The sequence below is a fragment of the Peromyscus maniculatus genome, chromosome 4 (assembly GCF_049852395.1).
Source record: "Peromyscus maniculatus bairdii isolate BWxNUB_F1_BW_parent chromosome 4, HU_Pman_BW_mat_3.1, whole genome shotgun sequence".
NCBI classification, from domain to species: Eukaryota; Metazoa; Chordata; class Mammalia; order Rodentia; family Cricetidae; genus Peromyscus; species Peromyscus maniculatus.
Window position 1 is genome coordinate 88,942,701 of NC_134855.1, and position 69,969 is coordinate 89,012,669.

The window sequence follows — 69,969 nt, forward strand, 5'->3', positions numbered from 1 at the left end:
TTTCTTTTGTTTCTTCTGTGTTGGCATGTTCAGGTCTTACTGATGTAGATTATGATGGAGCCATGGTGAGTTTTTTGTTGTTCACTGTATTTTTGCATTACTGTCTACCCTTCTCTTTCTCCACTTGGTGGAAGTGATGTCTGTGTCTGAGGGAGGCTCTCTCGGTCTGATCGATACTCTTGGTTCAGTGGGAGACATAAGAACAGACAATGAGGAAATCTAGAGAATCCTCAGGTCATACTTCAAAAACCTGTACTCCACAAAATTGGAAAATCTGAAAGAAATGGATGATTTTCTGGATAGGTACCACATACCAAAGTTAAATCAAGACCAGATAAACTGCTTAAACAGACCGATAACCCCCAAGGAAATAGAAACAGACCTTAAAAGTCTCCCAACCAAAAAATGCCCAGGACCAGATAGTTTCAGCACAAAATTCTACCAGACTTTCAAAGAAAAGCTAATACTAATACTCTTCAAATTGTTCCACATAATAGAAACAGAAGAAACATTACCAAATTCCTTTTATGAGGCTACAATCACCCTAATACACAAACCACACAAAGATAGAACAAAGAAAGAGAATTACAGACCAATCTCCCTCATGAACATTGACACAAAAATACTCAATAAAATGCTGGCCAATTGAATCCAGGAACACATAAAAAAAATTATCCACCATGACCAAATAGGCTTCATCCCAGGGATGCAAGGATGGTTCAACATATGAAAATCAGTCAATGAAATACACCATATAAACAAACTGAAAGAAAAAAAAAACACATGGTCATTTCACTGGATGCTGAAAAAGCCTTTGACAAATTCCAACCCCTTCATGATAAAGGTTCTAGAGAGATCAGAAATACAGGGAACATACCTAAACATAATAAAGGCAATTTAAAGCAAACCAACAGTCAACATCAAGTTAAATGGAGAGAAACTCAAAGCAATTCCACTAAAATCAGGAACAAGACAAGGTTTTCCACTCTCCCCATACTTATTCAACATAGTACTAGAAGTTCTAGCTAGAGCAATAAGACAACAAAAGGAGATCAAAGGGATACAAATTGGAAAGGAAGAAGTCAAACTCACTATTTGCAGACGTATGATAGTATACATTAGTGACACCAAAAATTTACCAGGGAACTCCTACAGCTGATAAACTTCAGTCAAGTAGCAGAATACAAGATTAACTAAAAAAAATCAGTAGCCCTCCTATATACAAATGATAAATGGGCTGAGAAAGAAATCAGAGAAACATCAACCTTTATCATAGCCACAAATAATATAAAATACCTTGGGGTAACCATAACTAAGCAAGTGGAAGACCTGTATGATAAAAACTTTGTCTCTGAAGAAAGAAATTGAAGAAGATATCAGAAAATGGAAAGATCTCCCATGCTCATGGATAGGTAGAATTAACATAGTAAACATGGCAATCTTACCAAAAGCAATCTACAGATTCAATGCAATCCCCATCAAAATCCCAACACAATTCTTCACAGACCTGGAAAGAACAATACTTAACTTTATATGGAAAAAACAAAAAACCTAGGATAGCTAAAAGAATCCTGTATAATAAAACAACCTCTGGAGGCATCATGATCCCTGACCTCAAACTCTACTATAGAGCTATAGTAATAAAAACAGCTTGGTACTGGCATAAAATCCGACATGTGGACCAATGGAATTGAAGACCCTGACATTAATCCACACACCTATGAACATACGATTTTCAACAAAGAAGCCAAAACTGTATAATGGAAAAAAGAAAGCATCTTCAACAAATGGTGCTGGCATAACTGGATGTCAACATGCAGAAGATTGCAAATAGATCCATAACTATCGCCATGCACAAAACTCAAGTCCAAGTGGATCAAAGACCTCAACATAAGTCCATTTACACTGAACTTGATAGAAGAGAAAGTAGGAAGTAGTCTTGAATGCATTGGCACAGAACACTTCCTAAATACAACACCAGTAGCACAGACACTGAGAGCAACAATTAATAAATGGGACCTCCTGAAACTGAGAAGCTTTTGTAGAGCAAAGGACATGGTCAATAAGACAAAACAGCAGTCTACAGAATGGGAAAAGATCTTCACCAACCCCACATCTGACAGAGGGCTGATTTCTAAAATATATAAAGAACTCAAAAAGCTAGACTTCAAAATATTGAACAATCCAATTATAAATGGGCTATAGAGCTTAACAGAGAATTCTCAGCAGAAGCTCAAATGGCTGAAAGACATTTAAAGAATTGCTCAACATCCCTAGTCATCAGGGAAATGCAAACCAAAACAACTCTGAAATACCATCTCATACCTGTCAGAATGGCTAAGATCAAAAACACTGAAGACAGCTTTTCTTGGAGAGGATGTGGAACAAGGGGAACACTCCTCTACTGTTGGTGGAAATGCAAAGTTGTACAGCCACTCTGAAAATCAGTATGGCAGTTTCTCAGAAATTTGGGAATAAGTCTTCCTCAAGACCCAGCTATACCACTCTTGAGCATATACCCAAGGAATCCTCAATTTTATCACAAGGACACATGCTCAACTATGTTTATATTAGCACTATTTATAATAGCAAGATCCTGGAAACAACCTAGATGCCCCTCAACTGAAAAATGGATAAAGAAAATGTGGCAATATACACAATGGAATATTACTCAGTAGAAAAAGCAATATCATGAATTTTGCAGTCAAATGGATGGAACTAGAAAATATCATCTTGAGTGAGGTAACCCAGACTCAGAAGGACAAACATAGTATGTACTCACTCATAAGTGGATACCAGATGTGAGGGAAGGGATGGCCAGACTGCAACCCACAACTCCAGAGGCGCTAGCTAACAGGGAAAGACCCTAGGAGGGACACATAGATGACCCAGTGAAGGAGAAGTGGATGAGATCTACATGAGTGGCCTGGGTGTGTGGGGAGGGTGGCAGAGGGCAAGGAGTGGGGAATGAGAACATAGGGAAATGGAAGGGTTGAGCTGGAATGGGGACAGAGTGGGAGGGCAGGGAGGGAGATACCATAATAGATGAGGACATCATGGGAAAAGGAAGAGGCAGGGTGCCAGGGAGGCTCTCAGGAACCCATAAGGATGACACCACCTTGGACTGTTGGTAGTGGTCCAGAGGGTGCCTGGACTGGTCTACTCTGGACCTGTTTAACAAATACCCTAACTATCATCATAGAGCCTTTGTCCAGTGACAGATGGAGGCAGATGCAGAGATCCATGGCCAGGCACCAGGCTGAGCTCTGGGAATCCAATTGAGAGAGACAGTGATTCTGCAGGCAAGGAATGTCGAGATCATGAAAGGAAGACATGCAAAGATTACTGGCCTCACTATTGGAGGTCCATGAACTGTAGAGTAGTGGCTGTGAAGCCCCCATGGGACTGGACTAGGCCCTCTGGATATGGAAGACAGTTGTTTGGCTGGAACTGTTTGGGGAACACCAAGGCAGGGGGATCGGGATCCATCCCTAGTGCATGGGCAGGCTTTTGCGAATCTGGGAATTTGGGAATTTGGCAGCCTTGGTACAATGGGAAGGGGCCTGGACCTCCCTAGACTCAATGCGCCGGGCTCTGCTGACTCCCCATGGGAGACTTTGATTTGAAGGATATGGGGTTGTGGGGTTGGGAGGGAGGGCTGGGAGATGGGAGGAGGTAGGAGGTGGAATCTGTGGGTGATACGTAGAGTGAGTAGAAAATTTCTTAAGAAAAATGAAAAAAAAAGAAAACGAATCTTTATTAATGAAATTTACTCATTTATTTTACATACTGACTCAGTTTTCCCTCCCTCTTCTTATTTCACCCTCTCTCCACCCCTCCTCTCTCCCCCAGAACCCACTGCTTCTCTGTTTCTGTTAATAAAGGGGCAGGCCTCCTAAGGGTTTCAACCAAGCATGACATATCAAGTAAAAGGCATCAAGTTAAGGTTTTGAAAGGATACGATCATTCTAATGAAAATAATAACAGAAAATAAACATAAATCAGTGTTGAACTTGCTGTCTGAGGGACAGAAAATAGTCTCTAAGCAGGAGAGAAAATCATGGTCTTGTGGAGGCATTAAGATTGCTGAATATATTCATGGGGAATAAAAAGCATTAGTTCAAATGAAACCCTCTAAACCATTTGTACCATTACAGAAAATGTATTGTACATTCTGATGTGCTAGCTTTGAAATACACTTACAGAACAATGTTTGTAAAATATTAATTTTGCGATACCCATGCAAGCTACTGTCATATCTCTCTTCCTTCTATTTTAGTAATGTTTAAGTATTTTTAATCCAGTGATGTGAGAAGTTAGATAAATCACATGTGGAAAATAATGTAAAACATAATTTTAGTAATGGGACATGACTATAAAAAGAAAATATGTACTGAACACTCAAATATTTCAGGAACCTTTGCATGTGATTATGAGCTGCCATTCACAAATGATTTTACCTTTGCTCTAAAATTTCATTGCTTTTATATACAATGTTCATCATCAAAAACTTTTATAAAACAAACAAATAATTAAATGTGGTATTTTAGAAGTTAACAAGTGCTTCTATATTCTGTATTCATATTAACTTCATCAACTCCCTGGATGATCATGAACTATGTCTCCAAGCCACAGACTAATGTGCAACAATGATGGGCTACTGTTTGCACCAATTCTACTATTTCCCCTCACTTCTAGTTACGTGGACACAATAAACCAATCTTTGTGTTCAATGCGGTCTCTAAACATTGCTTACCATTTTTTTTAAAAAACAATTCTTAGTTAATTTTTCTACATCTTTCCTTTTTCTTGATGAAATTGATTGTCTTTCCAAAATAACTCCTACATATATGGTCCAAATTCTTATATTTTCAATCATTTTATGGATATTTTCTTTTAAGAATTGTCCAGTCAAAGAGAGGGATTCTATGAGCAAGAGGCATCATGATTATGATAGGGAAACCTACAGAGACAACCAAAATGGATTCAATAATTTGAAACTGTTATTCCACAGATCCACATTTAAAATTGATTTATGTATAGATTTGGTTGTATGTAGAAATAATTGAGTTTTTTATTTTGTGAATAGTAAAACTATTTCAGAATCAAATATTAAATTATGATTATTTGGTTAGTTTTGTAGTATGAAGAGTTATTTTATTGAGTCTCTACTACAATATTCAACAGGACAATATTAAATGAGAAATTTGCTTTTTTATATACCAATGTCTGCCTGCACAACATTTTTTATCTTCCTCTGGTAACACCCTAACATTCAGTTCTACTGATAAATCCATATATATATATATATATATATATATATATATATATATATATATTATTACAAACAACATGATAACTGTTAGAAGAACATACTATCTATAAGCATTGATGGGAAATATTTAAAATACTGATAATAAAAGTTGTATTTTAAAATCTCCAATAAAACTTTCACTTAAGCTGAAACACTATTATCATTTAATTCAATATTCATATTTTCTAAAATACTTTTAATTACCTCAAACATGTTTGTCACTTGGACAAAAACTAGAATGCATGAGGTTCATGCCACAGAAACATTTCAAAGATCTATCTAAAGCAAATGAATAACCCTCAGAAACATTAGAACAAGTAAATACATTCTTACTTGACACTACTGTCTTTCTCATAGCAAAATTGTAATGGAAATCAAGCCACTAAGCATACTCTTTATCAAATTCTTGCTGCCTTAAATCCTCCTACCTGTGAGTCCAGATTCTTTACAGCAAATATTATCTCGTCAACTATCCTGACACTATCCTTCTTAGTGTTATGGTTCCCTCTACTCTACGTTCTTGCTTGGTTTAGGTTCTATTCTCTTAAACAATGTGTTTCCTTTTTAGTGTTATGGCTCCCTCTACTGTATATTCTTGCTTGGTTTGGGTCCTATTCCCTTAAACAATGTGTTTCCTTGTTAGTGTTATGGCTCCCTCTACTGTATATTCTTGCTGGGTTTGGGTTCTAGCCCCTTAAACAATGTGTTTCGTTGGGGCACTGTCATTTCTCCTTTGGAATCTTTCATTTCAGTGGTAGTCTGGAAGGGTTTTGAATGAAGATAGTACTTGTATTGTAATCTAAATATTGTATCTTTTACTCGATATGTACTGAACAATTTAAGTCAAAATGTAAAAACTCTAAATTTTAAGGAAGTTCCTTTCTCAGCCCTTAAAAAAACCACAAAGGAATAGAAGCAATTCAGTCTGACTATTTCTATGGTTAGTGCAAACTCATGAAGTATTGGGACAGAGCTGAATTCTTCTGATAGTTTTTGAAATGATTATCTGAGACATTAGGTTTTTGTAAAGATCAGGAAATCATGAGTACAAACTTTCAACACTTCAGTAAAATGTGAAGTTTATTTTTTTTACCAAATACAGAAAACTGAGTTCAGTCAGTAATTCTAGAATCCCTTTTTTTCTTTTTATTCTATTTTACAATACTATTCAGTTCTACATATCAGCCACAGATTCCCTTGTTCTCCCCCCTCCTGCCCCACTCCCTTGCCCCCAGCCCACCCCCTATTCCCACCTCCTCCAGGGCAAAGCCTCCCCTGAGGACTGAGATCGACCTGGTAGACTCAGTCCAGGCAGGTCCAGTCCCCTCCTCCCAGACTGAGCCAAGCGACCATGCATAAGCCCCAGGTTTCAAACAGCCAACTCATGCAATGAGCACAGGACCCAGTACCACTGACTAGACGCCTCCCAAACAGATCAAGCCAATCAATTGTCTCACCTATTCAGAGGGCCTGATCCAGTTGGGGACCCCTCAGCCTTTGGTTCATAGTTCGTGTGTTTCCATTCGTTTGGCTATTTGTCCCTGTGCTTTATCCAACCTTGGTTTCAAAAATTCCCGCTCATATAAACCCTCCTCTTTCTCGCTAATTAGACTCCTGGGGATCCACCTGGGGCCTAGCTGTGGATCTCTGCATTCAGATTCCTCAGTCCTTGGATGGGGTTTCTAGCACGACTATTAGAGTATTTGGCCATCCCATCACCAGAGTAGGTCAGTTCCAGCTGTCTCTCAACCATTGCCAGCAGTCTATTGTGGGGGTATCTTTGTGGATTTCTGTGGGCCTCTCTCCAGCACTTTGTTTCTTCCTTTTCTCATGTGGTCTTCATTTACCATGGTTTCCTATTCCTTGTTCTCCCTCTCTGTTCTTGATCCAGCTGGGATCTCCCGCTCCCACAGGCTCTCTTTCCCTCGACCCTCGCCCTGCATTACTCCCACTTATGTCCAGGTTGTTCATGTAGATCTCAGCCATTTCTCCATCATTGGGCAATCCTCATGTCTTTCTTCGGGTCCTGTTTTCCAGGTAGCCTCCCTGGTAATGTGAGTAGCAGTCCAGTCATTTTTGTTCCACCTCTAGTATCCTCCTATGAGTGAGTACATACCATATTTGTCTTTCTGAGTCTGGGTTACCTCACTCAGGATGATTTTTTTCTAGATCCATCCATTTGCCTGCAAACCTCATGATGTAATTGTTTTTCTCTGCTGAGTAGTATTCCATTGTGTATATGTGCCAAAGTTTATTTATCCATTCTTCAGTTGAAGGGCATCTATGTTGTTTCCAGGTTTTGGCTATTACAAACAATGCTGATATGAACATAGCTGAGCAAGTGCTCTTGTGGTATGATTGAGCATTTCTTGGGTATATGCCCAAGAGTGGTATAGCTGGATCTTGGAGGAGATTGATTCCCAATTTTCTAAGAAAGCACCATATTGATTTCCAAAGTGGTTGTACAAGCTTGCATTTCCACCAGCAGTGGAGGAGAGTTCCCCTAGTTCCACATCCTTTCCAGCATAAAGTGTCTTCAGTGTTTTCACCAACCCCACATCTGACAGAGGACTGATATCCAGAATATATAAGGAACTTAAGAAATTAGACATCAAAATGACCAACAGTCCAATTAAGAAATGGGCTATAGAACTAAACAGAGAATTCTCAACAGAGGAAACTCAAAAGGCTGAAAGACATTTAAGAAATTGCTCACCATCCCTAGTCATCAGGGAAATGCAAATGAAAACAACTCTGAGATACCACCTTACGCCTGTCAGAATGGCTAAATCTGGAATATTTAATAACACATTTAATATACAGTTGAGTGTGCTATACTGAACATACACAGTTTTGGAAAAAAATTCTTTAACAATTTTATTATTTTCAGAATATTGTCATGCCAACAATTCTTGCTTCTTCTACTTTACCCAATATAGAAGTTTCTTCATACATTTATGTAAGAAGTTCTATGAATCACATATAATATATGATAGATAACAGTCTTTCAGTACTGAAATATGATTATTATAAAGTAGAAAATAAAATAGATTTTAGAGAATTATTTGATATAAAAAATCTTTACATTTCAATATGAGTAAAATATTCACTGAAAAGAACAACATTGTTATTAAGGGGTATTTTTTCTAAACTATCTGTTTGGTATGTCTGTAGAATATGTCTTTCCTATGACAACTCACTACCTGCTCTCCCACTTCAGTGGGATCAGTGTACATGTCTGATATTTAAATATTAAACCTAATTTCTGGATAGTGGTCCTTAAGGTGTTCTCAATTTCCCTATTTTTTTTTCAAATCAGATTAAATGTAGACTCAACCAGCTATTGTCTCTGTATGAATGCTGACATCTGTGTAGATACAGCTCTGTGAATGTGGTGCAAGGGGCCCTATCTATTGTCTACCACACATGTCTGTCATGAAAATGTCAGTGAGAGGCAAGGATGTATAGGATAAATCTAACCTGAGCTGAGTCACACATACATATAATTCAGCAACACTTAGATCCCTGTATAAGAGGATCTATAACATATCCTTTGTAAACAGATATATAGATGTCATAGATACAAATAGGTAGAGAGAGAGACAGTCAGACACACACAGACACACACACATATGCTCATGAGAGAGGTTGTTAAAAAGTAAATAATCCATATTCTTATCTGCCATAGAAACTCCTCCAATTGTTTAATATCTGTCAATAAAAATATTGTTGGTTGTCAGTTCCTACAATCAAAGATAAGAAAGCAAAATATTTGTTATAATCATTCAATCTCACAAATTTAAAATTCATTTACAGGTAAGCTTCAATATCTTGAATCCTTATTTCATATATTGTGTATACACAGCTTCTCTACAATTCCAGTTACAAGTCTCCTTCCAAAAACATCTATATCCTACCCAGTGTTGTTCTTTTAAATCTCCCCTTCTCTTGATAATTCATTTTTACCCTGTACAATTGGGTTCACTTGCTAAACACATTCTGATTCTTTTCTCATTGTAATACATACATCAATCTTTCAATTTCTTATGAAAACACCCAGAGGAATCTTCCTATATTAAGGGATGTTAGTGTAAACCTCATGTATGCTTACTATGTTCTCAGAGGCACATTAAAAGTTTTGAATTTACCATTTTATATAAAAACTACTATTTTACTCAGGATATACAAGTTCATGAAGTGAGCAGCATTTTGACTAGTCTTTAAGAATCCATGGAATGCTGAAATTCTTTGCGGTTTTGCTACTTTCATATGAAAACAGAAAATATATAGTCAATATAAATAATGTTCAGAAAGAACCAAATGGAAAGCCGGAAAGATAGAAATATTCGCAAAAAATTACAGAAAAAAACAGGCACTAGAACCAGCCACAAGGAACAATACAAGAGAGATTGTTGGAAAGGGATACCAAATAGAAAACTCCACAAGAATCAAAATACCCTCAAGATTTGTGTGGTGTTGCAAACTTTTAATCTGAGCAGTCAGGAGGAAGAGGCAAGTGGACCTCTGAGTGTTTGTGGCCATCCTGTTGTGCCAGGCCAGTCAGGGATACTCTTCTCAAAATAGCTCTTTAAATGGTTGTTAATTATAATAAATGTAAGGTCTAAAACAGATATTCATTTTTGGTATACTAATTATTTTCATGGAATATTCTTCTCTTACATATATTATGATTCTGGGTCTAAGACGTGTAAGTGAAGTCTCCTCTACCACATCTCATGGTAGCAGCAAGGTAATGGCTAAGTATTGGGATATAGTTGGTCTTCTAAGCAGAATTTGATTTGATACATGGGTTAAAATACTACTAAATATGACTTTCTGAATTGCCCTCATATGATCTGCATCTCGATGCTAGTACTAAGGTAAATATAGGAAAGAGGAAGGAGAATGTAACATGGAGCCAGATAGGCTGATAGTCAACTCATCTATCAGTTCCTTTACAATTTATGAGGTTAGGCCTTTCAGAGAAGGAGGCTCACCAAACTTCCCAAATGACTGAAAAATATAATGACAATCACTTTAAATAAAATTGAAAACCATTGTTTTATAATCACATGCACTGTCTCATACTCAGCATCAAAGAAAGAGGACCTTTTCATTCATCTCATGTCTATTCACACTGTATTAGTTTAAATGAGGTTTATTAAGAAACAGTCTATAGAATGAGTATATATATATATATACCCACACACACACACACACATATATATATATGTATACACACACACACACACACACACACACACACACACACACACACACATATATATATATATATATATATATATATATATATATATATATATATATATACACACATGCATATGTATGGTATCTCACAACCACAGAAACTTTGTTATACTTTCACTAGGTTTGAAAATTTAAAACAAGAATTATTAAATGAGTCTGGGAATTCAAAAAGTTAATCTGAAAAGGCTTTTATTTGTTAAGAATAGTTTCAAAATGCAAGTGTCAGTTTCATTGGGATGGTAGAAATGAAAATGTGTATTCTTTGGTGCTTGGGTGGAATATTCTGCAGCTAACTGTTCCGTCTTTTTGATGTGTGGTTCACTTAATTCTGATGCTTCTCTCTTTATTGTTGGTCCAGATGATCCATCTATTGGATATAGTATGCATACTATACAATGCATGGGTCAATGCTATCTGTGTCTTTAAATCTAGTGATACAACTTTTTAAATGAATTTTGGTGCAACAGAGTTTGGTACATGTATATTTAGGATGGTTGGCAGTTCCATTAAATGGAATGAAGTATATATTTTTATTTCTTCTAATTAGTTTTAGATCAAAGTCTCTGTTGTCAGATATTGGGATAGATAGTGATGCCTGGTTACTTCCTGGTCCTGTTTGATCAGAGTATTTTTTTTCCATACCTTTACACTATCATTAAGGTATCTATCATTCAAGATAAGATGTATTTCTTTTAGATAACAAATATATGGATTTTGTTTCTTGATCCATTCAGTCAGCCCACATGTTTTGATTGGAGAGTTGAGGCCATTAATAGTTAAAGTTACTACTGAAATTTATGCATGTTACTGGCAAGAATTGTGTTGTTTATTTTCAGTGTTGTTGTTTTGTGTCTTCAGTACCTTGTGTTTTAGCAATTATGTCTTTGTTTTTCTTTCCAAAATGTAGATGCTTTTAAAAGTTGTAGACGATTAATAATGAGAACGTTATGAATGTTTACACCTTATATATTCATTCAGTGTCTGTAACAAGACTAGTTAATATAGCAAAATAAGCCGGGCAGCGGTGGCGCACGCCTTTAATCCCAGCACTTGGGAGGCAGAGCCAGGTGGATCTCTGTGAGTTCGAGGCCAGCCTGGGCTACCAAGTGAGTTCCAGGAAAGGCACAAAGCTACACAGAGAAACCCTGTCTCGAAAAACCAAAAAAAAAAAAAAAAAAAAAAAAGCAAAATAAAGGGAAAGCCAGTTACTATTTAAATTTTATTTCAAAAATCTATTAAACTAAATTCATACATTTTGGCAACATATCTTGCTTTATTTGCTTCTCTATGATTCAATTGGGACTCATGTTGCATTTGAAAAAAAGTCAGATGTCATTTATAACCTTTACATCAATTAAATAATTCTAGTTCAGTGGCAGAAGAGTGTGCTTACAACAACAGATTATATCCTCAATTCTCAGCACGATATATTTTTTTTCAGTGATCAGACAATGATTCTTTATACACAGAACCTAAAGATATATCTCCTCATGTTAGGTACATAACTTGTAACTGCAAGGTCATAACATCTAGTGGGGACAAAACAAAAGTATATGATGGCTCCTAGTGCATAGGACACATCATCTTGAAATTAAGCTGGAACATGAAACCTAAAAGTAAGATTCAGCAAAATGTTGCATGGCCAAGCAAAAGTTGCTTAGAAAGTAAGCCACAGCATGTCAAAGCATACGTAGACTTATGTGCAGGAATCATCCCTTTCATTCATGTCTGTTCATTTATGCATCTGTGTGTCTATGTGTTCATTTTGTGTGTATCTGTATCTGGGTGTACACATACACATGTCATGGAGCATTTGTCTAGGTCAGTTGACAACTGATGGGTCAACTTGTTCTCTCCTTTCACATGTGGGCTTTGAAAATTGAACAGTCATCAGACATCACAACACAGGCCTCTACACACTGAGCCAATTCGTCTGTTTAGGAATAATCATTTCCTAAAAGCAATTTGCATTCCAATTTTACATACATTTAAAAATGTTTAAATTCACTTACATGTGTATAAAGTTTGTAAATGATGTCTCATAGAAATAAGAACACCAAGACATCTCCAAGTTATTCTAATTTTGTTTTCTCTCTTTCTTTCTCTCTCTCTTTTCCATGTAGTGTATGTGTGTGTATGTTTGTGTGTGTGTGTGTGTGTGTGTGTGTGTGTGTGTGTGTGTGTGTGTGTACGTGTGTAGTGGGTAGCCATTCCAGCTTGGATCTGGAAGTTCCAACCCCCATTGAGACTCTGGCAACTGTCACAAATACGAGGCGGGGCGAGGGGAAGCGCCTGGAGACCCAAGAGCTGGATGGGCCAGCGCTCTCTCTGTGCACTCTCTCTGCACAGTCCATCTTCACCATTCAGCATCCTGGCACAGAGAGAGTGCACAGAGAGAGCGCTGGCCCATCCAGCTCTTGGGTCTCCAGGCGCCTCTCCTCGCCCCGCCTCGTATTTGTGACAGTTGCCAGAGTCTCAATGGGGGTTGGAACTTCCAGATCCAAGCTGGAATGGCTACCCACTACATACGTGTGTACTAATAATGTATGGGGTGGCACTCATCAGTGCATGTACTTCTGTAGGGGTAGCTTACTTCCACTATCTTTCTCTCACTTTTCTACTTTATTTTTTTTAAACAAGGTTCCACACTGAACCTAGAGCTCACAGTTTATTCAAGACTAGCCTGACTTAGAACCACAGGATCCCCCTGTCTCCACCCATTCTCCATCACTACAGTGACAGGCACTATGCCAAACTTTTAGGTGGGTGTTGGAAATCTGAACTTATGCCCTTGCACTGGCACATTAGCACAGTTTCCCAGTGGAGCCCTCTCTCTAATCCCTCTACTTTTCTTCTTTATCATGATTTGCTCTTGTCTTAACTTAGGAGGGGTCAACTGCAAAGCCTAATAGTTAACCAAGTTGAAAACAAGAACTGCACAGAACTGTACAACGGGAAGCATAGCTAACCATTCCTAGGCAGTCTTCCAGGTCCCTGGTTGATCGTGGAGAGTCTGAGGAAGATGCTGTCAGGTTTTCTCCCCGGAGGAGACTTATTCTGGGTCCTGGGATGCTATCAAAATAACCAGCAGAAGAGCACTCTGTGAACGGCCTCAAGCTTTGTGCATTTCCTGTAGATCTGCTGTGCTGCATTTTCATGTGAAGCTTTTTCCTGTTCTTCTCTAAATTCTCATTACTCCTGCAAAGATTGGAAAGAGTAAAATTTAAAGCTGCCATTTCTCCTGAAGGTCTATTACATTACTTGCATTTTAACAATACTGTCATGAGACTAAATTAAATTTTCATGGAAATGCCATGCTAACAGTGAAGGTGCTGCTGAGTGTACCAACTGTATGCATTTGTGGGCATGAAATTTTCCCAAAGATAGTTCATGTGATTCTAGAGGTATTCCAAATATGAAACTAGATTTTTAAAGAAGGAGGGATGGGTATAGCCATCAATGATGTGCATCTTGACCAATAAGACTCCTTTTATCAAGACTAAATATGTTTATAATGTTCTTCATGATGTTATTGAAATATGTAATAAAATATGTAAAGAGTAACATAAGGTCCTGGATGTTCACTTTTTTTTATTAAAGGGATTTATTACATGAAAATTTGTGATAACATCATGATGTCATGCTTAAACATATTCACTTGACAAGCTAATAGGAAACATCTAGGAATATGTGGATTTCACTATTATACCACTCTGTCCTTTGAACAAGATATGGCTTTTGCCCTCTTAAACTCTTAGCAGATGTAATTATCTGCACCAGAATTGTTGACACACCGGGCCCCTTATTTTCATATGGAGTTGGGGCCTCATGAGTCCTTACTTCTCCATGAGAACGTATAGACAATTAATCATTGCACAAAGAGAAAGAATCTTTTTTTGTGGTTGCTGTAGCTCCCTGTAAGTTCCCCATGTTACTGTGAGTAAGAGTTTACTCAAGCTCCTGTAAGTTACACCAGTTCCACTCACTGCCCCACAAAGCTGGGATGAGTAGAATGGTCATCTGTGTGTCATCACTGCAGTCCTCATGCCTTCCAAGAAGAGGTCATACGATATTTGTAAACCGGTTAGTAGATTTTACAAATATCACCTTTTGACATGATTTGAAAAGATTTGCTTTCCCTTATGTGCACCTCATGTATTAGCTGAGTATAATTAAACATTTGGCACTGGGGAATAATTCACAACAAACTCCTACGAGAATGTGATGTGGGGCTGTTAATGAAAAAGAACCAAAGAAGCTTAAGACACTGTGACATCATTTCCTCAACACCAAGGCAGCACAGTGGAAATCGCCAATATAGCTTCCAATATCTTCACACTCAACAATTTTTAAACATTGCTTCTGATCTAGGCTTTCTTCTGCACCGTTCCCCCATATTAGTCTTTCCCTATACCACAGAATGCCTTTGTGAAGAGTATAGAAACTTGGGATGGCCAAACACCCTAATAGTTGTGTCAGAAACCCCATCCAAGGACTGAGGAATCTGGATGCAGACATCCACGGCTAGGCCCCCGGGTGGAGTGCTGGGAGTCTAATTAGCGAGAAAGAGGAGGGTTTATATGAGCGAGAATTGTTGAAATCAAGGTTGGATAAAGCACAGGGACAAATAGCCAAACAAATGGAAACACATGAACTATGAACCAAAGGCTGAGGGGCCCCCAACTGGATCAGGCCCTCTGAATAGGCGAGACAGTTGATTGGCTTCATCTGTTTGGGAGGCATCTAGGCAGTGGTACCAGGTCCCGGGCTCGCTGCATGAGAAAGCTGTTTGAAACCTGGGACTTATACAGGGACGCTTGGCTCAATCTGGGAGGAGGGGACTGGTTCTGCCTGGACTGAGTCTATCAGGTCGATCTCAGTCCTCAGGGGTGGCCTTGATCTGGTGGTGGTGGGAATGGGGGGGGGCGGCTGGGGGGAAGGGGAAGGGGGCAGGAAGGGGGAGAACAAGGGAATCTGTGGCTGTTATGTAGAACTGAATAGTATTGTAAAATAAAAGAAAAAAAAAAAAAAGAAACTCGAAAGAACAGTTTGTCTCCTGGCTCCCTCTAGTGGTACAATCAAAGTTCACAGCAAAGAAAATTATCTACCAACTGTCAGAATATGTATGCCTGGTGAAGTAGTGGTGGTGGTACTTGTACCCTTTTTTTAAGCTATAATATTTTAAAGGTAGTTCAACATTCAATATTTATCTTTATGATAATGCTTACAAAGGTTTTATGTAAATATCACTGTCTTAATTAGAAAGTTTCAAAAATACACAGGTGAATATATACCTGATTTGACTAAGTATATGAAATTATCAAGTGTAATAAAAAGCAGAAAATATCAAATATCCTAATCTATAAGAGTGATCATTTAAAAATAAGTTTATGCAATAGTATTATTTCCCAAATTTATATCACATAACTAACATTCACTTTGTCTAAACAATTCTTATAGGAATTTCACAAATAGTTCTTTGCTAAAAATTAATTTTAGAGACAAATGAATAAACTTATTGGGCTTTCTACATATATGTGTTTTCCTTACTTGTTTAGGTAATATTGAAGTGATTTTCTAATGCTTAATTCTTCATGATGGAGGTACTTAGATCATTCCAGTTCCAATGCACTTAATGCTCCTCTGCTAACTTTTTATTTAGAGAGTGTAGATTTAAGGCTTCTAATTTTGGTTTCCATCACATTTATTGTTGAAGCTGTGTGACTCTCAAGAATTCTGAGTATGGTTTAGTTGTTGTTTGTGCCTGAAACATTAAAAGCAAAACAAAACAATGTCAAAAACAATTGTACTCAGCTAATGCAGGTGTTTGATGACTGTAGTTTTAAGTCAGTGAGTAAGAGAAAATACAAATATACAGTAATTAAGTGATACTAGAATCTCAAGTCTTCATCAGTATCAATTGTATTATGCCAGCACAAAATTTGACTTGCAAAATTGTTTACATCTGAGGCACTTGGACATCAAAACCAGATCTTTCCATTTGTTAGGTACATGCTCTAACACATGAGCCACATCTTCAGCCTTTAAATGTGATATGTTCTGTATCTTTAAAAGAAAGAGCCACAAAAGATCCAAAGTTATTGCTAGAGGGAGCTCATGGACCACAAAGAGACTGACTGGAAATTATAAAGGTAATGAAGCTTAGAGGAAGCTACCTAACAGCTGAATATTAAATTTACTTGATACACAAGTTAAAAATCCATGTAACACAGAAGAGCCAACATTTACTGTGTGCAAATTCTGGTTTCTAGTTTTTACACTACCCATGTACAAATTGTTAAAAAAAAAATGGCAGTGTGAATGACTTCTAATGAGATCAAACCCAGATGCCACTGGGAATCCACACTCGTAAAAGGACCATGGATGTAAGAATTCAGAAAATTCTAAGGCAAGGTCACAAATTTTCTGGTGAACCTTAGAGTCCTGGTCTAAAACATTGTCATAGTTGGCCTAAATGGGAAGCCAAGATAATGAGTTCATCTCAAAAGGATTTCTGAAAGTTCCTTTTAGAATGGCATGAGTTCCAATAGAATTCCAAGGAGATTCAAAGCTCTTAGAAGAAATGTGGTAGCTGTTTGCTCACTTGAGTGAAGGGAGACCAATATAAATTTGCATAAACACATACATACATACAAAATACATATATGTATGTAACAATAGCAGTGAAGAAGATGCTATCAACTTAAAAGGAGATCAGATGGGTTTGAGGTAGGGTTGCTGGGAGGGGAGAGAGGAATGAAAAAGAGGCGTAAAGTGATGGACTTTTATTTCAATGAAGATTGTGTTAAAATAGAGAGAGAGAAAAAATAATATTATTGAAAGAGGCGACAAAATGTAGCTAGAAACCAAGATGAAAAAGTAATTCCGTTGCTCAGACACAGGCTGTTTCTTAGATAAAGGAAAAAGTGGAGGATCTAGGGCATAGCAAAGAGTCAAAAAGAATGATCTCAATATGAAGGGCTAATTTCTCAACGTGACCTCACAGCCTGCACTTAATAAATACTGTACACAGAGGAAAGAGAAGGAGTCCCAATTATGGGACACAGGAAAGAATAAATACCTTAGGAGCAGTATCTGAACAAAGAGTTGGAATGAATCCATCATGTCCCACAAAATAAATCAGCACAGGCCCTGAGGCTAACTGGGGAGAATGATGAAGCTAATAATAATGCAATACACCAGAAAATCAGGCAATAAAAGTTCAGTTATTAATAAACATCTTCAACAATAACTTTACACTTAAGTAAGCCAAACACATCAATAAATAAAATCTAGATTGGCTTATTGCATTAACAAAAGTGCATCCAATGATCTGAGGTCTCCATGAAATACTGGTAAAGGAACTCATGGACAAAGGGTGAAAATCAACCTACCAAGTGATTAGAAACAAAGAAAGTAGGCATAACTACTCTGATAGCTGATAGTAAACTTCAAACTAAAATTAGGCCATTGCATATCAACAGATAATAGATAACAGAAACATTTATTGACATTTTCCTTGGGTATAATCCTCACAGCAACAGCAAGGCTAATTTGTGGTTTCAATTATCAACACAGGAGCACTGAGAAGAAACAGACAGATTAACAACTAATAGTTTTGTTAATTAGGAAGTAGAATTCCATTCTAGCAAGCAGCTTCCTTTTGCAACTCTCCAGATGTAGTTTTAGAACAAAATTTGCTTCAGATGTGCTATCAAAATCCATGTCTCTGGAATATTTTACTGGCAAAATTGTGAGTACAGTATAGATTGAAACTCATTTTCTTAAATATTCACATACTACATTTTATATGGATTTGGTAATCTAATTCCTTACTGATGGTTATTTTAAGTGTAACACTATAATCTGATGATGCTTAAATAAATACCCTTGTTTCTTGAACATACATCTACATATGCATTCAAATTCTGTATATTATTCTTCAACTTTGTTTAATATGTATCACATATGTTTGCATCTTTTCTATTTTGCCTATGATAGACAATATTGTTTTTCAGAATGTCTGTGGTTGTGTTTAAAAGCAATATTTTCCTAATCTAAAAGAACTCATCCTCAAAATGAAATTGTTAGATAAAAACAGTGATACTTTGGAATTGTGTGAATCATTGCTACTATATTATACACACTGGTTCCCAAGTTTGTTTTGCCTCACATTTTTGACAACCTTGGTTATTATCTTTTAAACAAAATGCATCAATATTAATGGGACACAATGGTACATAATTTTGTTATTTATTTTTTTAGTTATTTGTTGTTGTTTGTTTGTTTGTTTGTTTGATGTCTTCCCATTCAGGATTATCCCTAGTAAAACCAAGTTAGGTATGGAAATTATCAAGAAGTAGAATTCATTCAACAGGCAGGAACAATACCTAGTTTTAAATCTTCCTAGTTTACCCATCATGTTCTTCTGCCTCCTCAACGTGGGGTTGCTGCTTTCTTGCTTCCACATGCTTTCCTTGTAGAATCAATGCTGTGGGATGTTCTGTATGTCCTGTGGGAGCCCATTCTCAGGTTCCTTGTGGCGTTACCCAGCAGGTCCGTATAGAGGATGATTAGGACCATGGGCCTGAGTGCATTGTTTGAGATGGTCTGCACTTGGCTGTGCTGGGGGATGGTCTGTATGTCAAGTTGTTCTAATTGGTCAATAAATAAAACCTGATCTGCCGTGGCTAGGCAGGAAAGATAGGCGGGACTAACAGAGAGGAGAAATAAAAGGACAGAAAGGCAGAAGGAGACGCTGCAGCGGCCGCCATGACCAGAGACGCTGCAGCCGCCGCCATGACCAGCAGCATGTGAAGACGCCAGTAAGCCACCAGCCACATGGCAAGGTATAGATGTATGGAAATGGACTAATTTAAGATAAAAGCACAGTTAGCAAGATAAGGACAGTTAGCAGGAAGCCTGCCACGGCCATGCAGTTTGTAAGCAAAATAAGTCTCTGTGTTTACTTGGTTGGGTCTGAGCGGCTGTGGGACTGGCGGGTGACAAAGATTTGTCCTGATTGTGGGCAAGGCGAAAAAATCAAGCTACAAATCAATCCACTTTTTGTAGCAGCAGCAGCAGCAGCAGCAGCAGCAGCAGCAGCAGCAGCAGCGGGTGCAGCAAAGGAAGCATCAGGAGGATCCAGGGCTGCACCAGCAACAGCAGCAGTAGTAAACGCAGGAGTACCTGGAGGAACAGCAATGGCAGCGTCTAGAGCAGCAGCAGCACCAACAACAACAGGAACAGCAGAACTGTCCAGTGCAGCACCAGGAGCAACAGCAGTAGAGGCAGCAGGGGCTGCAGCAGCGGGAGTAGTTGCAGCAACGATAGCAGCGACAACAGAAGCCTCGGAGACACCAGGAGCGGCAGACGATGCTGCACAACCGTAGGAGTGTGTTGCATCTTCCGTTTCATTGCTTGCACGTTTCTTCCTGTTTGCTGCAACCTTTAATGAGAGTTGAACATTAAAGATAACTGTTTTCATAATAAAGATCTATTTTTCCCAATAGTCTTTATGAGTTGACTGTTGAAAATACTGAAGAACTTATTTCATAAAATCTTTATGTGCTTAGTTTGTTATAAGAGGTCATGGAAAGTTTAGGGGGAAATGTTTCATTTATTTCTAAGTAAAAACGATATGCCTTCTTTTATTTTTTAAAATTTTAAATGGGGCATTCCTCATTTTGAGCTTTTTCTTCCATGTATGCTTTGCTAACTCATACTTCTAACTCCTATACAACTGTTATAAAAGAAACGCTCTGTTAGTGATATGTAACATTAAAAGCCATCTTTAGAACTGTAACTTTTAGTTCTTCCAAAACAAAGGTGTTGGGGGGGGGGAGTGTCTCCTCTATCTGCACTAAGGTATTTTCTCATATAGTCTTTTATGTTCCCTCCTTTTTCACTGGGATTTGGGGTAACCAAAATCTGAAGGAGCCCACAAAAATGAAGCCAGGTTTGCTCAAAGCAAGGGAGAGAGCGGAACTTCAGAGTTCTAAGTATAATAATTTGAAATAACTGGAAAATGTAAGATAATTTCCAAATTTCACATTGATCCACCATAAAATTTGACAAATGCGAGAAATTTTTATCACCATGATAGAGTCAAAATCCAATTATAAAATTCAGCAAAGTATCTACTTTAATTAAACAGTATAGCTGACAAAGTGGTTTGATGTCTTTGAGGAAGATGGGGAGCCTTAACATAGTTTTACTTTTAAGACTGCCTCTGGAACCCACAGCCAAACATTAGTCAGAGCTCAGGGAATCCTGCAGAAGAGGGGGAGAAAGGACTGTAGCAGCCAGAAGGGTCAAGGACACCATAAGACCCACAGTATCAAGTCACCTGAGCTCATAGGGGCTCACAGAGACTGACTCAACCACCAGGGAGCCCGCACAGGACTCATGTAGGCACTGTTTATGCTACAATTATATAGTTTGATGATCTTTTGGAACCCCTAATAGCAGGGGCTGTCTCTGACTCTGGTACTGGCTTTTAGGACTCCTTTCCTCACACCGGATCACCTTGCCTAGCCTTAACACATGGGGAGGTGCTTTGTCTTGCTGCGACTTGATATGCCACGTTTTGTTGATATCAATGGGAGACCTGCCCTATCCTGAACAGAAATGGAGGAGGAGTGCATTGGGGGTAGGAACAGAGGGAGAGTTGGGGACAGGGGCTGGGAGGAGGGAAGGGAAACCACAGCCAGGATGTAAAGTTAATTAATTCAAAGAAAGAATGCCTCTGTATATTTTTTACTGTCTTTGATTCAATATACCTCACAACTCAGTCTTCTACTTATTAACATATGCGGATACAAAGCAAAGAAGGTGAATTAAATCTATTTGATAACAATAACCTGTTACCTACCTTAAAGTTTATTGTTTCTAGCCTAACAGTAACTATAGCTCTTCTAGAAGGAACATTTATCATTTAAGGATATTTAAAATAAAGTATGAAATTATTACCTTTCTATCCCATGGAGAAGTTTAAAAAACATTAGTGCTATTTGCTCTATGCTACAGTATTTAAAACAAAAACAAAAACAAAAACATTGTAACGTTAGTCTTTTAAATGTAATATTTACATACCAATGGCTGGTTATTTTGCTTCCATCACACATAATTTGATCATCTTGAATGCCACTGTTCGTAATAAATAAATGTATTTAGTTATACCACAAACATTAAAGAAAACAACACAGATTTAATATTAGCCAAAATTTTTTAAATCTGCAATAATAAGTACTATTTTTTCTAAGATCTGCAATAAAAATATTATTTTTTTTATTTTCCCATTTGAGAATTTCAATTCAGCTTATTTATCTTTAGCTGAAAACTTTACTTTAGGAGATAATTCCCATTATCTAAAACTTCAATATAACCCTTTACAGATGCCAAATATTTCTTAGCTTTAAGGCAACAGAATTGGGAGATTTAGTCAAAATTGTATCCACCATATCTATCTATCTATCTATGGCCAATATTTTTTAAAAATTTAAAACTAAAGTTAAATGTAAAAAAACAACACACACGCACACACACACACACACACACACACATGAATTCACCATGTATACCATTCATTACTTCAAAACAGAAAATTTAAACAGCCTGCTAAACACTACAGTCATTTTCCTGATATAACTTTTCATTCATTTGGTCACTGTGGTGCTAACTTTCCTTGCTCCTTTTAAGGTTCAGTTGACTTTGAGAAGTTTTCCTTCACTCTTTTTCCCCCTGAATGCTAGGCCTCTCTTTTGAATTAAATTAATGCTTTACATGATTTTTTTCTACTTTGGCTTTACCAGCAAAACTTTATTTGCTTTTCAAAATTATTCCTTTTACTCCTGGTTAGGTACGTTAAACTTTTGCAATCATCTTAGTTTAAATAGTCACTATTTATTTTTCTCAGTAAATACTGAGGTCCTGGAAAATGCAAGGTGCTTAAGATTATTAAAAGCTATTGGTGAAAGTTTTCAGGCATGATATTCCAAGAGGGAAAGATAGAGCTGAGATTTGTAGAGTGACTTAGGCAGATGGAATAGTGTGAAACATGAGCAGCAACAGAAAAAGAATATTAAGTGAGTTATAACTTGAAAACCCAAGAAAGGACTATTAATCCATGCAAGAGGGAAACAGGAAAGGTGAGAAAAAAGTTGTAATTAAATCACTTTAGTGAACGAATAATTTATTACATGTGACTTTCAGGTTCTAATCCAGAAGACAGTTTATAATGATGAGTTACATACACTGTCAATATGAAAACTGATATATATTTTTATATAATGTATATATTATGTAATGTGATTTGTTGTCACAGACTTCATTCCATGATCTCTTAAAAACACTGAATAAATTGGGTCAAAAATCAAACCAAATGCAGGATGTAGCTAGTTATTAGACTAGTGTTCATTGTACTAGAAAATAATCTGTGAAACACAAATTGCTAAATGATCTTATTAATAGAAAACCTGGAGCCAGATATTCGGGTGAATGCTGAAAGATCAGAGAGACAGAACAAGCCACAGCCAGCCTCACCTCACCAACTCCTCAACTGATCCTGTTTCCTCAGACTGAAAGCCTCTGAGTCCTCACCTGAATAGATCTCAGCTGAGCTGCTCCAAAGCCTCTAGTTTCTGATCCACACACCTTATACACCTTTCTGCTTCCTGCCATCACTTCCTGAGATTAAAGTTGTGTGTCCTTCAACAAGCAAAGATATGAGATTTCAAGTGCTGGGATTAAAGGCATGTGCCACCATGCCTGGCTCTGTTCCTAGTGTGGCCTTGAACTCACAGAGATCCAGATGGATCTCTGTCTCCCAAGTGATAGGATTAAAGGCGTGTGTGGTACCACTGTCTACCCTCTGTGTCTAATCTAGTGGCTGAATCTGTCCTCTAATTCCTAGATAAGTTTATTAGGGTATACTATGAGGTACACAATATATTGGTGTGAACAATATATCACCACAAATCTGCATACTACTGAAGGAGAAAGGAAAACACCACCCCTTAGGCTACAATGGTGACATGCATGGAAGATGTGCTAGTCCAAAAGTGGCACCAAGCTTGTGGGAGTAACACCCAATATCTGATTGGATTTAAGATCCACTCTGTGGTCTGGAACTTATCCCTGATACCTCTCTGGTCATCAAAAACCTGAAGTTAGATAGGCTGGAGACAGAACCTAAGGGAAAACCAAATATAAAAGGGATGTAGACAAAGTGACTCCTAGCAGTATTCTGCTACACTCATAGATCTGTTCTTATTCAGCCATCATCAGAAAAACTTCCTCCTGCAGTAGATGGGAACAAATATAGAGACCATAGCTAGATATTATGCAGAGAATGAGAGACCTCTGAACACCCATGGATGTCTCCATGAACTCCCTCCCCTCAAAATTCAGGGAACCCTGTGGAATAGGAGGTAGAAAGAATGTAGGAGCCAGAGAGGTTGGAGGACACCAAGGAAACAAGTCCTTCTAAAAACAGAAGGACTGATACACATGTGAACTCACAGAGACTCTGGCAGCTTGCATAGGGCCTAAACAGGTCTGCCCTAGATGGAGTACCAGCACTGAGAGAAATGGACGTAAGCCACCATTTCTAACCCAGAGGCTATCTCCAATTGACAACCACTCGCAAGTGAAAATAGTTTTCTCCAGTGGATTCTCATTGGACAGACAAACCTTTTTTTAAAGCAAGGACCTCTTCCCAGCAGTAGATGGCCAACACATTTTGCTGTTGTTGTCTCTGAACGATTTGTCTGACATTTCTTTTTACTTTTAACTTACTTATTTTTAATCTACAAGTCTTGTTTGTGTATCATGGCTTCCAATGTTGTTTTTAGGGAATTCTAGTGTGTGCCATGCGTGAGGCTCTGTCTTCATCTGTTCCTGTGCTGTAGCTATCATTTTAATAATTTCCCATTTTCTATCCAAATTCTTACTTCTTGAAATTATCCAGATAAAAATAATTTACCATATAATTCTTATGCAGCATTCATCTTGACAATAACAGCCTAAAATGTTACTGAAATTTCATAAGCTGTATAATACCTTATCACTGAATAAATCTGAACCCACACTACACATTTGATATGCAATTTTTGGGCTAGTAAAATATATTGTGTTCCCTGATTTAAAAAAAAAAATGTGTTCAATGACTTACTGATGACATAGGAGTCTTAGCTTCTCCTGAATTAAGATCTGTGAATCTTGGAATTAGTCTCATTGATGAATGAGGACTATGCCTTGGTTGCAGATCCATGATGTTATTCTGACAAAGTAAATATCAATAGTGAATTCCATGAATTTTTTTCAAGGAGTTTATCATAGAAGATTTCCTATTTTGAAGAAATATTATTGAAACCAAAAGAAACATGTTTTCCAAACTTAGAAAAACACAGGCATACAAAATGTTACAAGACACAAATTTTAAAAAGTTATAGAATAACTTGATGATAAGTACTTCATTGTTCATATATTCATGTCCTTCTCATTAAAAATTTTCAAAGAAAGGAAGTGTACAGGATAAAAACTTAAAGACGAATCTAAGAAAGTTCTAAGTTTCTAAAAATTAAATATTTTTAAAATTAATTTTAATTATGACAAATCAATATAAAGGCATATACATAAGAAAACTTCATTGAGCCTATGATAAATTATTTCACAAAAGAAAATATCTAAGTAGCAACTCAAATTTAACATTGACTTACAGATAGTTGAGTATTTTTATTGTTCTCAAGATTGTTTTGACTTTTCACTGATTTCTTTTGTAATTCAGCCTCTGTTGATTGTTTATGAATTTGAAAAAAAAAGACAGAAAACAAAATGAAGAATAGCATTGGAAAGAAGTCTGTATATCCAAAAATAAAGCTTAAAATTTATTTTTATGGAAAAGAATGTTTGTCTTTCTAACTTTAGTGCTCAATTGAGCTTAACCTTTAACTGCACATATACAGAAAATATAGTTAGCAAGTACATCAGTGACTTGGATCACAAAAGGTTCCATATTCAAAATATGAAGATATGTCAGATGTTCATTCCACATTACCTCCCATTTAGAGTATTGCTTACAAAAACTTAAAAAGACATAAATTCAATTATGTGCTAATATCCCTAAATAAGACAGAATTCCATATAGAACTAAACTGGTAAATTAATGTAGGATTTCTCTGGGGGAAAAGTTACTGGAGTTTGGAAATATAGTCAATTATCATATTACTTGTGCTGTAGCCAAGCTGTGTCATAAGTATACATAATATTCATGTAAAAATAAGACCAAGTATTTGACTAAATGATTCCAAGGTTATGATCCCACTAAACATAGTTAATTAAATTCAAGAATAAAGTTTAAAATTCTTAGAAGTGAATGAATATTAATACACATCATAAAAAAATCTATAAGGCACAATGGCTATACTAAGAGGACATGCAGATATTCAAGGGATTTGAATTTAATAAATTAATGATGTATCCAGAAGCCTAGGGAAAATGATATCAAGCAACACTCAAAAAGGAAAATGAAAAGACATAATCAAAATAAGGTTTGAAATTTACCAACAGAAATTATAAAATACAAAAGAATTAGTTGGTTCTTTTGAAAAGAAAAAACAGATTGACAAACTTTTAGCCAAATTAAACAAAGTAAAGAGAGAAGATTCAAATTTAATAAAAATAGAAACAAAAGGGCAAACATTACATCAGACATCTGGAAAATTCAGATAATCACAACATACTTTAAAATCTACCAAACTGAAAAAACCTAAAATAAACAGATGAATATATGTGGCCTACAAAACTAAATAAAGATGAAATTAACAGTTTAAATAGACTAATAATATGAAATGAGATAAACATTAATTTAAAATCTCTCAGTAAGAAGTCCAGAACCATATGGTCTCAGCAAATAATTCTATCAGAACTTCAATGAAAATAATACCCAATACTCCTCAAATCACTCCACAAAATAGAAAATGAAAAAATCTTTTCAAATTCTTTTTATGAAGTCCCTATTATACCCAGATATCAAAACTAGTAGGAGAGACACACCTGCCCCCCCAAATATAGGCCAATATCAAAATATCTTTATTTACAGATGATACAATTCTATACATAAAACCCAAAAGACTCCACTAGAAATCTCCTACAACATATAAATAAATTCATTACATTATCAAAATACAAAATTAACATAAAAAATCAGTAGCCTTTCTACACAATGACAAGCATACCAAGAAAGAAGTAAGCAAAACAATTCCATTCACAGCTACCTCAAAGAAAATAAAATGTCTTATAATATACTGAAGTGAAAAACTGGCACAATAAAAACTCCAAGACAGTGAAAAAGGAAACTGAAGAGGATTTCAGAAGATGAAAATTCCTCCCATGCTCAAGATTTGATAAGATTCATATTATGAAAATGGCCATGCTACTAAGAGAGTATTTTATATATTTAATGCAATCCTTATCAGAATTCCTATGCAATTTTTCACAGTGGTTGAGAAAATTAATCATAATTTCTATACAAAAACACAAGACATCCTGGATAGCCATAACAATTCTGAACAATAAATGAATGTATAAAGGTATCAGCATTCTAGATTGCAAATTATGCTATAGACCTATAGCACTGAAAACAATGTGGTACTGGTTTAAAAACAAAGTCATTGGTCAATAAAATAGAATTGAGGAACAAGGTATGAGCCCATGTTTCTACATGCATATGTTTTTGACAAAGAGCCATTGAAAAGGAGACAGCATCTTCAACAAGGGGTGCTGGTCAAATTTCATAGCTCTATTTTGAAGAATGAAAAGAGATTCTTTTGTCTCACCCTGCATAAAACTCAACTCCAAATGGATCACAGACCCCAATATAAGATGTGATACCCTGAATCTGACAGAGGAGAAAGTATGGAATATACTTGAACTCGTTGACACAGGAGAGAGCTTTCTGAATAGGATTGTAATAGTTAAGGCTCTACCAGAACATTTAGTAAATGGAACCTCAGGAAACTAAAATGCTGATGACATTGTTTATTATCCCTTGCTTCTACCTGATGTTCTCATTTTGGCTTATATATCAGTATCATGAAAGGAGCAACATTATTTGTGATATTAAATTGTGAGTATATTTGGCTAACATTGGCATTTATTATAATCTGTTATGAATGAAAGAAGCTATGCTAAGACCCAGTCCTCCAATCTTTCATGTCTTTTTATAATTGATAAGGCAAAAATTATAACACCCTTTTCCTACCTCTCAGTCATGTTTCCATACCACTAGCTTATTCTTTGGAATTCCTCGGATAACAAACACTCCATCATGTAGTTACATTTGAGCTTTCATCATGATACTCTCAACTTAAAATTTAATGGAAACTCACAAGATTAATAGTGTATTACAACCTAATAAGTTATATTCCTTACTAACTAAACATTTTATATGCAACTTTTTGTTCTTGTAAAATATGTTACTCCCCCAATTTTAATAAAAAGTCTTTGAAATGACTTGCTGATGACATAATCTTTACCTTTTCGTCCTTCAATTAGAAGATGCCTGGGGATTGAAGTTAGTTGTGCTGGTAAGTGAAGATCTGTCATGGTATCCTAGTAAAACAGATATCAGCAGTGGGTTTGTTCCATGAAGATTTACAATCATGATGCAGTAAAATAAATTTATTTCTTACTATAAAAGCATATCATTTTATGCAGGGTGCCTAGTCCAGTCCCATGAAGGCTCCACAGCTGTGGGTCTAAAGTTCATGAGTTCCCTGGTGTGGGATGTTCTTTATGGCAAATATGTTAATAAATAAAACACTGATTGGGCAGTAGTCAGACAGGAAGTATAGGCAGGACTAACAGAGAGGAGAATTAAGGGAATAGGAAGGGAAGGAGGAGACTGCCTGCAGGACAAGGAAGATGTAAGGTACCAGTAAGCCACAAGCCATGTGGCAAAGTTTAGATTAATATAAATGGGCTGAATATAAGAGTAAGAGCTAGACAATGATAGACCTGAGCTAATGGCCAAGCAGTTTAAATAATATAAGCCTCTGTATGTTTATTTTATAAGTGGGTTAAGGGACTGCCAGGGCTTGGCGGGACCCAGAAAGAAAACTCTCCAGCTACAGTTCCCACTAGCTTTGTTTGGTTGATCTTTATGCCCCTTGCTGATAGAATCTCTCTTCTCTCTCTTCAATTCGACTCCTGGAGCTCAGCCTGGTGCTTAGCTGTAGATCTCTGTATCTGCTTCCATTAGTTAGATGCAGGGGGAGGGTCTTGGACCTGCCTCAACTGAATGTACCAGGCTCTGCTCACTCCCCATGGCAGGCCTTATCTTGTCAGAGGAGAGAATAGGGGATGGATTGGGGGGATAATGCTGGGGGGCAGTGGAGGGAAGAGAGAGGGATCTTTGGTTGCTATGTAAAATGAATAAAAAATTTCTTCATAATAAAAAAATTAAAAAGCATACCTGTTTAAAATTAAGAAATCACATTACTTTCCTGGTGAAGTCTGTTTTCGAGTATGTTGCTAATAGTCTTGGTTCTCTAAATGCATGTTCCCTCATCCATCTAGGATTATAAAGACTTATATGATAAACAGATATTATTTCTCTTTACTTTACCCATTATGACACTGTTCTTTCAAAGTCTTTCTTCAGAAGGAAAGGTTTTTATCCTGAATATAAATCTGCACTTTTTCTGATTTTCACTGTAATAGAAAAGTTGAATAATTTTCAGTAGTTTTCAATAATGCTATAGCTTCAGAATTATTTGTTTTAATCACTTAAGATGTGTTTTCTGATTACTTATTTTTATCAAAGAAAAGCATAAACACGTCTGTAATACTCATTGCCTTACTTTCTGATAGTGCCTAGATATTCCATATATGGAAAATGAGTCAAGGGTAAGGAAATGAGCAGAACTTGGCTGTGACTTCTATGTCTGCTTTGATGGCAAGAACTTCTGAAAGACTATTCAATCTCAAAGGAATTGAATGGCTTTGTTGAGACTCAAGCTCAGATCACTCTATCCCCACAATAGGTCCTTCTAACAGTTTTCTGCAAATTACAAGTTCAGTGTCAGATGCCTACATAGTGTATTTTAACTAGAATCACATCTACTATACTCTAAACTGAGTTCATGCCAGTGATTATTATTTTGATTTGATCTACTGTTTTTTTTTTCAGTGAAATAAAAAGTCTGGATGCCTATCAGGAGCAGAACAACAGGACATCAGAGCCACATTGTTCATATGTTCACGTGCTTAGGAATATTCTGTTTCTGGGATTAAAGGCGTGCGCCATCACCTTCCCCCGTGCCCCCTCCCCCGTTTCTAGAATATAAAGGGGGAAAATGAAGGGACATACAAGGGATAATAAGAAAAAAATATTAGGAACAAATATCTGAGAAATTTTTAGCTCTGAGTTAGTGTAGATAATAGCTGAGAAAATTCAATATTCCTAACTAGTTAAATGTTTTAAAATAAAAGTTTAATCTTAATGCTATTCATGATGATGCATTCTAGAAGAAGACATAATTTAGCCTGTGTACATTGTTTATAAAAATATATAATAAATGGAAATTCAAATTTAACAATACATACATATAACTGAGTACTCTCATTTCCTTTGAGATTTTTTATGTATATCTGCTTCTGCTGAAATCAATCAATATTTATATAGTTAAAATAAACTAGAAATAACATTTCTATACTAGAAGTCTTTGCAACAACAGATAAAGTAAGTTATTATGAAATACATTTTTGGTTTTCTTATTTTGAGGCTCAGTTAAGCTTATACTTCTAATGGAGATTTACTGATGTAAAAAATACACACAATAACAAGAACTTCTATACACAACCCATATCATAAAGTGTTCCATGTTCAAACATGAACATATGCTAAATGTTCATCTACACAGTCAGGTATCAACAAAAAAGAAAAATACTTAGTATAACTGAAAATAAATTGAAAAGAGAATATTAAACAAAAATAGACAAAAGTATAAATTATGAATTACAGTAAAGATATAAGTCAAAATGTAGTAGTAAGGTAGGTAGAGAAATATTAAATGAGAAGCAAATCAATTTGGAAATATACAACAGATGAGAAAGAGTTAAGAGCAAACAGTCAAGTCATAGAAAATAGCAAAAAACAAAAGTAAAATATAAAAAATAAAACATGTAGAAATCATGGAGGAATTTCAAGGCCTCCAAACAACACAGAGAATAAAAACAATAATATTAGATATTCATGAAACTGTCATAATATTAGACACTACTTTTTGTGCCCAAAACAATCAATAAAAATGTATCTATACCTAAAACATTGATGATATGTCAAAATAATTTGTATAGTGACATTTTCATGAACCTAAAGTATGGACAATGATATATGATAGAGGCTGATGGTCTGTGCAGCTGAGCAGACCCTCTAATGTGAGGATAACACTGACTGTGAGTGGCATGAATGAAAATGGAGAAAAATAATATTGAGGTAAATAAACATCTATAGCAATGATGTAATCTTTAATTCACAGAATGCTTTAAAAGTATCTCCTGGAATTTGATTAGAAAACAATACAGAAAAAACATCAATTGATGAGTGTCAATATAAACGAGATCCCTTTGTGACAACACACTGTCATTATATTATCAAATAGGATATGACTGTACTGCATAGAATGAGTAAGTTGTATGTTTTCAAATTGACCTTTCTTTTCATTGCACCTATGTTGATGGAATTCATTTGCATTGTCAGGAACATGTGCTTCTTATGTGTAACCAGGTCACAGAGAAACTAAATAATGAGTAGTGTTTTTAGTTCAATGGTTAAGGATATGGATAGCATGTGAAATGCCCTCGAGACAATTTCCCACTCCTGATGCTAAATAAGTACACAAACTAAGTGCCAAAACCATAACTAACTATTAATTGGAAGGGAAAATATCAAATTAAAATGATAAAAATCAAATGAACCTAAAAGGAACTATGAACATGATGGAGGTAATAAATGTTTGTGAAAGTCACTGGATATTTTTTGTTTGTTAATTTTTTTGTTTTTTCGAGACAGGGTTTCTCTGTGTAGCTTTGTGCCTTTCCTGGCTTTCGCTCTGTAGACCAGGCTGGCCTCAAACTCACAAAGATCTGCCTGCCTCTGCCTTCCGAGTGCTGGGATTAAAGGCGTGTGCTTGTCAAACAGATTTGCAGGTTAGGAAAAGACAAGAGGATGCAGTTCACCAAATTGTAGCATATAAATCCCAGCATATAAATACCAGATACTGTGAATGACCAGAGGCACTGTGATAGAATACAAACTAGAACTCAAATCACTTCTAGTAGTCAACTCACAGAATGGATTATCAAGTGCAATTAAAGCACACGTATAACTAAATACACAAGTTCTTCCTATACAGGATCCCTCAAGACCCTTGATAAAGGAATCGCTTGTCTCAGATATAGGCATAGACCACCAACAATATGTAGAATAGGTTTTGTGTTTTTTTTTTTTTTTTTTTGAGACAGAGTTTCTCTATGTAGTTTTGGTGCCTGTCATGGATCTCACTCTGTAGACCAGGGTGGCCTTGAACTCAGAGAGATCCACTGAGCTCTGCCCCCCTGAGTGCTAGGATTAAAGGTCTGTGCACCACCGCCCAGCTAGAATAAACAGATTTTAACTTCATAAAATGGGTGAGTGTGTTTTTGTTTGTTTATCAAACTAAAATCACGAAAAAGATAACTAAGCTTTCAAAGAGGAAATGCAGGTATAAAATTATAAATACTTAATTATATCTAACATTTTAAATTCATGCCAATTTAATAACCACTGTGGGGACCCACAGAGGCTCCCTAGCTAGGTCTTACTCAAGATCAGAGTATCTGAGCTTGCTTTGCCCATGTGAATATTTGAGATTTAAGATTCTAATAACCCCAATAGTTGCTGTACCGCGTTTGTAGACAGGGAGTGAGTGACAGAGGCTTTTAACATTTACCTCATTCCATCTCATTAATGGTCATCTATGCAACAGTGGTAATATAGGGTTTTTGAAATGAGTTCTCTTCTATGTCCTCAGCATTAACTCCAAGTTTATGTAAGTTGTAGTCTGTCTCTTTTTCTGTTCCTCTGGATCATCACCTCTGTTTTTAAAACATTCTCTGAAGCAGTGTCTGTATGTTTTCAAATTGATATTCTCTTAATGAACTTAAATCTATGTGTATTTTTCTGTATTCTATCCTGTGTGGTAATATTTTGAGAAGTAGTTACAATGTATGACACTGTATCAAAACTATGTAGAGAAGATCATACATAATTATGCTCAAGTAATGTAAAAAGTAGCACTGTATGTCCTGGTTCTTGTATCCTTTTTGTCTTCCTAAGAATTGAGGAGCACATCACAAAAAAGCAGAGTGATATTTACTTGTGCCTCTGAAACACGTAGCGGTACTAGCAGGTTCATTTATAGTTACCCCACATATTTAATACTCTGAGACTTCTTTTTCTAAATAAATGGGTATTACAGTATCCCCTATATATACCTACCTCATTTTCCTTCATGTAATTCTCATCCCTCTACCTTTCCTAATCATCATTTCCATGACTTCACTATTCCTTATGTCTTAGCACTCATAAAATGAATAAAACCCTGATATCCCCACTCTTCCTTTATTTATATTTCATTCATTTCTGCTTGGATTTTTATGATTTCTTGCCATCTACTGAACCTGGGTTTGATTTGAGATATACAAATAATTGTCACTTAATATAAATTTATAAATTCATAAATGTTTCATAACTGATTTTCTTTTGTGTAGAGGGACACTTGGCTCCTTCATTGTCAAAGAAGCACTCGGTATAATGCAATGCTCTTACCTTGCTTCTCCATGTTTACTTGGTTTCTGGCTCTTCTATATTTTTCAAATTTACTATAGTAAATACCCTTGGGCTGGGACTGCTTAAACATGTGCTGTTAAAAAAAAAATATATATATATATATCAAAGACTAGCTAGATAAAAATGTTCTAATCCATTTCCCAGAAAACCTCACAATCCTTTTTAATATTAATTACATAGAAAATTAAAGAAACAAGAAATCAAAACCAAGAGATTTGAAAAAAATGATCAAACACCTTTCATCATTAATATCTAACTTTAATCCTCAGTGAGTCTCTATCTATGTAAATAAGACAGTGAAGTACAGATGAGATATATTTGTAAATAAAAGACTAGCCCAAGTACATATTAAATGAAGAACAGACTTCAAAATTCATAAATGTTATTTTCATTCCACAGAAAACAAAAAAATTTACAAATGTTAATTTTAGAAAATACTTATAAATTAATTAGCTTTAATACAATATTAATTATTTAGAGAATATGCAATGACAGATATACTTATTGTCCAAAGTAGAAAAATGAAAAGAGGTTTCAAGATGTATGAAATTTTTCAATGCAAACTTTGTAGCAGCTGCTACAGATCAGAAGAATTGTAAAGAAACCTAGTAGTATAAACTGATAGATTTTTATAGATTTTTTAGGGATATGTTTAAATAAAGCTATTCTAACATTAAACAACACAGACAGGTAGGTTGTTATCAATTCAGAGAGAACTTTAAACACTCATAGCAGGGACTAATAAGGATGGAATTTTGCAGATATCTCTAATTAAATGTGTATACTACAACAGATTTTTGCTTGCGGATTTTACTTTACATATGAAGTGGGGAAACAATGACTGTATTGACATCTCTGTTTCTTCCAGCTTTCTGGCAACTCCTTGTTGCTAAGCCTCCAATGGAAAACATGTTATCACTGTACATTTTTTTCCCATTTGTCATCCTGATAGAATTCTATGCGTATCTCTATCTCTCTCCTTTAGTTGGCAGCTTCATGTTCACATTCTTGTCCATATTCACAAGGATTTATTTCAGTACAAATTTCCCACCTGACTACTACTCCACTACAAATATAAACTCTCTTCTTATGAAACATGTTACTTGTTTTTTTCTTACACTCTAGTATATGTCTTCATCTGCCATGTTCATTGTTTTCCAGAACAGCATCTACTTAATAATGAATATTATTATATCCAATAATATTATATAATAATATTAAAGTTTCTTCAGGAAGGCTTCAAGTTTCAGTTGCAATTCCAGTAGCATGGGTCTTTAAAAGTTTTCTACAAATTAGAAGCTCATATAGGAATGTACATTTACATATACATTCTATGTTATGCATAGTTCTGATATAGTCTTATGCCAATAAAGTCAGGAGTTATATGTTTATAATATTTGCTGATTTTATTTGTTTAAATAAAAACAAGCCAGCAATTTGATTTTTGGATAACAAATTTCACATTCTGAATGATATTCTCTCTACATACACACACACACACACACACACACACACACATATATATATATATATATATATATATATATATGATGGGGTTGTTTATACATCCTATTCTCTACCATGACAGAGACAATGAAGACAAATAGAGAGCCTAATTAAGAATTGAAACTTGAAGCTTTGCAATACTAACAGATACAGGAAAACATAAATCATGTGCCATTAGGAATGAAGACACTTTAGCTGGAATTTAACTCAGGAAAGAAACTGCTCATCTGTTTGTAATATCAATTTAATAATTTATTAAAGAAAGCTGCTGAGTGTGCACTGCATGCCTCTAACCTCAACTGAGAAGTTAAGACAGTTTGAATCAGGAGTTTAAAACCAACCTCAACTACACGGTAAGATAGAAGCCATGACAGGATAACTGAAATAATGTCTCAACATAGACAAAAAAATAAATATGTTCAGTGAGGTTACTATAACTACATATCAAAAAGACAACCTTTAATGGGAGATAACTTAAAATTAGAGCAACAAATGTGAGTGCTGTTGCCTAAATTAAAATACTGAAAATAAGGGAAGAAGTTTCAATTGTATATGCTTAGAAAACATGTAATAACAGTGTTGGTTTATATTGGTTGTGCGATAATCATGAGTTTAATATTCACTTCTCATTGTCATATGACTTACCTGGATTGCCATCTTTATTTTTAATATGTAACTTTATTTCATAGTCCATAAGAATCTTTCGACTACTGCCGAGTGAAAAAAAAATTCTATTTTAGTATTGATATGAAAAACATATTTATGCTATGTTGAATTTTCCAGAATACTGCAGACAATATCAAAGGCATTACCATACTTGAGTAAAGCCCAATGTATTATTTCTTTTCACAGCTTATATTCAGTTATTATAGCTATCTAGAAAACATGAAATCTTTTTCTAATTTCAGTTCTATTGCTGTGATAAAACAGCCTGGCAAAAGAAAATTAGGGGAAGAAGGACTTACTTTGACTCACAATGGTAATCATTATTACAGCAAGGTTGAGACAGCAGGAACTTAAAGTAGGTAGTTGCATCATATCCACAATCAAGAGCATAAACAAGGGAATGCAATGCACGTTCCTCACATACACTATTCTTATACAATTCAGGAATATTATTGTTGGTGGTTTCCTTTACTCTTTTGCTCTTAGCTCTTTAGGGAGCCTGCCACCAAGCTCCCAAATAAATCACACACAGAGGCTTCTTCTTTCTTACAAATGCCTGGCCCTAGCTTGGCTTGTTTCTATCCAGCTTTTCTTAAATTATTCCATCTACCTTTTGCCTCTGGGCTTTTCCCTTTTCTAACTTCTGTTATTCTTACTTTCACTCTTATTCCATGGCTGGCTCTGCGGCTGGGTGGCTGGTTCCTAGCATCTTTCTCCTTCTCTGTCTTTCCCTTATCTTTTCTTTCCCAGATTTCTCCTCCCATTTGTTCTCCCTGCCTGCCAGCCCCACCTGTCCTTTCTCCTGCCTAACTATTGGACAATCAGCTCTTTATTAGACCATCAGGTGTTTTAGACAGGCAAAGTAACACAGGTTCACAGAGTTAAACAAATGCAACATAAAAGAATGCAACACAACTTTGCATCATTAAAACAAATGTTTCACAGCATAAACAAAGGTAACACACCTTAAATTAATATTCCACAACAGACTCCTGCCTAGGAAATGATGCTACTCCTAGGCTGGGTCTTCCCACATCTATCAACAATCAAGAAAGTTCCCCACTGACCATCTTACAGGTCAATCTGATCTAAATGATCACTCCTTGACACCCCTCCTCCAGGAGACTTTAAGCTTCATGACTTGATAATTAGAATTTAACATCATAAGCCCTCTAAATTACAGCTATCAATGTAATTTTGTCTTATCATTTGGGGAAAAATGAGCTATTTAACAACTTGAAAATATAAGCTTTTTATCATGGGATTTCTTTCCACTAAATAAAATGATTGTTTGCTATTATCAAACACACAATGACCAAAAACTTCAAACTAACACTTTACAAAATTTCACTTAATTACTTCCAGTCTTCCTGTACCGAATCAAGCTCTGAACCTGCAGATCCTTGTTAGAAAGATTGATTGGTCTGTTTGTGTCCAAATTCCTTCCAAGATAAAATCCTATCCTACCCATGGATTCCATTGGAACATAATGTGAATGAGGTCTCTTAAATACAGACTAAGGCTGACAAATACTCACTCAGAGAATGATAATATTGGCTCTCATAGCACCTAGGAAAGGATGCTGCACAAAATGCAAAGGGGTCTGGTTCTAGTAGTACTGAATAAAGATTTGTGATATTCCCTGAAACATGATTTAAACATTCATGACAGCTTACAATGATCCCTAGTCACATTTTCTACCAAAAGAGATGAACAAACTCTTCACAGTTAATAAACAAAAAAGGTCTAGGGTTAAAATGACATGTGGATCCATGGAAGGTTCTGAATAACTGAGAATGGTCAAATAGGTAGCAATGTGTGTGGCACAAGCTAAAACGCCCAGCAGCCAAAGGAAAGCACTGTCACTTTGGGACTAACAGCTCAATTAATATATTGTAACTTTTCAGTGTAAATGTGAACTGCCATAAATCGTTAGAGAACTGATTCAACAAAGGCAGCCTCGTCATAGAGGTCAGGCTCTACTGATCTCCAGGACAAGTGTGACTAGCAACAGTGCAGCAACAGAATCATAAAAACAAAAGAAGGACTAGATGTCCTCTTCTTGCTCCACCTGTCTTGTGAAAGAGAGTATTCCTCCTGGGAATTAAGGAATCCGGAAACCTGTACATTTTTTCAAGATTCAAAAATAATATATAGAAGAAAGCCCCCCAGAGGAAGAAACACAATTTTCTGCAACACTGTAATTGAAGACTAAAACAGCTAATTAGAATATGAAACATCTGAATATATAAAGTATAGGGTTTATAATTGGATGAAATGGAAAATGTTAGGGTCCATAATTTCTAAGTTCCAGAAAGTTCTACACAGAGATATAGTTCATTTACAGAACTGCCCAGCACAAATGAGGCACTTGGTTCAGTCTTCAGCAATACAAAACCAAATCATGAGATAAAGAAACACTTCTTCATTTCTAATTCTAATGGTATGCATTTTGCATACTGGATATTCACTGTTATTCCAAAACAACCTAGAGTCAACAATAATACATTATGAGAGGAAGATGAAGACTTTGGGATTAATTTGAACTGCAAGTTAGTGTTTGCTAGCATTACAGTGCAAACACCTACCCTTTACTTGTGCCTTCAATAGCATAGCGTAACGCAGTCCATCCAAACACATCTTTAACGAAAAAGTCAATGCCTTCATCCAGAAATAGACTGACCATATCTGTTGAATCCCATCTTATGGCATATAAGAGTGTGTTTCTGAAATAACACAGAATAGCTTCATTATTAGATAACTTAATTAAAACTGTTAATACTTGGGTATATTTTACAAATTTAATATCTTGCTTGTCTGTTTGGAATTGTCCTTTTTATACACATAAATATTATTTGTTACAAAAATCCAACTTTATATTTGGTGTGCAAAGATAAAATAAGAAAATGGATAGGAAGCCTCTGGCAGTGTTTTGTATCTTCTTAGTAGAATTCTTAGATTCATCGACTTTGATAGAATATAAGTGTATAAAAGTTATTCTTCTTAAGTAGATAAGGACCTAAACAAAGATGTTTCCATTTTCTTTAGTTTGCTGTAACATATAATTACTAATCAGATAACCATCAGATAATTGAAAGGTATTTTCATTATTTAAACTATAACAACATTATAAAATACTCTGTTAATAATAAATTCATTATAGTTACAGTTAGTAATGAGGATAACCTGTCCTATGCACTGCCCTAAATTTTACATAAATGATCTCATGTAAACCTTTACAAGGTATTATCCTTCTTTTCATATTTGATGATATGTAACACTAGCAGTTCAGACACCTAGCAGCTAGGTAGCTGATATTTAAACCAAGTCATCTATGAATCTGCATCTACCCACCTATTACTTAGCTTCATAATGTTTCTACTAATAAAGTGAATTTACTTTGCTTTCCCAACTCTATGTAAATATAAACACATCAATACCAGTTGTACAGGACAAAAGGGGGTAGAGTTGAGCAGCATCCTGAAATAACAATTCTTAGTCATCATAGGATATTCTAACCTCATTATTTCTCAAACAAAGGGAATTGAAAGGCAAGAGTCATCTAATAGACTGTGATTGTCAACTCTTTTTATGAATAATAGGGCATTTTATAGGATAAGCATATAAGAGCAAGGAACAACAGTACAAAATGATTGAGTTTTGTTATGAATCAAAGTTAATCAAAAAGTTTAGACTTCTTAAAAAATTAGTAAAACCAAACTGAAAACCCATTAATCTACCATAATATCAGTTGTCCAATCAAACAAAATATCAAATAAGAAGCATCAATAATTATAATAAGGGGATATGAAACTTATAAATGATTTGTGTTGCTCACCTCAATTTATTGCTTTGCTTACCCAACTAATTAGACTGATGACTAATTGATACCTGATCCCTGAATCCCTGTAAGTTAGTCTTCTTTCCATCAAGTTGATATTTCTTGGTCGTAAGATTGTTATTTCAGTATGTCGCACATTTTTATTGAAAAAATTCAAACAACTGTACCTTTTCATCTTATCAAATACATGTATATTTGCCCCCTTCTTTACTAAAAATTTCGCCATCTCCATTTTGTTTTCCTTGAGAGCCAGTAAAAGTGGTGTAAAGCCATCCTGCAAAACAAAACAAAAGAATCTGTAATCCAAAATCATTGTAATCTTCAACTTAATGGAGCCTTAAACAGTCCTTTGAATACAAAGCCTTGCTAAAGTGAATAAGCAGCTTCTTCCTTGCAGGCCCCTGCACATTCCTTCTCCTTGAAATGCCCTACAACTATTTACATGCGACACATGAAACCTGCTCATCACTTCCATAGATGACTTTAAAACTGTGTTTGTTCTACAAACATTTCCTTCTACCTTAGCATTTAATATATGGAGTCATGTAATTGCTCTCTTCACCTCTTTAAGAGCAATTTGATAAGCAGGTTTCTGCATGAATATCTTGAGGCTCAGCAGTGTGCTTAGTTGTTAGAGGAAACTACTGTTATCTGTGGACCATACTGAGTCCATAGCTTCTGAGGTTTTTACCTTTCCAGTGAGTGTTTCCTCCAATGCGTTTGTATAAACCATTTTTTACTTGTGAAATCATCTAACACATTTTATAAAAATGATATTTAGCCCAAAGGACATATAACTCAACATCGACCCAGAAATTTTCAAACTTTTGTTAATTTATACATCACTTGCACTCTGTTTTCCCCTAATGTTGATGGAATGAAGCATTAGTGTTAAATCAAAATCATTCAGTTGATTTTCAACACTGTCTTTAACTCACTGTTTTTGCAGTGTTTACAATTGTTAGGATATGACACCCAGGCTTTATAAACTTACCAAGCCACACAGTAATGGCTCAAATGTCAAGGTTGTGATTCGCTACTCTTTCAATATAGGAAAGAAAACTTGCAATTACTAGTCTGGGATCTGTTTACCTGAATACTAATAATACATAGAATTCTTAAAAGTCTAGCTTCTTATTATTTTCAATATCTTTTAAAAGTAATGAATTATTGTTGTCTTTTTTTTTTTTTTTTTTTTTTTGGTTTTTCGAGACAGGGTTTCTCTGCGTAGTTTTGTGCTTTTCCTGGAGCTCACTTGGTAGTAGCCCAGGCTGGCCTCAAACTCACAGCGATCCGCCTGGCTCTGCCTCCCGAGTGCTGGGATTTAAGGCATGCGCCACCACCGCCCGGCAAATTATTGTTGTCTTAAAGCAAGAAGTGTTATAAGCTAATCTTCACCATTGTTACTATTTTTTTTTCCCAAACATAAAAATAGTAAAAGAAGAAAGTAGGACTAAGATTATAGGAGTCAAACCATGGCTCTTCCAGAGTTCCTTAGGATTTTGAGATCTAGCATCCACACATTCAATGTTTATTCAGGAACTCTTTCAGAATTTCAAGGAAATAAATTTTGTAAATGCCTTTGTCCATGACTAATTAGATTTAAAGATTCAAACTCTGCATAGAAAACTCTACTTGTAATACAGATATTCAAACTTCTCCTGAGGTCATCGGGACACACAATCCAGAACTAAGAATTTCAGTCTCATGTCTAACCCACATGTCTAATTCCCTTCACCATTTGTTCTTATCACTGAAAAGAGAAAGGACTCAGTCACTGAAAACTTCTTAGTTTCCTTTGATGGGAACAGACAGGGGACAAGCTGCTAGGGTTACATTTCATTTCAATATGAAAAAATGTCGGTTCCATCTTCTCCTTCTCCCAATCCAGGCATCCTAGATTGGAAAACAGAGGTTAGTTTTTGGCCTAAAAGGTAGTCATATCTTCAAAAAAAGGGAAATACACCAGTGCATTCTGTGATCTTTCGTCTTTTTTCACATATCCACCACCTACTCACTACTTACTCCTCAGATTGAACTACAGGCATGTTTGTAGCTCAGTAACTTCAACAAATGAAGAATGAACACTCCTAAAACAGAAAACACAGTAGCAAAACCTGTAAACTCATTCCAAAATAATTCTCTTAGTTTTGATTTTTGTTTTTTTTTTTTTTTGGTTGGTGGTGGTAGCTTTGCTTTTTTGTGAAAGGGGTCATGAAGCTGAACAGTTAAGAAGGGGGATTGGTGGGGATATGGAAGGAGTTGGGTGATGGTAAAGAATGTGATCAAAATAAATGAAAAATGTTCATTAAAATAATAAGTTGAAAATAGTAATAATTCTTCATGTATGCCTCCAATTGCCCAAGTTCCAAGTGGGCCTTCATATTTCTGTTCAGATTCTTGTTCTGTATTCTTGATTTAATCTTCACACAGAGAAATATATCATTTGATATTATTTGTCAACAGCAATAAGATTTAAAATTTGCCAAAATTCTTTTGTTTCACTTGAGATTTAAAATAGTTTATTTAGCAAGGGAACTTTTGCTCTACAGTTCTGTTACTTCGCACAGGTTAGAAACAAATTTTAGTGGAAAAAAATCATAAAAAGAGAAGCTTTACCTTGAATAAATATAGCAAACATAGTTTCTGGACCAGCAGCAGGCTGCCTCAGCCACAAAAAGGAGTTACATCATCACCTGTCTCCAGCTGCCTTTCCCCCATCAGCTAAGTGACATGTGCACCCTTAAAAGTGCCCTCCAGGCTCAGCTCGCTCTCTTTTGCCTCTTTACTTTTCTTGTCTCTCATCTCTCTCGTTTCTTGCTACTCTTTTTTCTTCTTTCCTCTGTTGCCTTTTCTTCTCTCCCTTGCTTTTCTTCTTCCTCTTGTCTGTCTGCCTCTTTCAAGTCCCCATGCTGACATGGCCTTCCAATCTCCACTCTCTTCCTTCACCAGTAAACCTTGCACTAAGTCTGTAATGCACGGCCTGTTTGCTTAGTGGCATACCTTGGCAGGACCCTCCAAAATATACCCACTACTGTCTTCCTTTTTATTTATCCTTTCACATAGTGTTTCACTAATACTACTCCTCTATGCAGGAAAGTTCTAGACTCTAACACTTCGTTCAAAGTAAGTCACATTCTCTATTTCAAGTCATATGCTTAAACAATTAAGCTATTTCAAAGTATTTTCATTCAAGTAAGTTAATCCTATGTGTATTGCTATTAACACACATGTATTTCAGATTATTTGGGGGACTACAATGCTGTGAATTATACCTTGTTCTTTTGTTCCATGTCTGCATTGTATTTAAGCAAATATTCAACCAGCTTCTGATTGTCTTCAGACACAGCATAGTGAAGAGAAGTATTGCCATTTTTGTCCATATGATTGGGATTAGCACCGTGCTTCAACAATGTACACATGCACCCATATGACCAGTTTTGTACAGCCTAGGGATTATACCAAGAAAGAGATTGCTTGTTCAATGAATTCAATATGATCATCACATAGAGTTCACCAAGTAGTGACATGTTCATGGGGCAAGTTTGTTTTAAAATCATTTAAATTAAGTCTGTGTTATGCTAGATTTGGACAGATATACATACCTTCATCAGAGGTGTGATGGAGTTCCTGTCAACAGCATCAATATCACAATTATTTCTCAGTAGAACTTTTACTACTTCTTCCCTGCCATAGATGCAAGCAAAATGCAGAGCAGTCCTATGGAAATGAGAAAGTTTTAAAGAATTTCTAGAACACTATCTTAAAATTTCAATTACTCATGTAATCAAAAAATATTAAATGACTCATAAACATTGGATGATATGTGTTTCTTCTAACTTCTGAACAAATAAGTCCTTGTAAAAAAATGGAAATATTTATTAGCTTGTATTACTCACTATACTGGTAAAAACAACATTTTCGATGGTGTATTTTGTGTGGTGCTATGAACTGAGCACATGGCCTCTTTCATGCTTAGAAATTAATCTGCCAGTGTTCAATACCATCCAACCAGGAGCAGGTTTAGAGAAAAAGCATGGCATTGAGTTTAAATCACCATAGGTTTAATTATAACTTAAACTTTGCTACAAACTTAGACTTCCTATGAATCAATTCTCTCATCAGTAAAGCAAGTATCAAAAACAGTAGTTATCTCACAGAATACCATTGTGATGCATCAATGGGAAATGCAAAATGTCTAGAATAGCTCCCTGCACTCCACATCTCAATTTAATCACTATCCCTTCTGCTCAGCAAACAAGATTTCAAGTACTTAAAATTATATGATAATAATTCTTCTGATATGTTTAAGTATTATTAATTTCAAGGACTCTAAATTGTATTTAAATTTGCTTAGAGGAGCAAAGCAGCAATGTTTTAAGAATAGTACAATAGGAATGCTACATAATAGATGTTCATGTTATCAATGGTGAATAAATTACATGGTAAATTCATGATCTATCAGGATAAATTTGTAGGCAGGATGGGACAATCTGGACTAGAGACCTCTAGCCCGGGTGTAAGTCTGGAGACAGTACTGAGGATCCAGAGAAGACAGAACACAGAGAGGCCGTCCCCTCCTACTGGGTCCCCTATTCTGGTCTTTGAATATATCAGAGGCCGTATCACATCCTCCACACAGGCCCCTCCAACCAGCTCATAAGCGCTGTTACCTTTCCTTAAAGTCTCTGTCATGCACGCTGTGTTTCCCAAGGTTTATCATTCTCTGCAGTTTCTTGATATCACCTTCACTTGCAGCCTGGTGGATCTTTTTGCGAGGTTTGTATCTGGCTTCGTTTGCACAAATGCTTTTCATATCCCGTAAAAAGTCCAACAAGTTTTTTCCTGGGACATCGCAGAAACCCATAGGTGTCTTTTCCTTAATTCCATGAACCAAGTTCTTCATGACTGAAGATACTTACTGGCCTCACCGCCTGGCCCTGACCTTCGGATTTTCCCTAGTATTTGTCCTTTAGCCCACTAATTCCCCAACTCAGAATTAGCTCAGTATTTGTCCTTTGGCCCACTAATTCCCCAACTCAGAATTATGGAAAAATCAAGATACGCCCACAAGCTCCCCCACTAAAACTGTATGGTGGGGGAAATAGCTTATGACACCCCTAGATACAGTTGCTGGACTCCAGGTTGCCAAGCAACACAGGTAAACATTGGTGTGCATGCGCAAGAGCGGGCCTCCTGCACTGCTAACATCCCTAGAGTTTAAGGGTGTTCATTGTGAATGTACAAGCCACTTCTGGCCATCTTTCTTCAGGAAAACAAGTCTGTGTTCCATTAAATATCCATATTACCCTCACTGCAAACAATATTCCTCCTCAGCTTCCATCTCTCAATCTGAGATCTAGCTCCTTACTCCCCTTCTACACTTTGCTCTCCTTTCCTCTTCCCTTCTTCTCTCTCCCTCTTCTATCCCTCCATTATTCATACAACCTTAAGTTCTTTTTCTTCCTCTTCCATTTTTCACTACCCCCTTCTCAACCCCATTCTTCTCCCCAGGAGCAGCAGCCCAACCCAGCTCTTACATTAGTTCATCATTCAAATGCACCCCTGGAAAGTCCATCTTTCTTTCTACCTTACTTCCTTCTCTCCACACCCCTTTCACTAGGTTTCCCACAAGATTCCAGAATACACCTATCTCTTCTTCCTGCTGACCTTCACCCACACCATATAATCTCACCATTCATTCATTCACCACACATACACACAGTGAAAAGCAAGCAAACAAGACGTGATGGTGCACATTTTAATCCTAGTGCTCAGGAGGCTAATGCAGGAGAATTTTGAGTTTGCTGCTAGCTTTGATTAAACTTAGCTCCAAATAGGAAAAAGTACCAGAAATGTCTGGAAGGCAGTGATGAACTGTTCAGGTGTGAAAACAATGGATAATTTTTAACTTTCATTTCCATTAGTGCTTTTTATATAGTCTAAAATATGTATTTCATAATAGCTAGTAAATATGTGACCACTGAATAACAAAAAAGTGATATATAAATAATAACCAAGCAATAAATATGTAATAATATATGGCTTATAACCAATAGATATGATCATTTCATCTTCAATTTGAAATAAATTATTCAAGTTTATCAAGCAGTTAGAGAAGAAATAATAAATCGTGTCAAAGTGGAGGACATCATTTAACATTTGTGTTTATAATACAGTATTCAGGTTGTATATTCTTTCCCCCCCCCTTTTTTTTTTATTATTATTTTACAACACCATTCAGTTCAACATAATAGCCACAGATTCCCCTGTTCTCCCCCTCTCGCCCACCCCTCCCCCCAGCCCACCCCCCATTCCCACCTCCTCCAGATCAAGGTCTCCCCCGAGGACCAGGGTTGACCTGGTAGACTCAGTTCAGGTTGTATATTCTTGTGAGGAGCTTAGGAGACCCTTTTCATACTCAGGAGTTGTTTACTCAGTCTCTTCATTGCCACCTTCATGTCTTTGTTTCTCAGTGTGTAAATGACAGGGTTCAGGATGGGCGTAATCATGAAGTCCAGAATGGCAAGAAACTTATCCACTGGGACATTAGGAAATGGCCATATGTACACAAAGATGCATGGTCCAAAGAACAAAACCACCACAGAGATGTGAGCAGAAAGTGTAGAGAGGGCCTTAGACAAACTGCCCAAGGACTGTTTCCGTACAGTGAACAGTATGAAGATGTAGGAGACAATCAATAAGAAAAAGGTAGTGACAGAAATTAATCCACTGTCAGCAGTAACCAAGAACTCCATTCTGTAGGTGTCTATGCAGGCCAGTTTGATGAACCTAGGAAGGTCACAGTAAAAACTATCTATCTCATTCGAACAACAAAAAGGCAAATGGACAACAAAAGCTAACTGAGCCACTGAGTGAATGAGACCAATAACCCATGCACCAATCACAAGCAAAAGGCACATTCGTGGGCTCATGATGGTCAGGTAGTGAAGGGGCTTGCATATGGCCACATATCTGTCCCAGGCCATGGCTACCAGCAACACCATCTCACATCCCCCCAGGACATGAAGGACAAACATCTGGAAGATACAGCCCTGGAATGAAATGGTATTATGACTGGAGTACAGATCAGAAATCAACTTAGGAACAGTTGAGGTAGAAAAACATAAGTCAACAAATGAAAGATTAGCTAAAAGGAGGTACATGGGTGAATGTAAATGAGGGTCAAGGACAACTGTAAGCACAACTGAGAAATTCCCCAGAAAAATGGTTGCATATGATATTGTAGAAAACACAAAGAGGAAACATTGTGTTGGTCTGTAGACTGATAATCCCAGGAATATAAACTCAGATACTTCAGAGTAATTTGCTTCATTCATTGGATCTTTCTTGAGTTATCTACAATACTCAAAACAAAACAAGCAAAGCAGTTACCAGAAATAATAAAATAATAACCTAGCAGTGAAATATTTTATTTGTGAACTCATTACAATAAAATGATTTTATATTAAAAAGTATAATTTAAAATAAATATCTATTGAAAGAAATAAACATAAATTGTTTCAAAATATGTATTAATAAAAACAATTCTTCATGACAGAACATATTTTGAAGAATTAATGTCTCTATTCTTCCAATATCCATTATGAATATATACTGTATCCCAAATACTATGTTGTGTCCTTTGGTAAGACGGTGATCCTGTTTCTGGCAGAATTGCAGACACATTGAATACTTTAAGCGTGAACAACTTTAAACACAAAACCTTGATGACTAAGATGAAGATAAAGCATAGGAGAATGGTTGGTTTATATCAGTGCCATCTGACTGAAGAGGAATTAGAGTGTAAAGGGTTTGAAATGTCCTCTGCAATGACCTTGAAACAAGGGAAGTACATCAGAGTAAAGCAAGCATTTGTGTTAAAGAACTTTGCTGTTTTATCCTAAGAACAGTCTCTTAGTCACCATACAAATGGTAAATCGACTTTTGTACTATCTGAGAAAACGTAAACAAAAGAGTAAATTTTATTAATTTTCACTTGTTATCAAATTCTTCATAATCTGATGAAGTTCTATAAATACGGCAGTGAGGGGGAAAGACAGTTTCATACGCTGTCAATTGGAATGTAACTTGATATAATTTCTTTAACAGACACCTTCAAAAGAATGTTAAAGCAACTACAAGGAATGAAAATCAATATTATATAAAGTGGTGAATAATGTATTTTTAATGAAAATTGTCACTAGACAAAATACCTAAGAAGCTTGTATTTAAGAGCTACATGTCTAAGAAAAACAGAGGATGATTCTCTCATGCTTACCTGTTAGTTGCTTATTTCTATGCTACCCTAGATGCATTTAATAGTTTAAACCATACAAAATTGACATATCTGCATCTTCCAAAATATATATTGCATAATATATTAATTTACTTTTTCTGTCTTATTAACTACTTAATTTTTAGGCAACTCAATCAAACAATTTATGTTTAACTTACACATGACTGACTGCCATTGTTTCCCCCTTGTAATTCAACTACCTTGCTCCTTCTAGACTCAGCACTGACAATGACTCATTTTCAATTTTTATGCCACTTCCTCTCCTATGTGTAATTTTTTAATAAGCTGGTATTCACAAGAATAAATCCTTATACTGCATACTCACAAAATAGAATATATTGATGCAAACACCAGGAACTCACTGGAGTCAGAAATAGAGTTCTGTGCAGCAAAACCATATAAGAAGAGGCATCATGATGGTCAGAATGTAGGAATAGATATTAAAGCAAAACAAAACACTGCAGAGGTTAAAAAAAAAGACCACTTAGTGATGATTAAACAGATAGTCACCGGGGAACATTAGAGCTGAAATCAGTGATCAATTTGATACTGACCCAGAAGAGAAAAATAGCATTTTTCCAACAAAGTTATGACAAATATGTGAGCATATATATAGGTTAACCCTAATTTGAATAATATACAATATGAAATTATATATACTTTTTGTCAAATCATTCATGGTATATACATTTTTGTGTAACAGGTAAATCTTTATAATTCAAATTCACAGAATCTAAGCAAGGAGTAAAGGCATAATCACAGAATTGAATGACAATATATTTTTCCCATCAAGGGAGCTTTAGTTAGGCCTAAAACTTGTAATCATTCATTGTGAGGAAACCAAGGCATGCACATTTAGAAGTGCAAAGTTATACATACTGTATTTCCAAAGAATAGGCATAGAAAAGCACCAAGACCAAAAGTCAGGGCTGCAGAGATGGTTCAGCTAGTAAAGTGCTTATTGTGTAAGCATGAGGTTCTAATTTCACCCAGGAACCCAGGTTAAAAATTCAAGCATAGTGATGTGAGTTTGTAATTCCAGTATGCACACAAGCACATCCCTAAACCTTACTGACTAACCCAGTCTAACCAAATTTGTGAGCCTCAGGCCAGTGAGAAACCTTGTCTCTCTCATACATACTCAAACAAAATCAAGGTATGTGCCATTTGAGGAACAACAACCATCATTGTTCTCTTGCATGCTCACAGACGTGGACACACACATGAACAAACACGCCCACTATATGCACAAACACTAACAGAAAGCAATACTACTAGGTTTATTGTTTGTGTCTAAATGATTGGGCAACTGACTAGTTTACTCTGACTTTCTTTTTATGTCAAACTGTTCTTTGCTACTTTTTGACTATGGCTTGGAAAACTATCACAATTTTACTACTATTATTAATGAAGAATCAAAGTAATCATGCTGGAAGGAGTAGATCTAATTTTAAGGAGAAAGCAAGTATGTGCAGAGAACTCACAAAACAGGCATGCAAAGGCCAGTAGGCTTATTAACAATCAACCTTATCAGTCATGAGTAGTTTGGTAGCTTTTAGTTTAACAATCAAAATAGTCAAGAAAAAGATCAACAAAGAGTGATAAAATGTAGATGAGAGAAATAATTCTCAGTATTATCAATGTTTCAGAACAAAAATTTTCTTACACTCTTGATTTATAAGTTGAAAACATTAATTAAGATGAGACACCAGGTTGACTTCTAGAAAACAAATGACAACACAAGTTTTGTGCATAAGTAAGTAATGTTTATTATACATCCTATATCATGAATATTATTAATGTTGAATAGTACAAACCTATTACCTACATAATTGTGCATATATGCAATGGAATAGATTGAAGTTATTAGACTAAGTCATTTTACATATGTAAATCTGGAAATATTTCCAATTTGAAGATTGGAGGGTATTAAGTAAAATTAGTAATAGGAAAATTTTTATTTGAAAGAGAAATAATATTCTAGAATGTATATTAAGTACCATCATTCAATAATCTGGAAATGTAAGCTCCCATTTGCTTTTACCTCCCCACATTTATACTTATGTGTTATTCAGATGGCTAAAACGAAGTTATATGCTGTCAAGTTAAAAGTGGATTATTTTACAACAGAATAGAATCAAGATAAACAGCTCTACAAATTCAATATAGTAATGTCAGAGTCATTCAAACAAACTTTAGAAATTATGACAAAGATTACCAATATTAAAACACTGGTTTTCTCATAAAATATCACAATTCCATTAACAAAGAGAATTCTCAGCAAGAGTTTTATCACTAATATTAAGTTCAAGTTTGTGAGCAATCCATTGTTAGTTTTCCCTAAAATATACCTATTCTTAGCCAGCTGATACTAATAAGGAAGTAGATGAAAAGCAAATAGAGAAGAGAGGAGATGGGACATGAAAAGCAAGCAGAAAGAAACAGGAGAAAATAGAAACAAGCAGAGGGAATTCCATAAACACTAAAGGAGATGCAGTTGACAAGCACACCAGTGGAAAATTTCTTGATGCTTCTCTGCTCCACTCACTGCTCTCACTTTTTGTGTGCCAGAAAAGTTCTTGTAATCCTTCTATCTCCCCAGCCTCTGCCTCATCTGTCTCAAACACCTTTTGCTCCTTTATGGCTGTAAATGTTTCCTTGTTTTATTTAAAAGATCACTTAATGTTTTTATTTAGCAGGTTATGTCTTATTGCAAAAACTCTCTCCTATGTCAATTCATCAAGAATGCCTTTTTACTTAATTATGGACTAGAAAGCCGTCCTCCATGCCCTTACATCATGCTTGTAAATATGTTATATTTCATATTCCATAGCATAATTTACAATGAATATTCTCTTGGAGCTATACCAAGTCCATGAGCATCTCAAAAGCAGGGAGTGTATCTTATTAATAAATCCTGATCCATGGTAAATTAAGTTTGAGATAGACAATAATATAAATATAAGGATAATTGATGATACCATTTTATTGATAATGAAGATGTGCCTTCCATCTTAAAGCTACTCAAAACTGATTCCAGAAGAATTATCAATTGCTACTCTAGAGATTATTATATTCCTATGGCAGAACTGAAGAATGTCAAGTAAAAGCAAGTTTCCAAAACCTTAGCTAATCTTTGCAGAAATACAATCGGTACTGAGCAAAGCAAGATAGAAACAGGATAAGAGTAAGGAGTCAAAATTTTGACTTCTCTGTGGAAGTCCAGTTTAAGTAAAGGTTTAATAAATGCTTTTTTAAATAAAAATAACAATAAAGAATAAAAAGTTTTATTGTTGTGACCTGAGACTTATCCATTACTTACACCAGAAAAATAACTGCTAACTTTAGTAGGCTATTGACTAATTGCAGCATCTCAACTTACCTGATTAATGAGAATAAAGGCAATAGAAATCCTTATTTCTAGTATTATTGAATCTCTTAAGAAGTGTCCTCTCTTTGGTACTGTGTGGAGTTTTTGGCCACTTGAAGGCTGGTGAGCTGAGTCCCTAAGACTTTTATCATGGGAATTCCACTATTATAGCCCTGTTGACTCAAAGGGTAAATGTTGAACAACAATCGAGTGAAAAACAAAGATAATTCCATCTAGTAGCATAACAGCAAAATATTCAGGAATTTCAATTAATGACATTTCATTGTTTACTTAAATAGTAGATATCATTGATGAAAAGAGATGGATATTAAAATGATTAACTAATCATTATTTTAAACTACTAGTAAGTTTATTCATGTAATTACCTTTGTATGCAATTATCCAGTTCACACAGCACCTTTAGTTAGAGAATACCTTGAACAGTCATGGCACTTATAACAAGAGTGAATGATACTACATATCAGAGCTTAGTTCTTGAAACACATTGTGCTATATTTGCCCTGTTTTTAACTTGCTACGACATTTTTTTTTATCATGAGAGGTTGAACTTCACCACAAACAAAATGTACATAATCATTTGATGAATCAATTGATGCAACAATATTGATATAAAGAACTGCATTAATTCATTGGAAAACACTAATTCAGCCTTGCATGGTTAAAATAAATCTAGCAGTTGGCCATGGCTACAGTTTGCATACTTACTGAATTTACTAAGCTATTACTTTATTAAATATTTTTTGCCAATAGACAAAATTTGTTTCAAATTTTTGTAATGTCTATAGTTATTATTTCTCCATTTGAAATGGTCAAGAGTCTCAACTTGTACCTCCTTTTGTGAAAGAAATTTTCAACAATTGATATCCATTCTTCCATAATGTTTAATAAAATCAATTGCATGTTTTAAGAAAATTAGTAATTTCTGATTAAGTTTTGCTATTAGATACTAATAAATCTTATCATTTATTTCCCTTTCATATGATTTTTGATAATTTATTTCTCTTCTATGAATTGCTCTATTTGTATGAAAGATCAAAATTTTAGTTTTTAAATTATAATCTCCTAGTTTTATTTTTAATTTAGGTTTAAATATTTTAGTTGTTGAATTAAAATCCTTTATCTGTTTTCTGATCTTTTTATTGCTGTTATAGAGTTTTGTATATGAAAGAAAATGTGTGGCACTTTCTGTTTCTGATATATTTTTCTTAATTTATGAGGTAACTTATTTGCATTCATCTTAATGTTACTTATAGTCTTTTATGACTCAGTATTATTCAATTAAGTGCATATATGTGTCTCCATTTTCATTCATCTGAAAAGCACCAGCCACTTGGGTAGTTCTATAACTTGGATATTGTGAGTTAGTACCTCAGTTTCATTGGGCTCTGGCTCCAGACTCCACTTAGCTCCCCAGTCTTCCTGTCTTCCTGCTCCATCAAAAAAAAGTCAGATGACATGTGTTCATACTATAGAGCATAGAGATTTTTAAAGAGCAAATAAAATATAGTCTTTCCAAGGGCTGGGAATAGGCAGTTGCCAAAAGGATATTTGCTTAAACTTACATTTATATGGCTGTATGTGTGTGTGTGTGTGTGTGTGTGTGTGTGTGTGTGTGTGTGAAGTTTTTATTCATTAAACTTCCCAACTCTTTATTTTTACATGATCTTTGATAATGTTGCACAATATATTTGATGATATTGATCCCATCAACTCTTCCCAGATGCATCCCTTTTCTTTACACACTCACCTTTGTGTTCTTTTTTTTTTTTCTTTAATTTTATCAAATCTATTTGTGTTGCACAAAAATTCTTGAATGTGTGGCTATCCTCTAAAATGACCAGTGGCTACCTATGACCAAACAGGTCATAGGTCCTGGGGAAAAATCTATTAATATATATTCCAGTATAGGGTCACAGATTTAAACTTTTTATTATACCTATATATTCGTGTATCCCTCAATCTTTTTCTAAGAGGAATCTATTGGCAGTAGATGGAGATTAACACAGAGATCCAAAACTAGTCTTGAAGCAGAAATAAGGAAGGAACTGCAGAAACAGTATCTGATAGGCTAAAAAATGAATAATAAACAAAGCTGGGTGGGAAGAGGAGGAGAGTGAAGCTTAGAGGAGTCAGAGGAACAGGATATGACCAAATATCTTGTATGAAATTCCCAATGAACCACTATAATCAAACAAAGGACCACAAAGAAAGACACAAAATTTAATTTATCAGTATAAAGTTGGCCTCATTTTGGAAACGCAAGGATGATTCATCATATACAAGCCAATATATGCAATACATCACATAAATGTATTTAATGATAGAAAAGATCTCAATAAATACAGAAAGACAATTCTGACTTATCTGTATTATCATAATATATTCATGATAAAAGCACTGAAGCACGAATCAAGATGGCGGAGACAAGCAGACGCAGTTAGGCCTGTGGCAGCGGCCCGCGGAGGTAGACAGGCCAGGCGGCAGCAGCCAACAGGGACATTCAGGCCCGGCGGCAGCCGGCAGAGACATTCAGGCCCAGCGGCGACCCACAGAGGTGGACAGGCCCTGCAGCAGAATTAAGCAGACGGAGGTGGACGGGCCCGGCTGCAGTGACAAGCTGAGGTGGGTGGGCCCACTGAAGCAGCCAGCAGAGACATACAGGCCCGTTGGCGCCCGCTGAGGCAGACAGACCCAGCGGCAGCTGACAGGGACATACAGGCCCTGCGGCGGAGACAAGTGGACGCAGGTGGGCCTGTGGTGGCGGGCCACAGGGGTGGACGGGCCCGGGGACTGAGAGGGGCGGACGCAGCCTGGAACAGGGACACCCTAGCCCCAACACCTGGGGAAGAGGCTATCTCGGAACCAGGGCGAGTCTGGGCACTCTGTCTGGGGACAACCCAGGAAGATTCTCTCAAGACACAGGTTGTGTGATAATGGTGTGTTGTGTGTGTGTGAATGAGAATTTATGAATGTTGAATCTTGGGCTTTGACAATCATTGTCAGTGCAGATTAAGCTGCAAGTATTTGTGTTTTGGAACTTAAATTATAAAGCTCGTTACGTCTTTCTGACAGCTAGTTTTGGTGTTTGTGAGCATATTTTACCTACATTGCCTTTTCAGGATGTTGAGAAAGATGCATCACGGGCACAGACTGGAGGCTGGGGGCTGGATGGTTTTGAGGAAGAGGTCTTGGTGGACTCTTTCGTGGAGCAAAGGGAAGCAATGCCTTCTGGGAAATGAGTTGAGTTTTAATCTAGTCTTTAAGATTAGAAGTCAAAAACAAAAATATTAAGGAAAGGAAAACCTGATTGATCTTTGAAGTATTGTTATGACTTTTGAGTCCTTTCTTCCAGAAAACAAGGACTTGGTTGTCAGGCCTATGTTAGGCCTAGGCCATGGTGCCATGTAGTTGTACTTGAATCATTTCAATGGAAAGTGTCTTGGTGATTGGAACTTCTAGTGCAGTTTGGAGTTCTTCCATTTGAAAAATGTGATATTTGCATGGGATTGTTTGAATCTTGTTTTCTGGTCCCTCCCCATCACCACCCTCATACCCTGAAGGTAGATTTTTCTCTTGATAAAGGAACAAAAAAAGTGAACATCTTGTTTGTAAATAGGTATCTAGTAACTAGTGGTAAACTTGAAATGGTAGAATTCTTTAAAGCGTAATTCTAGGTAGCCTTAAGAAAATGAATCTTAATTATTTTTGAACCTGTATTCACCTTGTTTTTTTCAAATATCTTAAGTTATATTTTCTTTTTCAGAGCTGATTCTTATTTGGGGCTACTTTTTTTTTATTTGAGGAGTAATTCATAAAAGGGTATATTGTTTTGATGAGATTTTTTACAACTGTGGCTGGATGTCTTTCTTTAGTCTTCCAAGAAGGGCCATTTTACTTTTTTAGAGTTACTTTTTAAACTCATGAGGTCAACAACTTGGACTACTATGCATGTAAGTGCTAATGCAAATTAAAACCCAAGTTGACCTCCAGCAGCAGTTCATTCTATGTTGACAGTGAGAGAACACTTTGCCTGTTAGGATACAGTTACTCATGAACTGAAATGCTGAAGAAACCCCTCCCCCTATTTTGCTTTTTGCAAAAATCAAGGTATATTCTAGGGTTTCCTGGTTGACCTCAACAGACAAACTGAGATGATAGTCTTAGTTCAGAAATGATCTGAATGTAGATTTACAGTCTACGTGTACAGCTGGCTAAGTGAGATCGCTTTCACAGTTGTGCATGTATCCCATTGGCTCCCCATTAGTCACTGAACTCTTAAAACTGGTATTGTAACATTATCACAATGTTTTGTGCCAATTTTATAAACTTTACAGTGCAATATGTGTTCCTTTTCTGAGGCAAACCAAAGGTATATTTCTCAAGGTTCTGCTGCTGACAGCAGCGTTGATGGAGGATTTTTTATACATTTGTAATAGATAGAAATAAACCAGAAAAAAAGAAGAAAAAAAAGAAGAAAAAAAAGTGGTGGAGGAAAAGGTAAACACTGCAAGAATACTCAAAAGGGCTGAGAGTTGCAAACGCCAAGAATGGCTTTGCATAGTAAATGGAATAGAACAGCTCTGAACTATAGCTTACTTTTCCTGGTTTGGTCTGACAGAATGATTGAATGCTTTTGTACAAAAATCAGAGTCTTAAAAACAAGGATTTGGTGAGACTGTAAAATGGTGTGCCACTTTGGCAAAACAGTTTGGTGGTTGGTCAAAATGCAAAACATTGTTACTCTGTTACTCAACAATTCTACCCTTAGGAATATATCCTCAAACTACTGAAAATGTGCACCTATGAAACGTACATGAAAGTTTACAGCAGTGTGTTGCTAATAGTAAAAAAGTTAAAACAACTCAAATAGCTATCAAATACTGGAGAGAAATAAAATGTGGCTTATTCATACAATAGAATATTTTTAAGACATAAAAATGAATGAGAAACTGACAGATTAAATGACTTTGGTGAACCTTCATAATTTCATTAGTAGATCTTTCCATTTCTAATTTATAAATACATTTGGGGTTATAAATTATAAATGTACTACCTCCTGTCAACATTGTATACTTCTATTTGATGATTTCTGTGTCAAACATTATATGGAAATGTTTCCAAGTATTTTCTGTATTAACTGTGAATGAATAGAACAAAATAAATTGCCTGTGATGGAAAAAAAAAAAAAAGAAAATGCCATACAGGCCTGCCTAAAAGGAAAAAAAAAAAAGCACTGAAGCACATATTAATTATATGTGGATATCAGCTGTTAAGTCTTCGATAAGCAGGCTATAATCCATGTAACTGCAGAGCTTAGGAATAGAAAAAGGGACTGGGCTTGAATCCTCCTAGAAGGGGAAACAAATACATAGCTATGCATGTCTCTGCATATGTGTGCATTTCTTGTGCTTCTTCTTCTGTTTGTTTTGTCCTTCTTTGTTTATATTAGTATTAATAATAATAATTATTATTATTATCAAAATGCCTATTTTCTTTTTTTAATTTAATTTTATTTTATTTTACAATACCATTCAGTTCTACATAACAGCCACAGATTCCCTTGTTCTCCCCCTTCCTGCCCCCCTCCCCTTCCCTCCTGCCCACCTCCCATTCCCACATCCTCCAGGGCAAAGCCTCCCCAGAGGACTGAGATCGACCTGGTAGACCCAGTCCAGGCAGGTCCAGTCCACTCCTCCCAGATTGAGCAAAGCGACCCTGCATAAGTCCCAGGTTTCAAACAGCTAACTCATGCAATGAGCCTAGGATCTGGTACCACTGCCTAGATGCCTCCCAAACAGATCAAGCCAATCAACTGTCTCACCTATTCAGAGGGCCTGATCCAGTTGGGGGCGCCTCAGCCTTTGGTTCATAGTTCATGTGTTTCCATTCGTTTGGCTATTTGTCCCTGTGCTTTATCCAACCTTGGTTTCAACAATTCTCACTCATATAAACCCTCCTCTTTCTCGCTAATTAGACTCCCGGAGCTCCACCCGGGGCCTAGCCATGGATGTCTGCATCCAGATTCCTCAGTCCTTGGATGGGGTTTCTGGCACAACTATTAGGGTGTTTGGCCATCCCATCACCAGAGTATGTCAGTCCCAGCTGTCTCTCAACCATTGCCAGCAGTCTTTTGTGGGGGTATCTTTGTGGATTTCTTTGGGCCTCTTTAGCACTTTGTTTCTTCCTTTTCTCGTGTGGTCTTCATTTACCATAGTCTCCTATTCCTTGTTCTCCCTCTCTGTTCTTGATCCAGTTGGGATCTCCTGCTCTCTTTCCCTCGACCCTTGCCCTTCATTGCTCCCACTCATGCCCAGGTTGTACATATAGATCTCAGCCATTTCTTCATCATTGGGCTATCCTCGTGTCTTTCTTGGGGTGCTGTTTTCCAGGTAACCTCACTGGGGATGTGAGTAGCAGTTCAGTCATCCTTGTTCCACATCTAGTATCCTCCTGAGTGAGTACATACCATATTTGTCTTTCTGAGTCTGGGTTACCTCACTCAGGATGATTTTTTTCTAGATCCATCCACTTGCCTGCAAACCTCATGATGTCATTGTTTTTCTCTGCTGAGTAGTATTCCATTGTGTATATGTGCCACAATTTATTTATCCATTCTTCAGTTGAAGGGCATCTAGGTTGTTTCCAGGTTTTGGCTATTACAAACAATGCTGGTATGAACATACCTGAGCAAGTGCTCTTGTGGTATGCTTGAGCATTTCTTGGGTATATGGCCAAGAGTGGTATAGGTGGATCTTGGGGGAGATTGATTCTCAATTTTCTAAGAAAGTGCCATATTGATTTCCAAAGTGGTTGTACAAGCTTGCATTCCCACCAGCAGTGGAGGAGAGTTCCCCTAGTTCCACATCCTCTCCAGCATAAGGTGTCTTCAGTGTTTTTGATCTTAGGCATTCTGACAGGCATAAGGTGGTATCTCAGAGTTGTTTTGATTTGCATTTCCCTGATGATTAGGGATGTTGAGCAATTTCTTAAATGTCTTTCAGCCATTTGAGTTTCCTCTGTTGAGTATTTTCTGTTTAGTTCTGTAGCCCATTTCTTAAATGGACTGTTGGTCGTTTTGATGTCTAATTTCTTGAGTTCCTTATATATTCTGGATATCAGTCCTCTGTCAGATGTGAGGTTGGTGAAGATCTTTTCCCATTCTGTAGGCTGTTGCTTTGCCTTGTTGACCATATCTTTTGCTCTACAAAAGATTCTCAGTTTCATGATGTCCCATTGATTGATTGTTTCTCTCAGTGTCTGTGCTCCTGGTGTTATATTTAGGAAGTGATCTCCTATGCTAATGCATTCAAGACTACTTCCTACTTTCTCTTCTAGCAGGTTCAGATTAGCTGGATTTATGTTGAGGTCTTTAATTCACTTGGACTTAAGTTTTGTGCATGGTGACAGATATGGATCTATTTGCAGCCTTCTACACTTTGATATCCAGTTATGACAGCACCAATTGTTGAAGATGCTTTCTTTTTTCCATTGTACACTTTTGGCTTCGTTGTCAAAAATTATATGTTCATAGGTGTGTGGGTTAATGTCAGGGTCTTCAATTCGATTCCATTGGTCCACATGTCGGTTTCTATGCCAATACCAAGCTATTTTTATTACTGTAGCTCTATAGTAGAGCTTGAAGTCAGGGATTATGATGCCTCCAGAGGTTATTTTATTGTACATGATTCTTTTGGCTATCCTGGGTTTTTTGTTTTTCCATATGAAGTTGAGTATTATTCTTTCCAGGTCTGTGAAGAATTGTATTGGAATTTTGATGGGGATTGCATTGAATCTGTAGATTGCTATTGGCAAAATTGCCATTTTTACTATGTTGGTCCTTCCTATCCATGAGCATGGGAGGTCTTTCCATTTTCTGACATCTTCAATTTCTTTTTTCAGGGACTTAAAGTTCTTATCATGTAGGTACTTCACTTGCTTGGTTAGTGTTACCCCAGGATATTTTATGTCATTTGTGGCTATTGTAAAGGGTGATGTATCTCTGATTTCCTTCTCAGCTTCTTTGTCCATTGTATATAGGAGGGCTACTGATTTTTTTGAGTTGATCTTATATCCTGCTATGTTGCTGAAGGTGTTTATAAGCTGTGTCAGTTCCTGGGTGGAATCTTTGGGGTCACTCAAGTATACTATCATGTCATCTGCAAATAGGGAAAGCTTGACTTCTTCCTTTCCAATTTGTATCCCCTTAATCTCCTTATGTTGTCTTATTGCTCTGGCTAGAACTTCAAGTACTATATTGAATAAGTATGGGGAGAGTGGACAGCCTTGCCTCGTTCCTGATTTTAGTGGAATTGTTTTGAGTTTCTCTCCATTTAATTTGATGTTGGCTGTTGGCTTGCTGTAAATTGCCTTTCTTATGTTTAGGTATGTTCCCTGTATTCCTAATCGCTCCAAGACTTTTATCTTGAAGGGGTGTTGGATTTTGTCAAATAACTTTTCTGCATCTAGTGAGATGATCGTGTGTTTTTTTTTTCTTTGAGTTTGTTTATATGGTGTATTACATTGACAGACTTTCGTATGTTGAACCACCCTTGCATCCCTGGGATGAAGCCTACTTGAACATGGTGGATAATTGTTCTGATGTGTTCTAGGAGTCTGTTTGCCAGTATTTTATTGAGTATTTTTCATCAATGTTCATGAGGGAAGTCAGTCTGTAGTTCTCTTTCTTTGTTGTATCGTTGTTTGGTTTAGGAATCAGGGTAATTGTAGCCTCATAGAAGGAGTCTGGTAATGTTCCTTCTGTTTCTATTATGTGGAACAATTTAGAGAGTATTGGTATTAGCTCTTCTTTGAAGATCTTGTAGAATTCTGTACTGAAACTATCTGGTCCTGGGCTTTGTTTGGTTGGGAGACTTTTAATGACTGTTTCTAATTCCTTAGGAGTTATTGGACTATTTAAATAGTTTATCTGGTCTTGATTTAACTTAGGTATGTGGTAGCTATCCAGAAAATTGTCCATTTCTTTTAGTTTTTCCAGTTTTGTGGAGTAGAGGTTTTTGAAATATGACCTGATAATTCTCTGGATTTCCTCAATGTCTGTTGTTATGTCCCCCTTTTCATTTCTGATTTTGTTGATTTGGATTCTCTCTCTCTGTCTTTTGGTTATTTTGGAAAAGGGCTTGTCTATCTTGTTGATTTTCTCAAAGAACCAACTCTTTGTTTCATTAATTTTTTGTATTGTTCTCTTAGTTTCTATTTTATTAATTTCACCTCTCACTTTGATAATTTCCTGGCGTCTATTCTTCCTGGGAGACTTTGCTTCTTCTTGTTCTAGAGCTTTCAGGTGTGCTGTTAAGTCACTAGTGTGAGATTTCTCCAACTTCTTCATGTGGGAAAATGCCTATTTTCTATTCTATATATAGAGAGACAGAAAGTGTGTGGATATGAGTGGGTGGGGAAGGGAAGTGGTGTGGATCTGGGAGGGTTCGAGAGAGTAGAAACCGTTTTTCAGAAGATATTTTATGAAAAAAAATAACATTAGTAAAAAGCAGACCTTTTTCCTACAACTTTAAAAATGCATTGAAGAAACTAGGGAAAGAAAGATCATTTCTCAACATAATAAAAACTACATATGGCTAGTCTGCAGACAGTATAACATTAAATGAGTGGGGGTTGGTAGAATCAGTCATAAACCATCACAGGCAGCAAAGTAACAATCCACAGGAGGCACGAAGGCAGTTCAACTTAGCAAGACTAAGTAGTAGGTACTGGTTTAAACTTGGGGAGTCTGGCCCCAAGGAGTTTCTTTTAGGCAAATTTAAGAACAGCAGAATTTGATGAAAACTATTCTGGTAATAATTTCTTCAGTCCCATGTATACAATAAAGCATATATAAATCTCTTTGATGAACAAATAAACTGAATAATGATCATGTATGACTATATCTAAACTCTACAAAGTACATTTAACATCTTCCATAAATATTGGGTTTATAGACTGACTGAGAAAAATAAGGTCATGATAGGGGTCTGGAGGAGGACCTAGTGCGGTCTTGTTCACACAGGTAGTACAAAGGTAACTGAGCTATTAACTATGGCTGCTCTCTGCCTACTGGGTAAATACCAGATTGTTCATCTCTTCATTTGAAGGAACAGCCCTTCATGTTTAACATTCCTGGTTTCCTCCATGCTTATCTTTGAGCACAAGGAACTAGTGACACTTACAATGTATGCCAAAATCAGTAATCAGACAAAGATGTCTTCTTATTTCAGTCTGGTTTAATATATTGCTTGACATCTTTATTAAATCTTAAAGACATGAGAAGAAAATCAATGGGAAGAGAAAAAATTAAAATATCCTTATTTACAGCTATAATGTACATATAAGACACTCTAAAGACTCCACCAGAAAATTTGTTTTTTTCTTTTATTTTTGAGATTATAATGACATCATTTGCCTCTCCTTCTATTCCCTCCAAAGCCTCCCATAAAACTTTCCTTCCTTTCTTTCAAATTTATACTTTTTCATTGATTTTTGTTACCTGCAGCACACACACACACACACACACACACACACACACACACACACACACACATTCCTAAATGTAATCTGCTCAGTGTATGTATTACTTCTACGTATGTTTTCAGGGATGGCCATTTGGTGTTGGATAACCAATTGATGTGCTCTTTTGTGGGGAACACTGTTTATCCAATATTCAGCATTCTTTATTTGCCTGTAATTCTTTTTTGATTTATTTTACATCCTGGCCACAGTTTCCACTCCCTCCTCTCCTCTGGGCCCCTCCCCAAAATCTCCCTCTTTTCCTCATCCCCAATCCACTCCTCTTCTTTTTCTTTTCAGAAAAGTGCAGGTCTCCTATGGATATCTACAAAATATGGCATATTGAGTTGCGGTAAGACTAAGCACCTCCCATGCACTATGGCTGGGCAAGGTGACCCAATATAAGGAGTAGGGTCCCAAGAGACAGTTCTTGCTCCAACTGTTAGGAGTCCCACAAGAGGACCAACCTACACAAATGTAACATACATGCAGAATGCCTTGGTCAGTCCTATGTAGGCTCCCTGTTTGTCAGTTAAGTCTTTGTGAGGCCCTGTGAGGCCAGGTTAGTTGATTCTGTGGGTTTTCTAATGATTTCCTTGATCCCTCTGGCTCCTACAATCTTTTCTCCCGTTCTTGTGCAAGATTTCCCAAGTTCTGCCTAATGTTTGGCTGTATGTCTACATCTGTTTCCATTAGTTCCTGATGAAGCCTCTCTGATTACTATTGGACTAGGCACCAATCTATGTGTATAGCAGAATATTGTTAGGCACCATTACATTGACATTTTTTCATCCAATTGTATTTGGTTCTATCCTAGGTTTCTGGGTCATCCAGCCTGTGGTTCCTTGTCTTCTAGGCAGTGTCAGGGATGGGTTTACTTTCTTGGCATGGTTTTACACTAGATCAACCATTTCTTGGTCACTCCCTCAATCTCTAGACCACCCTTACCCTAGCATATATCATAGGCAGGACAGACTCTAGGTAAAGGTTATGTGGCTGGTTTGGTTTTCCACTCCCTCTACTTGAAGACTTGCATGATCACAGGTGTCCAGTTCAGTATAGTAGTCTTTTGCTAAGATTTTTAGCTGGGGTTATCCTTGTAGATTACTGTGAGATTCCCTTGTACCAGGTTTTTACCTGACCTGAAATGCCCCCCTTCCCAGTAGTCTCTTTCAGTACTCTCCCCATCTCCACCTTCCCAATCTGATATCTCATGTTACCATGCCCACTCATGCAAAATCCACTCACAAACTCTCTTCTATTCCCCCATCCTGGGGAGATCCAGCATTCCTCTCTTTGAATCCTTCTTGTCACCTAGTTTCTATGGGTCTGTGGATTGCAGTATAGTTATCCTTTACTTTACAGCAAATATCCACTTATTAATGATTACATACCATGTTTATCTTTCTGGGTCTGTGTGATAGTTTGAATGCAATTTGCCCCTGTAAGTTCATAGTGGGTGGCACTATTAGGAGGTATGGATTTGTTGGACTAGGTGTGGCTTTGTTAGAGGAAATGTGGTACTGTGGGGTGGGCTTTGAGGTCTCACATATGTTCAAGCCATGCTCAGTGTCTTAGTTCACTTTCCTGTTGCCTTCTGATCAAGATGTAGCCAGCACCATGTCTGCATGCATGCCACCATACTCTCTGCCATGATGATAATGGACTGAACCTCTGAAACTGTAAGCAAGACACCACAATTAAATGTTTTCTTTATAAGAGTTGCAGTGGTCATGGTGTCTCTTCACAGCAATAGAAATCCTAAGACAGAAGTTGGTACCAGGGACTGGGATGTTGCTGAGATAGACCAGGCTATGTTTTTGTTTAGAGTAATATGGACTTTGAAGTTTAGGATAGGAAAGCAGTGGGATGATTTAAGCACTACTTAATTGGCCATACTAGTAGAAGCATGGAAGACAATGATGCAAAGAGTTATTTGAACTCTGGGGTGCTAGCTTAAGAGGTTATAGAGGAGACAAATATTAATAAGCAACCTATGGTTCTTGTGATATTTTGGTGAAGAATGTGGCTGCTTTTTTGTCCTTGTCCAAAGAGTCTGCCTAAGGCTAAAGTGAAGACTTTTGGATTAATTTTGTTAGCAGAGGAATTCTCAAAACAGCCTAGTATAAACTCTGTCATGTAGTTATTAGTGTTAACTCTGATGAAGATTTATCTCCATCAGATCAAGTTGAGAAAATGAAAAGATAAAATGTACAGAATGAGAAAAGGGGCACCAGGTGTTAAGGAATATTATTTCAAGGTGTGTTACTTTTGTACATTTATTTAACTTTGTGATGCTGTGTTACTCCATCTGTCTAAAATATCTGATGGTCTAATAAAGAACTGAATGGCCAATAGCAAGGCAGGGAAAGGATAGGTGGGGCCAACAGGCAGAGAATATATAGAAGGAGAATCTGGGAAGAGATAGGAAGAAGGGGCAAGAGAAGGAGGAGGACATCAGGGACCAGCCACTCAGCTACATAGCAAGCCTTGGAGTAAGTTTAAGATTTACAGAATGAGAGAATGGGAAAAGCCCAGAGGCAAAAGGTAGATGGAATAATTTAAGTTAAGGAAAGCTGGCAAGAAACAAGCCAAACCAAGGCTAGGCATTCATAACTAAAAATAAGACTCTGTGTATGATTTATTTGGGTGGTGGGGCCCCAAAGAACAAAAAATAAAAACAACCAACAACACCCTGGAAATGGAATAGAACTAAATCCTGTGCTCAAGGAGATAGATTAAGAAATGGAATAAAGGGAGTGATGACCTTGGGGCAAGATCCCACTCAGCTAAATTTCCAACTTGAGAAAAGGAATTAAAGAAAAATTAGAGCCAGGTGTTGTGGTGCATGCCTTTAATCCCAGCACTGGGAAGGCAAAGAGGCTGGCAGATCTCTGAGTTTGAGCAAGTTTCTAGATAGCCAAGCTTAGGCAGTGAAAGACAAAAGGCTGGTAAAGATGTAACTGAATGAAAAGCCATGTTCCAGCACCAAAAACACCAGAACTTGGCAGCTTCAGCCATGGAGTTCTGACATTAGAGGTAAGTTTAGAAGTAATGGGTTATGGAATTTACCTTGATGACTAAGGAAAGCTGTTGAGGCTAGGAATGTGTCAGTGATATCCCTGTATGGAGGCTCAGTGAGACCATTTCATGAAGCTATGACATTGAAGCCTGAATTGCCTTGAAGACCCCAAGATGTTGGAGATGCCAAAGCCATGAGATACCTGCCAAGGAAAGCTGCTAAGGGGGAGTGGAACTAGCCTAAGAGAAAGAAGTGTGTTGCAGTCAATAAAGCTGAAAAGAGTTTGAAATCAGAAGAGTGTTTTGATATTAGACATGGAGAAACAGTTTGTAGTATGCCCAGCTGGGTTTTGGTCTTGCTTTGGTCCAGTATTTCCTCACTATGCTCCCTTCCCTAAGTTTTGGAATGATAATATATATACTGAGCCATTATATATTGGAAGTATATGATCTCTTTTTGTATTATGATTTTATAGGGGGTTACAGTTAAGAGATTGCATGTATCTCAGAAGATACTCTGCACTTTGGACTTTTAAAAATATTGAGACTGTGATAGACTATGGGGACTTTTGAAGTTGGACTAAATGTATTTTGCATTATGATATTGTTAAAAGCTTACAAGGGCCATGGAATGGAATGTGGTAGTTTGAATCTAATTTGCTCCCATAAGCACATAGGGAGTGGCACTATTAAGAGGCGTGTCTTTGCCAGGCAGTGGTGGCAGAGACCTTTAATCCTAGCACTCTGGAGGCAGAGGCAGGTGGATCTCTGTTAGATCAAGGCCAGCCTGCTCTACAGAGTGAACTCCAGGACAGGCTCCAAAGCTACACAAAGAAACTCTGTCTCAAAAAACCAAAAAAGAAAAAAAAAGATGTGGCTTTGCTGTAGTAAATATGGCCTTGTTGGATGAAGTATGTCACTGGGGGCGTGGGCTTTAAGGTCTCATATGTGTTCAAGCCATGCCCAATGTCGTAGTAGTCTACTCTCCTGTTGTCTTCTGATCAAGATGTAGCCATCACCATGTCTGCCTGCATGCCACCATGCTCCCCACCATGATGATAACGGACTGAACCTCTAAAACTGTAAGCAAGACAATTAAATGTTATCCTCATGAGAATTGCCTTGGTAATGATGTCTCTTCACAGTAATAGAAACCCTAACTAAGACAGTCTAGGTTAACTTCACTCAGGATGATATTTTTCTAGTTCCATTTGTCTTCAAATTTCATAATGTCATTGTTTTTAACAGCTGAGTAATACTACATTGGGTAAATGTACCACATTTTCTTTATCCATTCCTCAGTTGAGGGACATCTATGTTTTTTCCAGGTTCTGGCTATTACAAATAAAGTTGTTATGAACATAGTTGAGCAAGTTCTTTGTGGTATGATTGACTATCCTATGAGTATATTTCTAAGAGTGATATAACTGGGTCTTGTGGTAGATTGATTCCCAGTTTTCTGAGAAACTACCACACTGACTTCCAAAGTGGCTGTATAAGTTTTCACTCCCACCAGAAATGGAAGATAATTTCCTTTGCTCCACTTCCTCTCCAGTATGAGGTTTCACTTGTGTTTTTGATCTTAGCCATTCTGACAGATGTAAGATGAAATCTCGAAGTAGTTTTGATTTGCGTTTCCCTGATGTCTAAGAATGGTGAACATTTCTTTAAATGTTTCTAGACCATTTGAGTTTCCTCTGTTAAGAATTCTCTGTTTAAGACAAAGAATTCTCTTTTAGGACAAATAAAGACTCCCTACAAAAGCCATTATAGTTAGCTTATTATTTTTTTTACCAAAATTACACATTGCACAATAGAAAACAAATAAACAAGTAAAGAAAGAGCCCATAGAATAGGCATATATATTTACTAGCTATGTATCTAGGATGGGATTAATATGTAGAGTATATGGAGAATTTTAAAACTAAACAAAAAGAAATCAAACAATACAATGAATACATGGGCTAATAAAAAGAATAAAGTTCTCAAAATATGAAGTACAAATGTCTTTTCAACATGAAGGTATGTTTGACCTTACTATCCATCAGAGAAAGAAAAATTAAAAATACACTGAGATTCCATTTCACCCCAGCCATAATGGCAGTCACTAAGAACAAAAAGTGCTAGGTTGTCTGATGAACCCTTACACACTGTTAATGGAAATGTCAACTATCCCCCATGGAAATTTCTAAATAAACAAATAAAACTTGTAAGAGATCTATCATATAAGCCAACTATGCCACTCCTGATTATTTACCCACAAGTTCTAAGCCAACTTTTAAAAGAGATACTTATGTATAATGTTTATTGCATCCCTATTTACAGTGGCTGTGTTAATAGATCAACCTAGGTGTCCAACCACACATCAATAGATAAGAAAATGTGGTTTACATACATAATGAAAATGTTTTCAGTCAAAAAGGAGAGCAAAGTTTTATCATTTGTAGGAAAGTGGACATATCTACATGTAAATGTATTTACTGAATTAAACCAGGCTTTATGAAATGTTTTCTCTCATATGTGATTCCTGAGTTTTATATAAACATGTAAGATCACTTATGTATGTATGACACAAAAGTAGAAGTGATACCAACTGTCTAGGGGAACAAGGAGAGTTAGAAAAGATGAGAGGGAATGAGGGAGGGAAGAGGTTATGGTGCAAATATGTTCAACTTACACTATGGATATGTTGTCTTGGGGTTTCTATTGCTGTGAAGGGACACCATGACCATGGAAACTCTTATAAAGAAAAACATTTAATTGGGTGGCTTACAGTTCATAGGTTGAGTCCATTATTATCATGTTGGGACATGGCGACAAACAGGCAGACATGATATTGAAGAAGGAGCTGAGAAGTCTATATCTTTGATCCACAGGCAACAGGAAGTGAACTGAGACACTTGGCATGGCTTGAGCATATATGAGACCTCAAAGCCTGCCTCTACAGTGGCATACTTCCTCCAAGAAGGCCATAGCTACTCCAACAAAGCCATACCTCCTAATAGTGTCACTCCCTTTGAGCTTATGGGGATTAATTACATTCAAACTACCACATATGTACAAGAATGTTGTGTGTCATAAATCACTATGTATGATGAAACTATGAAATTATTTCTAAAAAACAGGCAACTTCAAAAATCAGATAAATATGACAACAATCTCTGAGAACCAATTTTGATATGATGGGAAACATACAAATTTCTGAAGTAGACTGAAAACCCTGAAGTGAAATTAATCAAGTTACTTGTTCAGGGAAAGACTAATGTCAAAACCATCATTCTTTGACATATTTCATTGTCTTTCCAGCTGTGGTGCCCAATCTTACAGGCATAGGTGATCTTCTGACCCTTCAGGAATGGTTTCTTTTGCAGAGAAGTCTGCTTATCAAAAAAGCCAAAATAATTACAAAACTTTCCCCTTCTTTTTACTTCCTATGATACATGGTATTTTCCACTTTGCTCTATCTCAAATTCCTTTCCTTTTTTTCTTTAACTTTTAATATACACTCTTAAATATATGAATATTTTCTTCTCTGTCCATGTAATATTACCCATTTTTCCATAAAGTAATTGGTATGCTTTACTTAAAAATAGTAATTTCGCAGGGCAGCAGAGGCACAAGCCATTAACCCCTGCCCTAGGGAGGCAGAGCCAGGTGGATCTTGACACCAGCCTGGCGAGATCCAGGACAGGCACCAAAACTACACCTAGATGCCCTGTCTCGAGCCCTTCCCCCAGAAAGGAAATTATATGTATGTTTCTAAAATACAATATTTCACCGTTTCAATGAAATTCTCGCGTCATAGCAGGAATGGGGTTGGGGGGAGAAAAGGGAAAGTCACACAAATGATCATAGGTCGGGCACCGCCTCCACGTCCCCGGGCACTCAACTGTCAGTCCTGGTCACTGCAGGATGACATCACACAGGGGCACCCCAGAGCCCTCAGCGCAGCCATGGATCCTCAGGGAGATGCCCAGGAGGCCATGTCATGCTTGTTCAGCACTGCTCTACTACAGGGAACCTCCTTGGCGGCTTTCTCCATGTCGGAGGGCAGGGCCTGTCACGGAAGCCACACACGGAAGCCACACGTGACCCTCCATCACTAGGACGACATCGGCAGTGAGGACCTCAGATCCTGCACAGCCTGCATGACATCTTCCAGTACCTGTCCACGACCACGCGGGTGCTGTCCACGGACATGACGTCCTTCCCAGGTACCGGGAGCCGCGGCTCGTCTGCACAGGACACCGCACCCGGGGCACCGGAAACAGCCTCTGTGGCACCGGAAGCGGCACCGGAAGCAAAGGCGAGTCACGAGGACGCCAAGGTCTGATGGAAACCAAATGCGACTACTCCACAGAGCCCAGCGTGATGATCTCAGTGGGCGATGATGGCCAGTGCAGAAATATTTTTGAATTTTTATTTTAATTACGATGCACCAAGAAAAAAAGAATTATAATCGGCAAGTTCCCCCTGTGCTGGGTGAGGAGTAGACCCTGGACACAGAGCAACGCTCAGAGGGAGGTTTTTTTCCACATCATGAATCTCGGGGGGAAGAAAGACTTTTACTATTCAAAAAAACCTACCTGCAGAAACACTGATTTAAAAAAAAAAAAAAAAAAAAACACGAAAAAATGGAAATCACTGCACAAAGGTATTTCCGCCCCATACTCTATTTAAGAAAACTTTGTAAAAGAAATATTATTATAATAAATAAATAAAAGGTTAAACTGTAAATAGTATCTGGGGGCTCAAAGGGGAGAATTTTGTACAGCATGGGGGTGGGGATGAAAATAAAAACAAAAAGTATTTAAAAACCAATTTTATTGATGTTTTCAGTTTGAGAAATTTGCTTTGGGCAAAAGTTATGTTTTCCTGAATGTATATAAATATCGATATAAATGTGTGTGTGTGTGTGTGTGTGTGTGTGTGTGTGTGTGTGTGTGTGAAGGTTAGTCCTTCACCTCTGACCTCTGAATCAATGTCCATCCCATCAAAAAGGAAAATCATGAGGGAAAAAATAAAAAAAGGAAGTTTTTTGCTTTCCATTTTTTGTCATGTCATAAGACACAGACTTCCAAATGGGCAATATGAGCCTCTAGATACATGAAAGTGAAAATACCTGACTCACAATTCAATAACTTGTTTTGAAATGATGATGTTAGAATACTATTTTGATCATTCACATCAAATCTTTCCCTAAACATTTAGAAACAAATGTTTGGAGATTAGAAGATTTGAGGCATTTTAA

The 69,969-nt window shown here is 36.6% G+C and overlaps 2 protein-coding genes across 9 annotated transcripts; both read right to left on the minus strand.

Annotated features, from left to right (window-relative positions):
• Positions 1-16,132: 16,132 nt before the first annotated feature.
• LOC143272959 (uncharacterized) lies at positions 16,133-44,767 on the minus strand. 7 transcript variants are annotated; one of them, XM_076570289.1, is made up of 15 exons: positions 44,163-44,767; positions 43,095-43,209; positions 42,765-42,938; positions 39,657-39,763; positions 38,237-38,374; positions 35,628-35,692; positions 33,456-33,549; positions 30,191-30,241; positions 29,058-29,157; positions 28,120-28,195; positions 25,303-25,373; positions 24,756-24,863; positions 21,677-21,730; positions 19,772-20,030; positions 16,133-16,346 (listed from the first exon to the last, which is right to left on the minus strand). In XM_076570289.1, exons 1-7 carry the CDS (start codon positions 44,393-44,395, stop codon positions 33,539-33,541), a joined length of 843 nt encoding a protein of 280 aa, XP_076426404.1. In that variant the 5' UTR covers positions 44,396-44,767; the 3' UTR covers positions 16,133-16,346; positions 19,772-20,030; positions 21,677-21,730; positions 24,756-24,863; positions 25,303-25,373; positions 28,120-28,195; positions 29,058-29,157; positions 30,191-30,241; positions 33,456-33,538. The 7 variants fall into 7 exon arrangements, with proteins under 7 accessions (XP_076426404.1, XP_076426405.1, XP_076426400.1 ...); XM_076570290.1 differs by lacking the exon at positions 29,058-29,157 and adding an exon at positions 29,211-29,296; XM_076570285.1 differs by having other exon boundaries at positions 30,191-30,244.
• A 1,104-nt stretch (positions 44,768-45,871) lies between these two features.
• LOC143272957 (olfactory receptor 4F6-like) lies at positions 45,872-51,528 on the minus strand. Of its 2 annotated transcripts, XM_076570281.1 has the most exons (3): positions 51,171-51,528; positions 48,114-48,246; positions 45,872-46,848 (listed from the first exon to the last, which is right to left on the minus strand). In XM_076570281.1, the coding sequence occupies exon 3, from the start codon at positions 46,827-46,829 to the stop codon at positions 45,891-45,893; it is 939 nt and encodes a 312-aa protein (XP_076426396.1). In that variant the 5' UTR covers positions 46,830-46,848; positions 48,114-48,246; positions 51,171-51,528; the 3' UTR covers positions 45,872-45,890. The 2 variants fall into 2 exon arrangements, with proteins under 2 accessions (XP_076426396.1, XP_076426397.1); XM_076570282.1 differs by lacking the exon at positions 51,171-51,528 and having other exon boundaries at positions 48,114-49,035.
• Between the last annotated feature and the right edge of the window lie 18,441 nt (positions 51,529-69,969).

What these genes read in the sequence shown, in the direction of transcription:
- LOC143272957 (XM_076570281.1), bottom strand. Translation starts at nt 46,829, where the DNA reads ATGAATGAAGCAAATTACTCTGAAGTATCTGAGTTTATATTCCTGGGA.
- LOC143272959 (XM_076570287.1), bottom strand. Translation starts at nt 44,395, where the DNA reads ATGAAGAACTTGGTTCATGGAATTAAGGAAAAGACACCTATGGGTTTC. An exon ending in GACAGAGACTTTAAGGAAAG is followed by an intron (nt 43,210 to 44,162) that starts GTAACAGCGCTT and finishes TCATTTCCATAG; the next exon opens with GACTGCTCTGCATTTTGCTT. An exon ending in GTATTTGATAAGATGAAAAG is followed by an intron (nt 38,375 to 39,656) that starts GTACAGTTGTTT and finishes GTGTTATTTCAG; the next exon opens with AAACACACTCTTATATGCCA.